Source organism: Balaenoptera acutorostrata, chromosome X, assembly GCF_949987535.1.
Source record: "Balaenoptera acutorostrata chromosome X, mBalAcu1.1, whole genome shotgun sequence".
In the NCBI taxonomy this organism is placed as follows: domain Eukaryota; kingdom Metazoa; phylum Chordata; class Mammalia; order Artiodactyla; family Balaenopteridae; genus Balaenoptera; species Balaenoptera acutorostrata.
This window is the reverse complement of record NC_080085.1, coordinates 71,727,729-71,799,817: the sequence shown is the minus strand read 5'-3', so window position 1 is coordinate 71,799,817 and position 72,089 is coordinate 71,727,729. Positions and strand designations below refer to the sequence as shown.

The following is a 72,089-nucleotide window of genomic DNA, read 5'->3' as shown; positions in this document are numbered from 1 at the left end:
GGTATCAGTTGAGATTTCTCCTTTTTCATTTATTATTTTGTTTATTTGCATCCTCTCTCTTTTCTTCTTGGTAAGCCTTGCCAGAGGTTCTCATTTTGTTTACCCTTTGAAAGAACCAGCTTTTGGTTTTGTTTTTTCTAATTTTTTTTTAGGGTTCCTTTTTCTTTCTGTGTGTACATCTATTATAGATTTTTCATCTGCTGTTACCATGAGGATTTGATATAGCAGTCTATATGTAAACATGATTGTTTTAAGCTGCTTATCTCTTAATTTCAATTGAATTTCAAGTATTCTGCATTTGTTCTCTCCTCCTCTCACTATTATTCATTTTGATATATTTGCGTGTGGATGATTTTCTACCTTTACTGTATGTTTTCCTTTACTGGTGAGATTTTCCTTTTCATAATTTTCTTGTAACTATTTGTGGCCTCTTCTTTTCCACTTAGAGAAGTTCCTTTAGCATTTTTTATCAATCTGGTTTGGTTTTGCTGAATTACTTAGTTTTCGTGTGCCTGTAAAGCTTTGGATTTCTCCCTCAAATCTGAATGATAGCCTTGTTGAGTATTCTTTGTTGTAGGTTTTTCCGTTTCATCACTGTAAATATATAGTGTCACTCCCATTTGACCTGCAGTGTTTCTGCTGAAAAACCAGCTGTTAGTCTTATGGTGTTTCCCTTGTATGTTATTTGTTGCTTTTCCCTTGTTTGCTTTTATTATTATTTTTTTGCCTTTAGATTTTGTCAGTTTTATTACTATGTGTCTCAGTGTGTTCCTCCTTGGGTTAATCCTGTATGGGACACTCAGCTCTTCTGGGACTTGGGTGACTGTTTCCTTTCCTATGTTAGGGAAATTTTCAGGTATTATATTTTCAAATTGTTTCTCAGGCCCTTCCTCTCCCTCTTCTTCTGGGACCCCTATAAAGTGAATGTTGGTGCATTTAATGTTGTTCCAGAGGTCTCTTAGGCTGTCTTCATTTCTTTTCATTTTTTTCTTTATTCTGTTCCATGGCAGTGATTTCCACCAGTGTCTTCCAGCTCACTTACCTGTTCTTCTGCCTCATTTATTCTGCTCTTGATTCCTTCAAGTGTATTTTTCATTTCAGTTATTTTATTCTTCAACTCTATTTGGTTGTTCTTTATATTTTCTAACGCTTTGCTAAAAACTTCTTGTAACTTCTTACTCTATGCATCCATTGTTTCCCTGAGTTCTTTGATCATTTTTATGATCATTACTTTGAATTCTATTGGGTAGATTGCCTATCTCCATTTCATTTAGTTGTTTTTCTGGGGTTTTATTTTATTTCTTTGTCTGGAACATATTCCTTTGTTATCTCATTTTGTTTAAATTTCTATTTGTATTTTTATGTATGTAGTAACTTATTTACATTTCTCAACGTTGCAGAAGTGGCCCTCTGTAGGGGATGTTCTATGTGTCCTAGCACTATACTCCCCTCTGTCACCCAAGTGCCAGGGACCACCTGATCCCAGTGTAGTTTCTGTCCTATATTTGTGAATTCAGTTCTGCTGGCTGCAAGATTATAGTTTTCTTGCTTCTGGTGTCTTCCCCTGGTAGGTGAGGCTGGTCTAGATGCTTGTGCAGGCTTCCTGATGGGAGGGCCCAGTGCCTATGCACTGGTGTGTGGACCTGGGTTCTGGCCTTCTGTTGGGCAGTGCCATGTCAAGGGGTGTGTCTAGAGGTGTCTGTGGGCTCAGGACGTCTTTAGGCAGTCTGTCTGCTGATGGGTGGGTCTATGTTCCTGCCCTGTTGGTTGTTTAGCCTCAGGTGTCCCAGGACTGGAGTTTGCAGGATGTTGGGTGGGGCCAGGTCTCAAGGCCAAGGACCCAAAATGTCTGCCTCTAGCCAGAGTTCACATAGGTCTCTGTTATGTCTGCCACCAGATTTTTGACCCCAGCCAGAGCCACAGCCTCCCCCTTCCTCTTCAGGATTCCCTCCAAGACCAGCACGTAAGTCTGGTCCTGGGTCTTATGGAGTCACTGAATTTGCTCTTGGTCCCTGTGTGCATGAGAACTTGTGTACACTCTCCATGATTGGAGTCTGCTTCCCTGAGTCTTGTGGAGCTCCTGCAAAAAGCCCCACTGGCCTTCAATGCCAAATGTTCTGAGGATTCCACCTCCTGATGCCAGACCCCTAGGCTGGGGAGCCTGGTGTGTGGCTCAGAGCTCTCACTCCTCTGGCAGAATCTCTGCAATATTATTATTTCTAGTTTGTGGGTCACCCACCCAGTTAGTATGGGATTTGATTATGTCACAAGTGTGTCCCTCTTACAGTCTCATGGTTTCTTCTTTATGTCTTTGCATGTAGAATATCTTTTTTTTTTGGTAGATTCAAGTATTTGTTTTTGATGGTTGTTCAGCAGTTTGGTGTGCTTGTGAGAGGAGGGGAGCTCAAAGACTTTTCACTCTGCCATCTTGTCTCACAATCTCCCGTATACTTTTCTTCAACTTCAAGAACTGCTGTTTCAGTAGTTATAGCAAACTCCACTTGCTCAAGATAGTCTCCTTTTAGAGTGTTCCAGTCTCTCCTGACAGATAGACTTTATACAAGTACACCACCACTCCCTGCAAAAGGCTGCTAACAGGAAGGCTATCAGCCCAAGAAAAAAATGGTTTCAGCAAGCTGATTTCCAGTAAAAATGACTCGGCTTATTCTTGAAAAGAAACCTGGGAAGTTCAGAAGTGCCAGATGCAACAGTGGTGAGCTGATTCTGGCTCAGACCAGAATAGAAAAGATGATAGAAGTATGGTGGTACAAGGATCACAACATCAGTCAGACAGAAGGAAATCTATAGTACTATGGCAATGAGAGATCCTGGGGATGTTCTTCGAATAAGGCTGCACCAAGACCAATCCAACTGAGCATCCACTCTAGGCTCCTTGTGCACCACAGCCACTGTTGCTACCACTGCTGGGAAGATGTGGTAGTGGCTGTGCAGCTTGTGCTTCCGCCACCACCTTGCCTCGGTTCATCTCTCCTCTAGCTTTGAATGCTTACATTAAAAAAGAAGTATCCAAAATTAAAAACCTAACTTCACATCTCAAGGAATTGGAAAAAGATGAGCAAACTGTACCTAAATTTTGCAGAAAGAAGGAAATAATAAGAGTAGAGTGGAAGCAAGTACAATAGAGAATAGAAAATAGATAAAATCAATGAAATAAAAAACTGGTTCTTTGATCAATCAATAAAATTAACAGAAGTTTAGCTCATGTGACAGAAAAAAATTACAGAAGACTCAAATTTCTAACATTAGGAATGAAAGAGGTGACATTACTACTAGCCTTACAAAAATAGAAAGAAAATACTATGAGAATTTGAAAGTCAACAAGTTAAATAAACAAGATGAAATGGGAAAATTTCTAGGAGGTCACAAACTACTGAAACTGACTCAAGAGGAAATCAAAATATGAATATATCTATACCAAATAGAGATTGAAAAAGTAATAAAAAATCTTTCCATTAAAAAACTGCAGAAGAAGATGGCTCACTAGTGAATTCTATCCAAGCAGTTAAAGAATTAACAGCAATCATTCACAAAATCTTCCAAAAACTAGAATAGAGACTAGCTTCCAATGCATTTTATGATAATAATATTACCCTGATACCCAAACCAGACAAAGACATCATAAGGAAAAAAATACAGATCATATCTCTTATGAATATAGATGAAAAAATTCCTCAACAAAATGTTAACAAGTCAAATCCAGCAACATATAAAAAAAGAACATATACCATAACCAAATGGGATTTATCACAGGTATGCAAGGTTGAGTAAATATATAAAAATCAATCAATGAAATGTACAATAATCATAGAATAAAGGACAAAAAGGCCACAGTGATCATCTCAATAGATACATAAAATACACTTGACAAAACCCCAACACCTATTATGATAAACACTCATTGAACCAGTAATAGAAGGGAACTATTGATAAAGGTAAAAGGCATCTATGAAAAACCTACAGCTAACATAATACTTAATGTGAAAGAGTGAAAATTTCCCCCTAAGATTAGGAAAAGGCACATATGTACCCTCTTGCCAATTTTATTAAACATTGTACTGGAGATTCTAACCATTGCAGTTAGGCAAGCAAAAAATAAATTGATTAAAATAAATTTTAAAATTTGCATCCAAATTGTAAACTAAGAAGTAGAAGTATCTTTATTTTCATATGACATGATCTTTATGTAGATCACACACACACAAACCTATTATAATGAAAGTATTTCAGCGAGGTTTCAGGATACAAGATCAATATAAAAGAAGCAATTGTATTTCTATAACATTTGCAATAAACAATATGAAAATTAAATTAAGGAAACTATTACATTTGTAATAGGAACAAAAGAATAAAATACTTAGGAAAACTGTAAAACTCTTAGAAAAAAGTTGGCATAATTATTTGTGACAGTGGATTATACAGTGATATTTTAGATATGACAACAAAAGTTAAAGCAATGAAGAAAGATATAAATAAATGACTACATAAAATTCAAATATTTTTTTGCTTAAAATGACATTTTGATGAAAGTGAAAAGACAGCCTTCAGTATGGGAGAAAATATTTGTAAATCATATATCTGATAAGTGTCTGGTATACAGACTATATAACAAACTCTTACAACTCAGCAGTAAAAAGACAACATAATTTAAACATGAAGGGTCTGAACAAACATTTTTCCAAATAAGATCTACAAATGTCCAAGAAGCACATGAAAAGATACTCAATATCATAAGTCATTAGGAAAACACAAATCAATACCACGATAAAATACTTCAAACCTACTAGGATGGCTGAAATGGAAACAGAAAAAATAAAAGAGAAAATACGTTTTGTCAAGGATTCAGAAGAATAGGAGCTCTCATATATTGTTGGTGGGAATGTACAGTGATGCAGCCACTGTGAAAACCACTTTAGTGTTTCCTTCAAAAGTCAAATAGAGTTACAATATGGCCCAGCAATTTCATCTGTAGGGATATACACAAGAGAATTGAACGCTTACGTCCACACCAAAACTTATACATGAATGTACATAGCATTATTATTCACAATAGTCAGCAAGTGAAATAACCCAAATATCTACCAACAGATGAATAGATAAATAAACTGTGGTATATCCATACAAATGAATATTACTTAGCCATAAAAAGGAATGAAGTACAGATGCATGCTACAACATAGATGAACCTTGAAAACATTATGCTAAGTAAAAGAACCTAGGCACAAAAGACTATATTTTATTATTCCATTTGTATGCAATCTCCAGAATAGGCAAATTCATTGAGATAGAAAGTAGCTTATTAGTTGCCAGGGACTAGAGGAATAAAGAATGGGGAGCTACTGCTAATGCATACAGAGTTTCTTTTGGGGGTGATGAAAATGTCTGGAATTATATAGTAGTAATTGTTGTACAATTTTGTGAATTGTATGCTTTAAAGTGTAGATTTTATGGTATGTGAATTAAGCCTCAATAGTAAAAAAAAGTACATGTGTTGGAAACAAAAGTGTCAGCTTATGCTTAGGAGCCATTATTATATTATAATCAAAACAAGAAAGCCTTTAATATCTCTTCCCAAAAGGTATATATATATATATATATATATATATATATATTTATAATTTATACACTTATGTACTTTCATATTTCATAGAAGGTTTGAAATGATTTACAATAGTGACACATATTATAATGAACATATAAAGCTAAATTTCAGGGACTGAAAACATAAAGAAGAATGGGAATTTTTGGCAATTTTGCATCGGTTTCACTTCTGAGATTTCTAGCAACCAAGACACAAAGGGAAATATTAAAGGCTATTATAGTTATTATATTCAATACAAAGGATCATACCACTCATTAAAAGTGAGAAAATATCTCCTGGGTCCTCCTAAGGCAAATAATGGATCCTTATATTAGGATCACAGAGTGTTACAATAAATAGCTCATGTAATGGAGATTTTCAACTGAGTTGCAAAATTTTCAAGTAACTATTTTTTTGCATTGATCCTTGATAAAAGCAGTTTAAATGGGTGAAATCAGATCATCACATGAGTGGGTATTAGGCAGAAAAACAGTTGAATTGGGAAGTTCGGTTTGTACAGAAAGTGTCAGGTTGGGTAGTATGTGTATATAGCTGGGACCCAGGCTGGGAATGCTGGTCTGTTTGTTCTGCCAGGTCCACTAGAGCCTTGAAGCACTGGTCTCCTATTTATTCATGGCATGAAGAGTGTGCCAGGGAGAATAAGGCTTTCAGCAAACAGGCCCTCTGCCTTTGGGAGGTGTCAGTTACAAGCTCCAAGTGTGTTATAAAGAGAGACGACAAGGGAACCACTTCTCTCCCAGAAACCCTCTTAGTTCTGATAATTAGGAAAGCAAGGGAGCTAGAAAGACCTGCCTATGAGGAAAACTGTGTCCTTTGAAGTTTGTCTTGCAGGGAGGAGAGATCGTTGAGTCCAGGTTACGTTGATTCTTCCTTAAAGTTAAACTAATATCCCTAAAGGAACCTTCCCACTAACTTTCTGATGTAGCCTCCCACTGACTTCCTTCTCCTGCAACAAGCTGAGCTATTTGTTCCCCTGAGTAACATCTAGATGTTGGATAAAAAGAATTTGTGCACAGATAACTTCTTCTGGAGACTGATTGCTCCTAAAAATCGAGGTAACCACATTGTTCCAGAAGTTATCTGGAGTGGTTACTGAGGAAGACTTAGTAGTTTATTGAGAACTAGGCTTAGCCCATCATTCTCCCAAAATTACCCAGCTTGGTGGGTTCTAGTGTAAAGCTGATAGCCTTTTCCAGTGAGCTGACATGAATAACAAAACTTTCTTCTGGGACTGGAATGGGACCTCTGTTTGGCAACTCCTAGAAGGGTCTTTGCAATGTTGATAAAAGAAAAACTCAATACTCCTGAGGGTTTTTTTTTTAATGTCTGAATAGATCTGCATTTTCTACTTCATATATGCATACCCAGCTAAATATAGACAACTATCAAACTTTAACCAGTTACATACAGACTAGACTAAGCCTGTATTATTTTTTACAACAGGTAACAGTGGTGATTTCAAAAACTTTAATATATCTCAATAATTTCATCAAAAGTTATTCGTGGGTGGTGTTAGAGGTTTATATGCAAGTTGGTCTCATTCTGCTGCTTGGATTCCTAGTGATAGTGTCATCAACAAGTGGCCACTGAGATCCATGAAGCAGATTTCATCCCAGGTGTTGTTCTTCAATGGCTGACAAGGTGTCATTTTCATGTGAAAATTCTCTAAAAGCCAAGTTGACATGTAACCCAGGAGTAGCTTTCTGAAAACCCTCCTCCATGCATCTCTCTTGCTATTGCTCATCACATTGTACATGTGAATACAAGGCTCTGACCCCTTTTTTTCTCAGAATTGAAAAATGCAGTGAGGAACTTGGAAAGACGAGATCATCTCTCCCATTGAGACAACAAATAGGTTTGGTTCGTACTTCAAAGAAACTGAAATAAATTCCACAACCTCAGCATTCCTCTCTTGTAAGACAACCCAGCGTATGTGCAGACTCCACGTGGGCCCTCTGTGTCACCCCCAAGAGACTCAGGGACAAAGGGAACCAATACAAACAGGCTAACTTTCCTTGAAGAAGGGAGTAATCAAGTCACAGGTCCAACAGTTTTGGTGATGGAGATGTGCCTTTCTGGAAGAGGTAGAACAGTAGTGGCCAGGCTGGGTGGAAAGACAGAAAAGCATCTGGAAGCCAGAAATAAAAACTCTTCCCCTAGACATTTGCAAGAAGAGGGAACAAGGATCCCTGCTGTCCTACTTCTTTTCTTTTTTCTTTTTAAACATTTTTATTGGAATATAATTGCTTTACAATGGTGTGTTAGTTTCTGCCTTATAACAAAGTGAATCAGTTATACATATACATATGTCCCCATATCTCTTCCCTCTTGTGTCTCCCTCCCTCCCACCCTCCCTATCCCAGCCCTCTAGGTGGTCACAAAGCAGCGAGCTGATCTCCCTGTGTTATGCGGCTGCTTCTCACTAGCTAACTATTTTACGTTTGGTAGTGTATATATGTCCATGCCACTCTCTCACTTTGTCCCAGTTTACCCTTCCCCCTCCCTGTGTCCTCAAGTCCATTCTCTAGTAGGTCTGCATCTTTATTCCCATATTGCGTCTAGGTTCTTCATGACCTTTTTTTTTTTCTTTTTAGATTCCATATATATGTGTTAGCATACGGTATTTGTTTTTCTCTTTCTGACTTACTTCACTCTGTATGACAGTCTCTAGGTCCATCCACCTCACTACAAATAACTCAGTTTTGTTCCTTTTTATGGCTGAGTAATATTACAATGTATATATGTGCCACATCTTCTTTATCCATTCATCTGTTGATGGACATTTAGGTTGCTTCCATGTCCTGGCTACTGTAAATAGAGCTGCAATGAACATTTGGTACATGATTCTTTTTGAATTATGGTTTTCTCATGGTATATGCCCAGTAGTGGGATTGCTGGGTCGTATGGTAGTTCTATTTGTAGTTTTCTAAGGAACCTCCATACTGTTCTCCATAGTGGCTGTATCAATTTACATTCCCACCAACAGTGCAAGCGGGTTCCCTTTTCTGTACACCCTCTCCAGGATTTATTGTTTGTAGATTTTTTGATGATGGCCATTCTGACTGGTGTGAGATGATATCTCATAGTAGTTTTGATTTGCATTTCTTTAATGATTAATGATGTTGAGCATTCTTTCATATGTCTGTTGGCAATCTGTGTATCTTTGGAGAAATGTCTATTTAGGTCTTCTGACCATTTTTGGATTGGGTTGTTTGCTTTTTTAATGTTGAGCTGGGTGAGCTGCTTGTAAATTTTGGAGATTAATCCTCTGTCAGTTGCTTCATTTGCAAATATTTTCTCCCATTCTGAGGGTTGTCTTTTGGTCTTGTTTATGGTTTCCTTTGCTGTGCAAAAGCTTTTAAGTTTCATTAAATCCCATTTGTTTATTTTTGCTTTTATTTCCATTTCTCTAGGAGGTGGGTCAAAAAGGATCTTGCTGTGATTTATGTCATAGAGTGTTCTGCCTATGTTTTCCTCTAAGAGTTTGATGGTGTCTGGCCTTACATTTAGGTCTTTAATCCATTTTGAGTTTATTTTTGTGTATGGTGTTAGGGAGTGTTCTAATTTCATACTTTTACATGTAGCCACCCAGTTTTACCAGCACCACTTATTGGAAAGGCTCTCTAAGGCTCATCAGTAAGTGTATCAGTAGTTATGTCAGTTTGCTTTTCCTTAATTTCTCAACCTTATACAACTCTTACTTTTTTAATGTCACTTTATACACAGTGGACATTATGTGGAGTTTTAAAATACCTAAGTTTTTGCTATCCAATCTTAAAATTCTTTTCTTTTACTTGGAACATTTACTCTATAATATAATAAATTACTAATAAATTTGAAAAAGAAAGTTATTTGTGGTAATAGCCTAATATCATGATGTTTTGATAAACACAGATTAAATAACTGCATTATCTATGCCAAACTCAGCACAGTGTTGATACCCAACTCTCCTTAATTATAGTATAAGTATCTGAACACAACAGAGCAGACAGGCAACCAGCAAAGGACATTTAACATATGCCCATGCTTATCAATCCTGTTAACATTAGTGTTTAAAATTTTCAAATCTAAATATAGAGGGGCATTTATAAAGTTGCAGAATATAATATAAGAATTATAATTATATACAATCCTGTTTGAGGACAACTTGCTTTAGCTGGCATATGTAGTGGGATTCTTCAGTAGAGTATTAGTAATGATAACAATGACAATAAACTGTGTGTTTTAATAGTCTTTACAGTATAAGAGTGATGGAAAACAGCAGGTCAACATTTGTTCATCTTTATTGCCGTAAACACACACACACACACACATATCTTCAGCAAGACTGAAGGGCTTGTGGTAGGCTGAATAATGGTCCCCCAAAGTTATCCACTTCCTAATCTCTGGAACCTGTGAATGTTACTTTATATAGCAAAAAAGACATTTAGATGTGATTAAGGATCATGAGATGAGGGCATTATCCTGGACTATCTGGGTGGGCCCAAGGTAATCACAAGAGGCTATGAGAAGGATGCAGAAGGAGATTTGAGTACAAGAGAGGAGAAAGCAATGTGACCACAGAGGCAGAGATTGGGATAATGCAGCCAGTAGAAGAGGCAAGGAACAGACTCACCCTGAAGCTGCCAGACAGCTGACCCAGATGACCCCTTACTTTACCCTCATTAACACTCATTTTTTTACTTCTTCCCTTTAGAACTATAGGAGAATAAACTAGTGTTGTTTTAAGCCACTAAGTTTATGGTAATTTGTTATTGCTTCGACAGGAAACTGATAGGAGGCTCAAGATCACAGTGCCTATATTGCTACTTGCCCTTCAATCCTTTAACTTCAAATTCTAACTTCTGCAGTATCCATCACACCGGGCACTTGACACAAAGCAAGCCAATATAAGAACACTAATAGATAAATCTGCACAAATTTAAAATTCACTTCTAATCCATTGGTAAGTATTGTTTAAGGAATAGCTATTTGGTCTTCAAAAATTTTAGAACTAAAGGGTTGAAAACATGTTCATCCCTTGATACATTGTAACATTTGAAATTAGGAAGCAGGGCAACTTGAATTTGTTTTGCTCATATATGCTGAAGTGTATATGCTTGTAAAGACAGCTTAGAATTAAGAGTTAACTTCTAATAAGTAGTGGTAAGGGCTATCCAACCAGTTTTCTATGGTACCACATATCAAAGTCTCTACAGTATGACAGTCTTATTTAGCACTCAGCACTTTAGGGTGAGGGAGAGAGGCATGGCAAAAAGCAGTTGCAAATTATTTTTTTAATAGCAGAAAAGCTTTAAAGACATACAATTTTTCATCATCTCATATTCTATTCCAGAATACTTGGAACAAAGTCTTATTTAAATCAGCTCAATCTATACAAGCTATAAAATGCAAAAACAGTCCAAACCCTATAGTGTACAGAATATGCACTATTTAACACTCATTAAATGAAGTACTGTCAATGAAGATTATCAAATAAGAAGTACACACAGTATTCTAAATTTTTAAATCACCTTAGGGTCACTAACTGGAGATTGTACAAATTACATGTGCAAGACAAAAAGAAAAAGAAAAAAAAGAAAGAAACAAACTTCTCAGTGCATCACACCAATCAGGATAAAATGTATGGCATTTTTATGATACTATTATTATATTACAACTGTCAATTTTAACTGGGAATGACAAAGAAATGAAATTTGTATAAGAGCAAGAACCAGCCAATTAAAATGCTAAAATAAAACAGATCACCTGCTTTCTTTGTAAAAAACACTGAAAATGTAATGTGTGCAGGTAACTCACTAAAATTTTTCTCATTCATTTGCCCCCTGATAGAAGTGTCTTAACTTTTTTCCTGTAAATATTCTACCTGTTATAACAGTCTGATCTTAAGGCTTGTGTAAACTCTAATATGTTATTGAAACATACTATTTTTTGTTTGATAAGAATGTCTTCATGAATAAAAAACATATCTGGTTATAAATCATAGAATAAAACCCCCAAAACAAAAATGTGACATTTTCTAAGCTAGTGAGAAATAAATTAAACCATGATGTATCAGTTTAAAATTATATCAATATTAAATGACATTTCTATGTTCGATTTTTTCCCAAAAAATTAAACAGTGCAGAATAGGGCTTGGGCTACAATTAATCACTTTTGGTTTTCTTAAAAACAAAATTTTATTTGCTATAAACAATTAAAAGGCAATTATCTTCCTTCACAACACATGTGGACATTAAATGTAAGTTTTTAAAAATATCCACAATCTAAAAGAAAAGTACTTTTAAATGGCTAAAAGGGATCAAAATACCAAAGTTTAGTGTACAGAAGAGTAGATATAAACAACACCAACATCATTGGTGTTGAATTTTGAATAGCTCATAATAAGTTCCAAAGTTTTTCTACCTGTACAAATAAAAAAAGTTGTCCTTTCCAAAGTTTGAGGCTATGCACTGCACATCACCCCCCAACAAGTGTATGAATAAGGTTTTAAAAATGTTGCCAGTATTAAGTTCTTCTGTTCCTAAAATTAGAGGACAGCAATAGTACAGTGATTAGGGTGCATCAATTCTCAAAACTTAGTTATGATCCAACACGAGTTATGGTGGTTCTTTTAACTGAGAAAAACTTTTCAGAAGAAATACCAGCCCTATGCTAACCACCAGAAGAATGCGGGCTTCTACTGACCAAGGCCACTCTTATATTTAGATCCTTGGCTGGCTTAGGCCTTGAGCTTCTCTCAAACGGAAATGAGTCTGAAAGTTGATGACAGACTTCAAAGTTACGTGAATTGAAACACAGGCAGATTCCATCTGGGTAAGAGCCCTGACTCAGTTCTCACTAGGAAACAAAGGTGGGTCTTCTCCAACTTCAAAATTAAAATATACGATTTTATGGATTTTATGTGTGAAAGCAGAATATTAATTGCTGACACAAAATTTGTATGTCCCAGTTTTGGAGGCTGTTTCTTCATCTTTTTGTATAACACATTGCCATCAGGATCGTCAGATCGACAATCTACATCATAGTGACTGCCAGTAGTCGCCTGGAACTCGAGGGTGTACTTGGTGACAGGCGTAATGTCCTCGTAGAAGCACTGCTAGGTATAGTCGGACAGTTTGAAGCTGATCTCAGTGCCACCAGGTGGGCACCAGCAGCAGCAGTGGCCCAGTGACCTGCGGCGTCCGCCCAGCTCTGCTCTGACACCATCCGCGGCCTCTGGAGAGGCTGTGGCGGCTGCCACTACAGAGCTGCGGGGAGACTAGGGTCAGGTCTGCACCGACTCAGGGCACGCACTGCAGAGTCTCTCTGAGCCTAGGAGAGATTAAGGATGAGCAGTGATCCGCTGGGTGTGGGTGAGGGGTGCTGAGCAACCAGGGCCTAGTGCCGGGAATGATCCGGGAAACAAGACTCCTGAGTTTTTAAAATGGATAATGTCCCCAAATTTATGGTGACAATATGTACTCCATTTAAGAACCTAAAGGAAAACCATTTGTCAGTGAAGTCTGCTGAAACACAGAATACTGCAAGGGATTATATATAAATTGTTAAAAAATAAACACGGAGCATTTTAAAAAATAGGTCTCAAATTCAAATCCAATCACTTATAATATACTGGAAATGAAATAGCACAGCTTTGAATCCAAAGTGGTTGGGTTTGAATCCAAGCTACATATAACTTTCCCCTTATACCCACAGTGTCTTTGTAGAATGAAAACAATAACATCTACCTTGTAGAGCTGTTTTGAAGATTAAATATGAAGTGCTTATAGTATTACCTGGTACTCAATATATGGCAATTATTAATATTACTAGAAGATGAAAAGATTAACTTGTTACTGCAACCAGGTAAGGTACAGAAAATTCCATATACAAACAGACATCCACAATTGTCAAATAAAGTTTCTGGTCTTGGCTAGAGCATATTTGCAAGAAAATTTATCAGAAGGCAACATTGCAATGAGAAGCTTAAGGTTAAGTCCAGAAAACTCTAAACTGTACTTCAATTATTTGCTGTCCTCCCTACCCAGCACCAAGAAGCCAGACAAATTAACTCCAACAATGTTCTTTCTGGTGCTTTCTGCAGGAGTGTACCTAGAGAGAAGCAAGAAAAGTCAATGTGTGTTCTGACTATTGAGTGATAGATTATCTGGAATTCACCAACTTGCTCAGTATCCTTTGACCTGTATTGTCCCTTTCAGGAATGTTCTTAGATAGTTTGTCATCAAACTTTGTCCTACGTCCTAAATTGCCTTCAACCCACTCCGAACTTCTCCTTCCCAAGTCTATTCAGCTTAAAGGTTTACTAACAATTTCGGTGGTTGCTGATTAAGAACATAAAGTGTGACCTCCCTGAAGTATTTGCATTTCTACAGTAGACAATATAAGACCCTCTTACATACACACACACACACACACACCCCTACAAAATTTCAACATTTAACAGAATGATATTATACTAATGAAATGGCATATAATATGTATGGGTATATGTAGGCATATGAAATTTTATAGATATGTCTACTTGCATTTCTGCTTTATAATTATACCTGATATTTGCATTATTGCTTAGAAATGTACCTGAATTTTGATAGAAAAAAAAAAGAATTTCTAACTTGAGTGCTATCTCAAAGAATCTCCCCTGAATAACTCAGAAGTCATTTAATCTATAGTAATGTCAATGTTTTGCTGTCAAATGTATCCCTTCCTCCTCTCCTTATCCTTAAAGAGCAGCTGGGGTTCAAATTGCGCACTTGCTGGCTGACTGGAATTTTACTGTTAAAAAATTTCATGCCCCCATGCATGGATTACACATGGGCCGGAGAAGAACATAGCCATGAGAATGCCATTCCCAAAACAGCCAGCACGTTGGGTCTGTTGTAGCATCTGTCCATTTTCATTTGTTCTTCATAATGTTCTGTTTTTTGTCATTCACATACAACTTCAGTAACTGTCCAGAGTGATTTGGCATTGATAATACAAACCATTTCTCGACCTGCTTTAAAATAGTTGTTTTTTATCCCTTTATTGAATTAGATTCATTGTTAAGTTTTGCTGAAAAATAAAATGGTAGTGTTAATTTTTAGAAACATGCTAATTAGTTCTGCCTTAAGTTACCTCAAGGTGTACTTATGTGTGTGTGTGCATATACACATGTTGTGTACATACTTCTAGGTAGGCTGAAAACTTAGGCTTCCATATAATTATTAATTGTTAAATTGACTGTATTAGTTTCCTAGGGTTTCTGTGACAAAGTACCGTAAACTGGGTGGCTTAAACAACAATTTATTGTATCAACAGTTCTGGAGATTAGAAGTCTGAACACAAGGTGTCAGCAGGGTTGGTTCCTTCTGAGGGATGTGAGGGAAGGATCTGTTCCATGCCTCTCTCCTTGGCTTATAGATTGCTGTTTATATGTCCACATAATGTTCTCCTTGTGTATTTAATCCTGTCCCCAAATTTCACCTTTTTATAAGGACACAAGTCATACTAGATTGGGGCCAACTGCAATGGCCTCATTTTAACATGGTAAAGACCTATCTCCGAATAAGGTTATATTATGAGGAACTGCAGGTTAGGACTTGAACATATAAATCTTAGAGGAATACAGTTTGGCCCATAACATTGAGTGAGATCTTCTTTTCAAAAATTATTTCAATGTCTTTAAGCAAAATTGAATAAACAGTTAGCCAGATTATTTAAGTATGAGTTCCATTTTTACTCTTAGGAGGTAGAGATTATGAACTCAGTTGGCTGACCAGTGTTTTGAATACAATAAATATTCAATAAATATTTGGAGAAGGAATGAAAGCATCATAGTCCAGGAGAAGTAAATGGTGACATCATGAGCTTCCTTGATTTCCTTTAATTTTTTTTTGAACCTGAGGGTATAGGTTGTTGATATTCTGCTATGGGGGTTTAAGATAGGATTCATATTCAATTACCAAAACTCCTATTTGGAATCATTTTCCCACAGAGTTCCCTAGTGTAAGGCTTAGAACAAGAAGCTCAACAGTTTCCCTGGACTTATGGGTAAATTGGGTTTTGAAATGTTTTATTTTAGCTTCTTTCTTTGTTTTGTCTTTGACTGAAAGTGGAGTAGACAATGTAGGAGGGTCTTGAGACTTATGGAGAAAAAGTTGGCAATTTGGCTGAAAAACTGAGGCAGCCAATTTTTGATTCCTGATCTTGCAAATGGTAGACAGAGGCACTTCTCTAATATTTACGAGCCAGGAACAATTTGAAGATAGAAGCTCACATTCAACCAATTAAAGTTTAATTTTGACTGAGAGTAAAGCCAAGTGGTCATTCACTCCTCCCTATGAAATACTTTAAGGTTACTCTATCAATCCAAAGGGAATGGGAGTACAGTGATCCCTTCTACTATAGCCTCTCCTTGCCTGCTTGCTAAAATATGGAATATCCTTTGGGAAGTATGAGGCTTGTGTGTTTGCCTGCAGATCTATTCTATGTCTTCTAAAGAGAAAACCCTCTTCTCTAAGATCTGCTTTCATCTGAAGTGGAACTATTATATCACTAAAGTTACTATATATATACATATTTATTTTATATTTTTATTTTTTTATAAATTTATTTATTTATTTTTGGCCGTGTTGGGTCTTCGCTGCTGTGTGCGAGCTTTCTTTAGTTGCAGCGAGTGGGGACTACTCTTCGTTGCGGTGCATGGGCCTCTCATTGCGGTGGCTTCTCTTGTTGTAGAGCACAGGCTCTAGGCACGCGAGCTTCAGTAGTTGTGGTTTGCAGGCTCTAGAATGAAGGCTCAGTAGTTGTGGCGCACGGGCTTAGTTGTTCCGTGGCATGTGGGATCTTCCCGGACCAGAGATCGAACCCGTGTCTCCTGCATTTGCAGGCAGATTATTAACCACTGCACCACCAGGGAAGCCCTATATTTTTATTTTAATATTTAGACATTCATGTGTTTTCCAAAACCCTCCAAATCTTCCTCTGCATTCTCATGTTTCTGTCATTCAAGATGATTATTGTCAGGCAGTTTTTTAGACTAAGCAAATTAAAGAAAGTAGTATTGGTGGTGGTGGTGGTACATGATGTTAGAAGTACATGCTTATTTGACATTAAACTTTTAAATATCTTCTCAATTTGAAATGAGACTTTAAAACAAAGAACCAAAAATGTTAGGTCTAACTCAATACAACCCTTTCATTAGAATCCCTTAAAACTCTTAAGAAAGTTTGTGGGTACAGGACAAATTAAAATTTTCCTTATGTGGTATTTGCTGTTTAAAGTTAGAATAACAAGTCTGATGAAATGGTCTACTTAGCATATTTACATATAATACTTGGATGTCACATGCTGCTCCCACCTCACTAACCTAGTACAAAATGGGATTGCACCTGGCTCTATTTAGAGGTGGAAAGGCAGCCTTGCATGAAAGTTTTAGAAAGTTGTCTGACAGCCTGAATTTTTATGCACCCACCTTCTTCTGTGGAAACACAGAGACAGGGAAATAGGTAAAATCCCATTTATTTTTTCCGATAAAACTCTGCTTTATGAGCATGTGTTAGCAATAACAATAGCTAAGATGTATATGGCACTCACTATGTGTCAGCAGAGCCACCATACTGTCCAAATCAAGGCGTTACCATTCACACTGCATTCTATGTTAATGGCATCCACTGGAGTTATACAATGCAGAGGTACTGAATTTCAGGCTCTGTTCTAAGCACTTTACATATATTACCTCAATATAATACTCATAACAACTCTAGGAGGTAAGTACTATTATGTCGACTCAACAAATGCAGAAACTGAGGTCCAGAGTATGTAAATACTTTGTTCATGGTCACATAGTAAGTGACAGAAAGTAGATTCAAACTCAGGCAATCTAATTGTAGAAGCCATAGTTGTAACCACTACACATACTGACTCTGTGAAGCTTGGAAAGAGTATATGGTTTTGGAAATGAGGAGATGGCAGTGACTGAATAAAGAATGTCTGAATGCAGTTAGCATGCAAACTGCATGCTTGAAAAGTTCTTCACATTTGCTAAACATGAGCTACAAATTTGATTCTGAACTTTTAAGCTTTCAATGCAAAGAAGGAAACCTTATCAGTTGTATGATTCACGTTATATAAATGACAAATATAGAAGCAGAGTTATTGCTACTGAGATCAGAAAACTATTGCTACGAAGATCAGAAAACTAGTCTTTTTATGAGCAGTCTTGAAGAGTATGTTGTGAGCGATATCATCAACAGCACCTCCATAGTAAACACAGTAACATGTTTCTTAAGGCCTATTTCTATTAATATTGCTTACTGTAAATTGATGCCATAAAGCCAAAGTGATCTTCCCCCCAAATTATTATTGAGCTATACTTGGTCAAAATAAAGTAACCCTGTAGTCCATATTCACATTTCTCTGGAGGTCTTGCTTAAGCCAACAATAGACTGCAAAGCATCCAAGGGAAAAAAAGGGACTTCTAGGGACTTCTCTGTAAGTATAAGCTCTTTCCATTCAGAATTTGAAAATGTTGAGCAACACTAAGTTCCTGGTTATACTCTGTGATGAGAATCTGATATGCAGGTAAAACATGTTAATTATATGCAGGTCCACCTGCTTTAAAAGTTGATGACCACTTTATCATGGACTAGTGCTGCTACCAAGAATTCTGAGTGTGTAATCCAAGGAGAATCAGTGCAGTGTCAGTTAAGGTTAAGCATCTGAACTTTTGAGCAACTCATACCTGATCCCAAGCCACTTAGTTACTATGTGACCTGGGATAAGTTACCAATCTCTTTAAATTTCCTTCTTCACTGGTAAAATAAAGATAATAATACCTATCAATACCTACCATTAAGTACTTAAAATTGTAGGGATATAAATATTTTTGTGTCAGAAATATATGATTATTGATTACTTTTTCAATATTCTGCACCAACTTTATATATAACAAGTAGAATCAGGCTTAGGAAAAATAGAAAAAAAGAACATTACCTTCAGTTCCCCACCCTCCTTCTTTCTAGTCCTATTTATAGTAATCCTCCTTGCTTCTACCAGGAAAAAGCAGAACAAAGCTCATTAATACTGAGGCATCAGTGAGTCAGTGTGGCAGTACAGAAGAGAGATTTTTCTTTAGTCCAACAGACACATCCTCAAGCTCTGACACTTACTTTTGTTTTGTAAGCCCCAAATTTCTCATTTAGTAAACAAAGGCAATAAATCCTTCCCCACAGGTTTGTTGAAAGGATGGGAGGTAACCAATGTGAAAGTATTAATACAGTGGTGCCACATATAAGGTGTTCAATTAATGGTAGTTATTACTGGTATTGTTATTACACTGCTATAATATTTAGCCTTGGAGACATGAACTTTAGACACAGCTGTTATCTTAACTTATGGCGTGATCTTGGGTGATATATAAAAGTACTTGATAAATTACAAAGAATTATTTAAATAGTAGTAGTAGTAGGTAGGATGTAGTATGTAATAGTAGTAGTATTTGTATACATTCATTTTTTTAATATTCTTTTCATTATGGTTTATCACAGGCTATTCAATATAGTTCCCTGTGCTATACATTAGGACCTTGTTGTTTATCCATTCTAAATGTAAAAATTTGCATCAACCAATCCCAAATTCCCAAACCATCCCTCCCCCTCAGCAAACACAAGTTTGTTCTCTATGTCTATGAGTCTGTTTCTGTTTTGCAGATAGGTTCATTTGTGTCATATTAAAGATACCACATATAAGTGGTATCATATGGTATTTGTCCTCTTTCTGACTTTTGCATCCATGTTGCTGTAAATGGCATTATTTCATTCTTTATTATGGCTGAGTAGTATTCCATCGTATATATGTACCACATCTTCTTTATCCATTCATCTGTCAATGGACATTTAGGTTATTTCCATGTTTTGGCTATTGTGAACAGTGTTGCTATAAAAATAGGGGTGCATATATCTTTTTGAATTATAGTTTTTTCTGTGTATATTCCCAGGAATGGGATTGCTGGAACATACAGTAATTACATTTTTAGTTTTCTGAGGAAACTGTATATTGTCTTCCATAGTGGCTGTACCAACTTACATTCCCACCAACAGTGTAGGAGGGTTCCCTTTCCTCCATATCCTCTCCAGCATTTTCTATTTGTAGACTTTTTAATAATGGCCATTCTGACCCGTGTGAGGTGGTACCTCATTGTAGTTTTGATTTACATTTCTCTAATAATTAGTGATGTTGAGCATCTTTTCATGTTCCTACTGGCCATCTGTATGTTTTCTTTGGAGAAATGTATTAAGGTCTTCTGCCCATTTTTCGATTGGGTTATTTGTTTTTTTGTTGTTGAGTTATATGAGTTATTTGTATATTTTGGAGATTAAGCCCTTGTGTGTCGCCTCATTTGCAAATATTTTCTCCCATTCGATAGGTTGTCTTTTCGTTTTTTTGAATTGTTTCCTTTGCTGTGCAGAAGCTTGTACATTTGAGTAGGTCCTCTTTGTTTACTTTTGTTTTATTTTTATTGCCTTGGGAGACTGACCTAAGAAAACATTGGTACTATCTATGTCAGAGAATGTTTTGCCTATGTTCTCTTCTAGGAGTTTTATGGTGTCTTGGCTTATGTTTAAGTCTTTAAGCAATTTGAGTTTATTTGTATGCATAGTGTGAGGGTGTATTCTAACTTCATTGATTTACATACAGCTGTCCAACTTTCCCAGCACCACTTGCTGAAGAGATTGTCTTTTTCCCTTTTTATATTCTTGCTTCCTTTGTCGAAGATTAATTGACCGTAGGTGTGTGGGTTTATTTCTTGGCTCTCTATTGTGTTCCATTGATCTATATGTCTGTTTTAGTACAAATACCACACTGTTATGATTACTGTAGCTTTGTACTATTGTCTGAAGTCTGGGTGAGTTATGCCTACTGATTTTTTTTTTTTCCCCCTCAGTATTGCTCTAGCAATTCTGGGTCTTTTATGGTTCCATATAAATTTTTGGATTATTTGTTCTACTTCTGTGAAAAATTTCATGGGTAATTTGATAGGGATCACATTAAATTTGTAGATTGCTTTGGGTATTATGGCCATTTTAACAATATTAATTCTTCCAATCCAAGAACATGGAAAAAAAAAAAAAAAAAGAACATGGGATACCTTTCCATTTCCTTGAATTCTGTTTTATTTCCTTTATTAATGTTTTATAGTTCTTAGCGTATATGTCTTTCACCTCCTTCATCAGTTTTATTCCTAAGTATTTTAATTTTTGGGGTGCAATTTTAAAAGGTATTGTTAATTTGCATTCCCACCAACAGTTCAAGAGGGTTTCCTTTTCTCCACACCCTCTCCAGCATTTATTGTTTGTAAAATTTTTTATAGAGGTTCCTTAAAAAACTAAAAATAGTACTACCATATGACCCAGCAATACCACTACTGGGCATATACTGTGACAAAACCATAATTCAAAAAGAGTCATGTACCACATGTTTACAGTAAAAAGAGTTATGTACCTAAAAAACTAAAAATAGAACTACCATATGACCCAGCAATCCCACGACTGGGCATATACCCTGAGAAAACCATAATTCAAAAAGGGTCATGTACCAAAATGTTCATTGCAGCACTATTTACAATAGCCAGGACATGGAAGCAACCTAAGTGTCCATTGACAGATGAATGGATAAAGAAGATGTGGCACATATATACAATGGAATATTACTCTGCCATAAAAAGAAATGAAATTGAGTTATTTGTAGTGAGGTGGATGGACATAGAGTGTGTCATACAGAGCAAAGTCAGTCAGAAAGAGAAAAACAAATACTGTATGCTAACACATATATATGGAAGCTAAAAAAAATAGTTCTGATGAACCTAGGGGCAGGACAGGAATAAAGACACTGGCATAGAGAATGGGCTTGAGGACACGGGGATGGGGAAGCGTAAGCTGGGACAAAGTGAGAGAGTAGCATTGACATATATACAGTACCATGTGTAAAATAGATAACTAGTGGGAAGCAGCTGCAGAGCACAGAGAGATCAGCTCAGTGCTTTGTGACCACCTAGAGGGGTGGGATAGGGAGGGTGGGAGGGAGGTGCAAGAGGGAGGGGATATGGGGATATATGTATACATATAGCTGATTCACTTTGTTATATAGCAGAAGCTAACACAACACTGTAAAGCAATTATACTCCAATAAAGATGTTAAAAAAATAAAAAAAATAATTTATTTAAGAAAAGGTATTGTTTTTTTACATTCCCTTTCTGATATTTCATTGTTAGTGTAAAGGAATGCAACTGATTTCTGAATGTTAATCTTGTATCTTGCTACTTTGCTGAATTCATTTATCAGGTCTCATAGTTTTTGTGTGGAGTCCTTAGGGTTTTCTATATATAGTATGATGTCATCTGCATATAATGACAATTTTACCTCTTCCCTTCCAATGTGGATAGTTTTTATTTCTTTTTCTTGTCTGATTGTTGTGGCTAGGACTTCCAATCTATGTTGAATAGAAGTGGTGAGAGTGGGCATTTTTGTCTTGTTCTAGATCCTAGTGAGAAGGCTTTCTGTTTTTCACCGTTGCATATTATATTGGCTGTGGGTTTGTCATAAATGGCTTTTATTATGTTGAGATATGTTCCCTCTATTCCCACTTTGGTAAGAGTTTTTATCATGAATGGATGCTGAATTTTGTCAAATGCTTTTTCTGCATCTATTGAGAAGATCATGTCGTTTTTGACTTTTGTTAATGTGGTTTATTATATTGATTGATTTGCATATGTTGAACCGTCCTTGTGAACCTGGGATGAATCCCACTTGGTTGTGGTGTATGATCTGTTTTATGCATTGTTGGATTCCATTTGCAAATATTTTGTTGAGAATTTTTTGCATCTATATTCATCAAAGATATTGGCCTGTAATTTTCTTGTTTGGTGGTGTCTTTGTCTGGTTTTGGTATCTGGCTGATGGTGGCTTCATAGAATGTCTTTGGGAGTGTTCCCTCCTCTTCAATCTTTGGGAAGAGTTTGAGAAGATTCGGTATACCTTCTTCTTTGTATGTTTGGTAGAATTTACCTTTGAAGTCATCTGGTCCTGGACTTTTGTTTGTAGGAAGTTTTTTGTTTTTTTATTTTATTACAGATTCTATTTCACTTCTCATGATCAATCTGTTCAAATTATCAGTTTCTTCTTGATTCAATTTTGGTGGTATGTATGTTTCTAGAAAGTTGTCCATTTCTTCTAGGTTGTCAAATTTGTTGGCATATAATTGCTTATAGTATTCTCTTATTTTTTTTTTTTTTGTATTTCTGTGGTATCAGTTGATATTTCTCCTTTTTCGTTTTGTTTATTTAGGTTCTCTCTCTGTTCTTCTTGGTGAGCCTGGGCAGAGGTTTGTCAATTTTGTTTACATTTTCAAAGAACCAGCCCTTGGTTTTGTTAATTTGGTTATTATTTTTTTAATCTCAGTTTTATTTATTTCCTCCCTAATCTTTAGTATTTCCTTCCTTCGGCTGACTTTAGGTTTTTTTTTTCTTCTTCTTCTTTTTAAATTCTTTTAGGCGATAGGTTAGGTTGTTTACTTGAGATTTTTCTTGTTTTTTGATGAAGGTCTGTATCGCTGTGAACTTCCCTTTAAGAACTACTTTGGCTGCATCCCATAGATTTTGTATTGTTGTCTTTTCATTGTCATTTGTCTCAATGTATTTTTTTTAAAATTTTTAATTTAATTTAATTTATTTATTTATTTTTGGCTGTGTTGGGTCTTCGTTTCTGTGCAAGGGCTTTCTCTAGTTGTGGCAAGCGGGGGCACTCTTCATCGCGGTTTGCCAGCCTCTCACTATCGCGGCCTCTCTTGTTGCGGAGCACAGGCTCCAGATGCGCAGGCTCAGTAATTGTGGCTCATGGGCCTAGTTGCTCCGTGGCATGTGGGAACTTCCCAGACCAGTGCTCAAACCCGTGTCCCCTGCATTGGCAGGCAGATTCTCAACCACTGCGCCACCAGGGAAGCCCTCTCAATGTATTTTTTAATTTCCTTTTTGATTTCCTCATTGACTCATTGGTTTTTTAGTAGCAAGTTATTTAGTACCCAGGTAATTTTTTTTTTCATTTCTTTTCCTGTTGTTGATTTCTAGTTTCATGCCATTGTGGTCAGAGAAGATGCTTGAAATAATTTCTATACTCTTAAATTTGTTGTGGTTAGTTTCGTGCCCTAGGATGTGGTCAATCCTAGAGAATGTTCCGTGTGCACTTGAAAAGAATGTATATCCTGCTTTTTTTTGGATATAGTGTCCTGAAAATATCAATTAAGTCTCACTGTTCTATTGCATCATTTAAGAGCTTTGTTGCTTTATTGATTCTTGGTCTGGAAGATGTGTCCATTGATGTGATTGGGGTTTGAAAGTCTCCTACTATTATTGTATTCCATCAATTTCTCACTTTATGTCTGTTAGTATTTGTTTTATGTATTTTTGTGCTCCTATATTAGGTGCATATATATTGATGAGTGTAAAATCCTCTCCTTGTATTGATCCTTTTATCATTATATACTGTCCTTTTTTAATTTTTTTTTTATTGTGGTAAAAGTCACATAATATAAAACATACTATTTTAATCATATTTAACTGTACAGTTCAGTGGCACTAAGTATATTCACATTGTTGTGCAACTCTCACCGTCATCCACACATTTTTCACCTTCCTAAACTGAAACTTTTCCCCATTAAACACTAACTCCCGATTCCCCCTCCCCACAGCCCCTGGCCCCTGGCATCTACCAATGTACTTTCTGACTATGAATTTGACTATTCTAGGTACCTCGTATAAGTGGAATCAAATGGTATTTGTCTGCACCTACTGTATATTGGAATGCATTTTTAAGGTTAACTTAATATATCTCCTACAAACAGATTGTACCTTCTTTTTTTTCCCCTGTGCTATACAGTAGGTTCTCATTAGTTATCTATTTTATACATAGTAATGTATACATGCCAATCCCAATTCCCCAATTTATCCCACCCCTCCTTTACCCTCTTGGTGTCCATATGTTTGTTCTCTACGTCTGTGTCTCTGCTTTGCAAATAGGTTCATCTGTACTATTTTTCTAGATTCCTTATGTATGCATTAATGTACGATATTTGTTTTTCTCTTTCTGACTTACTTCACTCTGTATGACAGTCTCTAGGTCCATTCACGTCTCTGCAAATAGCATAATTTCATTCCTTTTTATGGCTGAGATCAGTGCCCTTCTTTATCCTTCTTTATAGCCTTTGTTTTAAAATCTGTTTTGTCTGAATGAGTATTGCAATTCCTGCTTTCTTGTCATTTCTGTTTGCATGAAATTTCTTTTCCCATCCCCTCACTTTCAATCTATGTGTGTCCTTTGCCCTAATGTGGGTCTCTTGTAGGAAGCATATTGTAGGCTTTTGTTTTTTTATCCAGTCTGCCACTCTATGTCTTTTGATTGGAGCATTCAGTCCATTGACACTTAAGGTAATTATTAATACATATGTATTTATTGCCATTTTGAACATTGTTTTCCAGTTGATTCCTTGTTTCTTCTTTGTTTCTTTCTTTTTCTGGTTTGATTTCTTTTTATTTTATGCTTGTGTTCTCTTCTTTTAGGTTTTTGTGAATCTTTTGTATGTTTTTGATTTGTGGTTGCCCTGTTTTTCAAGTATGTTAACCTCTTTCTATATCTGCTTGCTTTAGACTGATAATCATATAGGCTCAAACACATTCTAAAAAAAAGAAAAAAAAACTTCATTTTCTTACTCTCCTTCCCCACATTTTATGATTGTGGTGTCACTTTTTATATATTCGTGTTTATCCCTTTGCTGTTCCTTGTGTTTATCATTGCTTTCACATAGAGGTTTTTTGTTTCTTTTTTGATCTACATACTGGATAACTTAAGTGATTTACTTTCCAATTGTGATTTCCTCCTTCCTATTTCTTCTTGATTATTTTCTATTTGGAGATGCCCTTTAAATATTTCTTTTAGGATAGGTTTAGTATTGCTATTTTTTTTAGTTTTGGCTTGTCTGAGAAATTATTTCTCCTCCTATTCTTAGTGATAATCTTGTTGGCTAGAGTATCCTAGGTTGCAGATTTTTCTCTTTCAAGACTTTGAATATATTTTCCCACTCGCTTCTGGCCTGCAGTTTTCTGTAGAGAAATCAACTGATAGCCTTATGGGGGTTCCCTTGTAAAGAACTCTTTCTTTTTCTATTGCTGCTTTTTGAATCTTCTCTTTAACTTTTCCCATTTTTATTATAATATGACTTGGCATAGGTCCGTTTGGGTTCATCTTGTTTGGGACCCTCTATGCTTCCTGTATCTGGATATCTGTTTCCTTCTTTAGATTTAGGAAATTTTCAGCCATAATTTCTTCAAATACATTTTCAATCCCCTTTTCTCTTTCTTCTCCTTCTGGAATCCTTATTATGCATAGATTGGCCCACTTTATATTATCCCATCAGTCTCTTAAATTGCTTTCATTTTTTTTTTTTCATTTGGCTTTCTGTTTGCTGTTTTGATTGGGTAATTTCCATTAGTCTATCTTCCAGGTCACTTATTCTTTCTTCTGCATTATTCATTCTGCTATTCACTGCCTTAAGCTCAGCTTTCATCTCAGAAAATGAATTTTTCTAATTTTGCTTGGCTCCTTCTTATAGTTTCTAGTTCCTTTTTTCAGTAATCTGTATTTCTTTTGATAGCCTTTCTTAATTCCTTCAGTATTTTCATTACCTCATTTTTGAACTCTGTGTCTATTAGACTGAAGAGATCTGTTTCGTTATTTGTTCCTTCAGGTGAATTTTCTTGGTCTTTTAACTGAGAGTGGTTCCTCTGCTTCTTCATTTTGCTTATATTTCTCTTACTCTGTGAGTTTAGGAGAAACAATTATCTACTGTAGTCTTGGAGGGCTATTTATAAGTGGGAGCATCCCTGTGTAGCTTGTGTGGGTTTAATATTTTTTTGACGTGAGGGCTGTTTTTGGTTTGGATGCTTGCTGTCACTTTCTTCAGTGTGTGTTCACTCTTATCCCCTTGATAGGGGGTGTGCAGGTGCAGAGGTACATGCTCCCAGGAAGGAGGGTGCAGCGGTTGGCTCCAGTAGTGTGTCCCTATGCAGCTGCAGCAGCGAGGGTGGGGCGTCCCTGGGGAAGTTGGCCCCAGATTGTAGGACACTAGGAAGTGGCAGCAGGTTGCACACCCCCCAGAGAGGTGGGGGCAGTGGTTGGCACTGTGTCGTGGGGCCCTCACAGCAGAAGTGGTCTGTGTGCACTCCCATGGAAATTGGGTCTGGATCATGGGACCCTTGTCATTGGTGAGCTGTGCTGGCTCCCAGGAAGGTTGGGTTAGTGACCTTCATCCCCATTCACAGGGGCGGCGGCAGCAGCAGCCATCTGCATCAGCCTATGGAGTCTGAGATGGCAGCCCACAGCTTGCACCTGCCCCTGGAGCTCATGTAGGTGTTGCCCTGCCACCTGTGAGCATGCAGAGAAAGAAGCTCCTATGGCAGGCTTGCTCCTCTCCTTGCATGCCCCCTAAAATGGTACCTTACTTCTCTGGCAGGCCCAGGCTTCTTCCTGGACTCCCTCAGTTGTGGCACACTACACCCTAGCCCACTCAGGAGCTCAAACCTCAGTACCCAGCCCCACCCACTCCAGTGAGTGAGTGGACAAACATCTCAGGCTGGGGAGTGCCAGCCAGCACTGATCCTCAGTGCAGATCTCTCTCTGCTCTGCCCTCTGCACACCTGTTGCTGCACTCTCCTCTAAGGCTCTGAAGCTTTCTCTATCACCACTAGTAAGGGGACTTCCTAGTGTCTGGAAACCTTTCTTCTTTCACAGCTCCCTCCCAGAAGTGCACGTCCTGTCCTAATTCCTTTTTCTCTCTCTTTTTTTTCTTTTGCCCTAACCAGTTACGTGGAGATTTTCTTGCCCTGGAGTCTTCTGTCAGCGTTCAGTACATGTTCTGTGAGAGTCTTTCCACATGTAGATGTATTTTTGATGTATCTGTGGGGAGAAGGTGAGCTCTGCATCCTACTCCTCTGCCATCTTGATCTGGTCTTGTAGTAGTAGTATTTGGTAAAAAGTAAGTGAATGGGAAAACCAGCAACTACTGCGTGCCAATCTCTTTAATGTAAATTATCTTATTTAATACTTACAATAAGTGAAGTTGAGGTGATTTACTGTATATCTGTTGGGAAACTCCACACAGTTTCTCTATTGCACAGCCTCAGGACTCAAACTTAGATTAAAAGGCACTGTTCCCCTTCCTATCCTTCTTCCTTTCTTGTATGAGGCTTTAGGATGCTACATGGGGCCAACTTTCTGCTACTTTAGGGGCTAATACTTACCACTCTACCCAGCGGTGTCCTTCTCTTATTTTCTCAAGCTTAGCTCTGAAGTGGAATTCATGTCTTAGTCAGTGGAGTTTGAAGAGATAGAGGTTGTGGTACTATCTTGGAGAAACTGAGTTTCACCCCAGAGCACAGTTCACCCCAGTTCAGGGAACCACATTCTAGAAGGAGGAAATTCACTCGTCTATATGGTGAGAAGATATAAGTTTCCTCCCCTCCTCTATTCTTTGCCTGTGCTCTAAACTTAGAAATGTTGAGGGTGGGAAAAGGGGTGCAAGGAGGATTCTCATATTTTTCAGGTGCATTTTGCTCCTCTGGCCCCTTTATGCTGCTCTCATGAACAGTACATAGACATTTTACTTTAAGGAATTTACTACAGCTGGCACTGGGGAAACCAAAGAAATAACAAAAAAGAAATATTTATGAGGAAGACTATTTAGTTTTTAAAATTATTTTTGTGTAACAAATCACCACAAATTTAGTATCTTAAAATAAAATCCATTTATCACTTCATAGTTCTTTAAGGTAGAAGACTGGAGGGACCTGACTGAGTTTTGTTCACAGGCTGAGGTCAAGGTGTCGTACAGACTGAGTTTTTATATGGGAGATTTAGGGGAAATCCACTTCCAAACTCATTCTCATTGTTGACAGAGTTCATTTCCTTGCAGTTGTAGAACTGAGGTTCCTATTCCCTTGCTGGCTATTAGCCAGAGACTGCTTTTATTTCCTAGAGGCCACCCACATTCTTTGACACATACCCCCTTCAATCTTTTTTTTTTTTATAATTTGAACTTTAAGCCATTAATCTGACAATGAAAGACTTTTTTTATTAATTAATTTATTTTTTTTTATGGCTGTGTTGGGTCTTCGTTTCTGTGCAAGGGCTTTCTCTAGTTGTGGCAAGCGGGGGACACTCTTCATCGTGGTGCACGGGCCTCTCACTATCACGGCCTCTCTTGTTGCGGAGCACAGGCTCCAGATGCGCAGGCTCAGTAATTGTGGCTCACAGGCCCAGCTGCTGCGCAGCATGTGGGATCTTCCCAGACCAGTGCTCGAACACGTGTCCCCTGCATTGGCAGGCAGACTCTCAACCACTGCGCCACCAGGGAAGCCCCCCCTTCAAACTTAAAGCCAGCAAAGATACATCATATCCTTCTCATGCTTCAAAGTTTTCACTTGCTCTGTCTATGACATATAAACTAAGAAATAAAGTGCTCATAAGAATAGATCAGGTCCATCCAGATAATCTCCGTATCTTAAAATTAATTGTGCCTTCTGTCCATTTTTGGATGGGGTTGTTTGTGTTTTTGATATTGAGCTGCATGAGTTGCTTGTATGTTTTGGAGATTAATCCTTTGCCAGTTGCTTCCTTTGCAAATATTTTCTCTCATTCTGAGGGTTGTCTTTTCGTCTTGTTTATGGTTTCCTTTGCTGTGCAAAAGCTTTTAAGTTTCATTAGGTCCCATTTGTTTATTTTTGTTTTTATTTCCATTTCTCTAGGAGCTGGGTCAAAAAGGATCTTGCTGTGATTTATGTCATAGAGTGTTCTGCCTATGTTTTCCTCTAAGAGTTATAGTGTCTGGCCTTACATTTAGGTCTTTAATCCATTTTGAGTTTATTTTTGTGAATGGTGTTAGGGAGTGTTCTAATTTCATTCTTTTACATGTAGCTGTCCAGTTTTTCCAGCACCACTTATTGAAGACACTGTCTTTTCTCCACTGTATATTCTTGCCTCTTTTATCAAAGATAAGTTGACCATATGTGTGTGGGTTTATCTCTGGGCTTTCTATCCTGTTCCATTGATCTATATTTCTGTTTTTGTGCCAGTACCATACTGTCTTGATTACTGTAGCTTTGTAGTATAGTCTGAAGTCAGGGAGCCTGATTCCTCCAGCTCCACTTTTCTTTCTCAAGATTGCTTTGGCTATTGGGGGTCTTTTCTGTTTCCATACAAACTGTGAAATTTTATTTTCTAGTTCTGTGAAAAATGCCAGTGGTAGTGTGATAAGGATTGCATTAAATCTGTAGATTGCTTTGGGTAGTAGAATCATTTTCACAATGATGATTCTTCCAATCCAAGAACATGGTATATCTCTCCATCTATTTGTATCATCTTTAATTTCTTTCATCAGTGTCATAATTTTCTGCGTACAGGTCTTTCTCTCCTTAAGTAGGTTTACTCCGAGATATTTTATTCTTTTTGTTGCAATGGTAAATGGGGGTGTTTTCTTAATTTCACTTTCAATAATTAGTGTATAGGAATGCAAGAGATTTCTGTGCATTAATTTTGTATCCTGCTACCTTACCAAATTCATTGATTACCTCTAGTAGTTTTCTGGTAGCATCTTTAGGATTCTCTATGTTTAGTATCATGTCATCTGCAACCAGTGACAGCTTTACTTCTTCTTTTCCAATTTATATTCCTTTTATTTCTTTTTCTTCTCTGATTGCTGTGGTTAAAACTTCCAAAACTATGTTGAATAATACTGGTGAGAGTGGGCAAAATTGTCTTGTTCCTGATCTTAGTGGAAATGGATTCAGTTTTTCACCATTGAGGACGATGTTGACTGTGGGTTTGTCATATATGGCATTTATTATGTTGAGGAAAGTTCCCTCTATGCTTACTTTCTTCAGGGTTTTTATTATAAATGGGTGTTGAATTTTGTCAAAAGATTTATCTGCTTCTATTGAGATGATCATATGGTTTTTCTCCTTCAATTTGTTAATATGGTGTATCACATTGATTGATTTGCGTATATTGAAGAATCCTTGCATTCCTGGGATAAACCCCACTTGATCATAATGTGTGAACGTTTTAATGTGCTGTTGCATTCTGTTTGCTGGTATTTTGTTGAGGATTTTTGCATCTATGTTCATCAGTGATATTGGCCTGTAGTTTTCTTTCTTTGTGACATCTTTGTCTGGTTTTGGTATCAGAGTGATGATGGCCTCGTAGAATGAGTTGGGGAGTGCTCCTCCCTCTGCTATATTATGGAAGAGTTTGAGAAGGATAGGTGTTAGCTCTTCTCTAAATGTTTAATAGAATTCGCCTGTGAAGCCATTTCTCCAAAGAAGATATACAGATTGCCAACAAACACATGAAAGAATGCTCAACCTCATTAATCATTAGAGAAATGCAAATCAAAACTACAATGAGATATCATGTCACACCTGTCAGAATCGCCATCAGCAAAAAATCTACAAACAATAAATGCTGGAGAGGGTGTGGAGAAAAGGGAACCCTCTTGCACTGTTGGTGGGAATGTAAATTGATACAGCCACTATGGAAAACAGTATGTAGGTTCCTTCAATAACTAAAAATAGAACTACCATACGACCCAGCAATCCCACTACTCGACATATACCCTGAGAAAATCATAAATCAAAAAGAGTCATGCACCAAAATGTTCATTGCAGCTCTGTTTACAATAACCAGGACATGGACGCAACCTAAGTTTCCATCAACAGATGAATGGATAACGAAGATGTGGCGCATATATACAATGCAGTATTACTCAGCCATAAAAAGGAATGAAACTTAGTTATTTTTAGTGAGGTGGATGGACCTAGAGACTGTCATACAGAGTGAAGTAAGTCAGAAAGAGAAAAACAAATACCGTATGCTAACACATATATATGGAATCTAAAAAAAATAAAAGAAAAAAAAATGGTCAGAAGAACCTAGAGGCAAGATGGGAATAAAGACACAGACCTACTAGAGTACGAACTTGAGGATACGGGGAGGGGGAAGGGTAAGCTGGGACAAGGTGAGAGAGTGGCATGGACATATATACACTACCAAATGTAAAATAGATAGCTAGTGGGAAGCAGGTGCATCGCACAGGCAGATCAGCTCGGTGCTGTGTGACTACCTAGAGGGGTGGAATAGGGAGGGTGGGAGAGAGGGAGATGCAAGAGGGAAGAGATATGGGGACATATGTATATGTATAACTGATTCACTTTGTTATAAAGCAGAAACTAACACACCATTGTAAAGCAATTATACTCCAATACAGATGTTAAAAAAAAAAAGAAAGCAGAAACTGACACACTATTGTAAAGCTATTATACTCTAATAAAGGTGTTAAAAAAGAAAGAAAAAAAAAGACCTGGCACAACCAAATAAAAAACAAATTACAAATAAAGCATTCACAGTTTGGGATGATGAAAAATTCTGGAGATGGATAGTGGTGATGGTTGCACAATAATGTGAATGTACCTAATGTCACTGAATTGTTCAATTTTGACCCAGCTCCTAGAGAAATGGAAATTAAAAAAAAAAATAAACAAATGGGACCTAATGAAACTTAAAATCTTTTGCACAACAAAGGAAACCATAAACATGACCAAAGACAACCCTCAGAATGGGAGAAAATATTTGCAAATGAAGCAACTGACAAAGGATTAATCTCCAAAATTTACAAGCAGCTCATGCAGCTCAATAACAAAAAAACAAACAACCCAATCCAAAAATGGGCAGAAGACCTAAACAGACATTTCTCCAAAGAAGATACACAGATTGTCAACAAACACGTGAAAGAATGCTCAACATCATTAGTCATTAGAGAAATGCAAATCAAAACTACAATGAGATATCATCTCACACCTGTCAGAATCGCCATCAGCAAAAAATCTAGAAACAATCAATGCTGGAGAGGGTGTGGAGAAAAGGGAACACTCTTGCACTGCTGGTGGGAATGTAAATTGATACAGCCACTATGGAGAACAGTATGGAGGTTCTTTAAAAAACTAAAAATAGAACTACCATATGACCCAGCAATCCCACTACTGGGCATATACCCTGAGAAAGCCATAAATCAAAAAGAGTCATGTACCAAAATGTTCATTGCAGCTCTATTTACAATAGCCAGGACATGGAAGCAACCTAAATGTCCATCATCGGATGAATGGATAAAGAAGATGTGGCACATATATACAATGGAATATTACTCAGCCATAAAAAGAAATGAAATTGAGTTATTTGTAGTGAGGTGGATGGAGTTAGAGTCTGTCATACAGAGTGAAGTAAGTCAGAAAGGGAAAAACAAGTACAGTATGCTAACGCATATATATGGAATCTAAGGGATAAAAAAAAAAAAAGGTCATGAGGAACCTAGTGGCAAGAGGGGAATAAAGACACAGACCTACTAGAGAATGGACTTGAGGATATGGGGAGGGGGAAGGGTAAGATGTGACAAAGTGAGAGAGTGGCATGGACATATATACACTACCAAACATAAAATAGATAGCTAGTGGGAAGCAACCACATAGCACAGGGAGATCAGCTCTGTTCTTTGTGACCACCTAGAGGGGTGGGATAGGGAAGGTGGGAGGGAGGGAGACGCAAGAGGGAAGAGATATGGGAACATATGTATATGTATAACTGATTCACTTTGTTATAAAGCAGAAACTAACACACCATTGTAAAGCAATTATACTCCAATAAAGATGTTAAAAAAATAAAAAAATAAATAAAATGCTTAAAATGATAAATATTGTTATGTATATTTTACCACAATTAAAAAAGAAGAAAACGTTAAAAAAATCAGTTGTGCCATATAACAGAACCTTATCATAGGAGCAAGATCTATCATAGTCCCTGGGATTATTCAGCACCTACATAAAGGAGCAAGGATCTTGGGGGCCATCTTAGAATTCTGCCTAGAATAAAATGTTAATAAATCCTTATAGGTGTGTCTCTTAATTACTACTACTACTACTACTACTACTACTACTACTACTACTACTACTACTACTATTCTTCCTTCTTCTTCACCTCCTCATACTACTGATAACAACAACAACTAACTTTTCTTCAGTGTTTACTATCGGTTCAGGCACAATTGTAAGCACTTGGCATGTATTAACTTTTGCAATCCTCACATAACCTTATGAACATTGAGGTGCTGGTAAATACTTAACAACCAGCTGTCTGGGAGAGAAAAAGACCCCTGATATGTAATGTTTCTGGTTTCTGTGGTACAAATATTCCACTATGGTCAATTTCAAGCTAGCAGCATGGTGTCGTTGAATTCAGATTTGGGAAGACATGTGCAGTAGCACACCATCGTATAGTATTTCCATCATACGGATAGAATTGATGACCTTATGAACATAGATAATAGTAAAATAATTAAGAAGTGTAGAAAATAAACATTAACCTGGGCTATAAAAATCCTCCCTGCTATTCATCATGCTGGAGTAAAAGACAGAGATAAAGCCAGCTACAATGTTAAGAGAAATCAATGCTTTTCCCACCAACATCTGCAACTGTAAAATATCATATCATCCCCCTTCTTTGAGTGTCTACTGCTGTCTTACTCACTAGAGAACACTGTTCCCTAAAAGACTTTAGAAACTTGTTTGTTTGTAATTATATCATTAATAATGAAATATCCTACTCTTGGCTATGAAATCTAAGTCACTTTGACCAAGAGAAGCAACCTTGATTTCCAGCTCAGGTAAAGATATTCAGATGAAGAGTTTCTAGCATAACATCCCACATCTATCTTAACATTATATTTCTAAGGAAACAGGACCCTGAGTCCACTTTGCTGTCCATACATGAGGTTGGTCCCTTTACATGCAACTCTGCTTTGCTTTGAGACTCTCAAAACACTCTTTCATTTAAATTTCACTTAAGCTCCATAAATCTATCTCCAAAATTCTGTAACTCCATCTTCTCCTTTGTTTGGGAGATGCCCCATGATTCCTCTGGTGTGTGATCTCTTTCATTGCAATGGACCAGGAAGTCTGATTTTGTCAGACTGCAGGTTTATTCGTGGTGTCTTTAGGCTTATTGTACTAGGAAAAAGTGATGAGTTTTAAGTATTTATTCACTTTTTCTTCAATACAATTTATTTTATATTAAGTTTAAATGATTCAGTTTTTAATAATGGCTATGTTTAACCTCCAGTTCACAAAATAACTGAAAATCAAATATTGATTCCTTGTGAGCAGGTATTATCCAGCTATATCACACTATGAGGTAGATTTTATCATCTCCATTTTACCGGTGAAGGAACTGACAGACAAGTTAAGTAATATGACCTGTGACCTGGGTCACACAGCTAATAAATGGAAGAGCTGGAATTTCAACCCAAAATTTTAGCTCCAGACTCCGTGCTTTTAATCACCTGTCTCCTCTAATATGTTAAGTTAAAGTTGCATGAGGATTTTGCCCTTTGTTTTCATCTGTGAGAATGGAGCCTGTCAACTTTGTGGCCTCCTTTCTCCAGGAAGACTTTACTGTAGACTGGGTAGTCTACAGATGCAATTCTTCCAGAATACGAGATATCATCTTTGCCCCAAGTGGGTGATTTGCTGCCATTAGGCTTCTGTCAAGTTCAAAACAGTGCTCTCTAGGAATTTACTTCCACTTTAAGCATCGATTTATTTATCTTTAAAAGGTAGCATGTAATGCTAAGCCCAGAAAGAACCTTGATTCTAAAATGGTGCGTTTTTGAAGGCCCACTAAGTGCCATGTGTTTTGTGTACATTATATCAGGGAAGCAGATATCATATTCCAATTTAAAGATTGGAAAATTCAGCATCTTGCTCAATATCAACCATTTAGCAAAATGGGGAAATTAGGATTCAAACTTGGGTCTAATTAACTCCAAAGCTCATGTACTTTCCACTAGTTCAGATTTGGGAATATCTGACTGATTTCCCTCTCAGCAAAGCATACTGTAAAGAAAAACATAAGGAAAAAAATAATGTGAACCTTTCTGAAAGGCTTGGAGTTTTCTGCAAATGTAAACTGTGCCTACAGTGGAGTTAGTCCCCTGGTTAAACTTTTTAGCACTGGTCCACTATAGTCACACCCATCAGTCAACCGATTCCTTTTTTACCTGCAGCCTGAGTTTTAGCCTTGAGAAAGGAAAGGGTAAAATCAGACTCTGACTTTTGTTGCAATGTGAACTTGAACATGTGTTAGTCATACTCATCTCTCAATACTTTTAGTCGCCTGAAGAGGAAACAATTATCTTTTAAGTTGAACACTTACCCTGTGTACAAAGTTCTGGCCCAAGCAGGGAAAAACAGAATCCTAGTTTTTGAATGCTGACTGCTTCACTGAGGTGCGATTTCATTATATGCTTTTGTTTGTACACTTTGGAACGGTTTTGGGCTGCTAGTTAAATTCAGCTTTCTCTAGCCAGGTTTTAGAGCAGAACCCTCTTTAAAAGAAATGATTGCTTTTAAAATTTAGTATCAAAGTACCCAGACCTCAGCCATGATAATCTCAGCCAGATGGAATTCTGGGAACACGCTGTCATCACTGCCTTCCATTTCTCCTGAAAGGTTGATTGCTCAAAGATTCCAGTAATAACACACTGCTGCCTGGAGACTTAAGTAATAACATATTTTAAATTTTGGTCTGAAAGCTTAGTAATGTTAGTGATCTCACTCATTACTCAGCATTGTGATGTATTAGGGGATGAGGTTAGCACAATCCAAAAGGTGGTGAATTGTGGTTTGTCACCATTGCATTTTAATAAGGAAGAAATATAAAAGTGGGCTTTTGCATTGCTTCATTTGCTCCATGAGTCTCCTGAAAATGATTCCTTTAGTGTTTATCTCCTTTGAAAATCCAAAGATCTATTAATAAAATGAGTTCTACTTCCAGTTTTAGGCATTGGTCTATTTAACATCCATTTCTCTTTAAGTCAGTACCCAGTTACTGTGATCAATGTTTTCAAATAAGGAAAGATGCATAATTGAATGATTAAAGGTTTGATTGAGAAACCTAAGACTGAAGTCCCTGGCTGCAGCTCTGATTGATAGAAGCAAAGTTTGGGAAGCCTTGCTTCCCATTTTTCTAAAATGGCAATAACTTCTATGCACCTATGTTGTCAGAAATATTTTTAGGATGTTATTGAGTGGGTTTACAAGATGCACTGAGATCCTACATTGCTAAGAATGTTCTATGTGTGAAATATTTTTAAATGGTCTGATGGAGAAAATCCAAGCCACAGATAGATTTTATTTGAAACCCAAGTATTTTATCTTGAGCAGTTTAATAACCCATGTGTAGTTGAAGCTTTGATTGAGGTAATGTGTCGTGAGAACAAGACCATGAAGCCCTAAACTCTCCTAGCTTCATGCTGTTCTGCAGTTCTGGAGCCAAATTATTTAAGTCTGAGAGTCCTGGTAAGGCTTCTAAGCTTTGTGCTAAAACAAATGTGTTCCTGATCTTTAGAAATTAAAAAAACAAAAAAAACAAAAAAAACTCAGCCCTGTAAATAAGGCCCTAAATCTACTTAAGTCATAAATTTGCAAACCAAATGCAAATACGAATAATGATAAATGTCTACAGAAGGGTGAACTATGAGTCAACATTAAGAGGAGGGAAAGCTGAATGTACTACTCTCAGATAGCACTTCTAGGAGCAAGAGGTCATCTACAACAAAGTTTCTCAACATTGGTACTACTAACATCTTAGATTGGATAATTCTTTGCTGTAGGGGCTGTCCTGTGCATTGTAGCATGTAGCAGCATTCCTAGATCTCTACCAACTAGACACTATTACCACCACCCCCGTGAGTTGTAACAACCAAAATGTCTCCAGATATTGCCAAATGTCCCCTGTGTGTGTGCAGTCTCTCCAGGTTGAGAACTACTGCTTTATAACATATGAATAAGATGTTCTTGCTTCCCTGCCCCACTGTCTTAAATTTCAGCTATTAGAGATTCTTTTCTTCAGAATAAAGCATTGTTTCATGGGTAGTCCTCTTTTAAAATACAGATAATACAGAGACACTTAGCAAAATCAGCAAATTAAGCTCTAAGTGGCCATTGGCACATAGCAATGATTTATTCATAAAAAATTATAATGGCTAACACCCTTTCATATCTTATATAGTTAAGAGTTTGAGCCCTAGGAGCAGACAGACCTGAATTCCAGTTTGAGATCTAAAACTACCTAACTGACTTGGGACAAAGTTCACTTAAGTTCTTCTTCAGTTTCTTCATTTGTAAAATGAGACACTAATAGTATTAATATTGTTTTTTTACAAGTATAAATATTACACAATGAACTTAAGGTGTTTTGCACAATGTATGGATGAATACATTTTACTTCTGATGTTATTAGTTTCATTTTTTTGTTTAATAGGGACCTTGTGAGAAAAAGATTAGTATTATTTCCATTTGATATATATGACATATATGATGATATATCTGAAAACACTTTACATGTAGTAGGTTTTTACTTAGAGAGGTAAAACTTATTCAAGGTTACAATTAACTATGAACCTGGGCTCAAACGTAGTTCTTCTGATTTCAGATCATTTTCTCTTACTTAAAAGAACTTACAAATTTTAGGGAATGTAAACTTTGACTCAGAGAGGTGAAGGAAGGTGGAGGCATAATTTGTAGATCTGAGAAAGACCTAGATAAATCAGCCCTGTTAGGAGCCCTGGGTATTGGGTAGCCAAGGGGAAGCACAGAGGAACCTAGTTAGGTATCCTATGAAGGTAAGGTGAATAATACATTACAGTTAAGCCAGGTCAATTCTCTGCCCTCTGATTGGCTAGCAAAACTACATTGGCTCCTGAAGGTCCATCTTTAACATTGTCCAGGTCTAGAAAAGGAGTATAAATGGAAGCATTTTGAGGCACACAGTCCACCTTCCTTCTTTTCCCACCTGTATCTCTGCCTTGTACCAAAAATATCTCTTTGGTGTGTGTGTATACACAACTTCCATATATTCAAGTCCATCCATCTCTTACAACTTGCAAACAGCTGCTTCTTGGCCATCTCCAGGTCTAAGGTTAAACACACTTGTGGATCAGTCTGTTCTTGGAATGATGGACCCAAGCAAGAGATGGCTTTGGTCCTTGACAGCAGATTCTGGACCATTTGAGCAGGAAATTTTGTGTAATTGAAGCCTGATTCAGAAAAGAGAGTTAAGTCTTCAATTGGAGTACATACCAGTGGACTTGTAGAGGGAAGTAGCTGGAGAAGAACTAAAAGCAGGACATTTTAAAGCATAAGGGGAATACTGAGCTTCTGTGCCTGGAGTTCTGTCTGTCTTTAATTTTTCCTCAGCAAATGCTGTATGTCTGTCAAAGTCTTAAATTCTCTTGTGATATCTAGCTAATCTGAAAAATAAACCTGTATTTTTCGGGGAAAGGGAAGTCGGACACAGAATTGCTAAAGGTTTACTGACTCTCAGTTGTCAGGAACTGTATTAGAACAGCAACCTTCTGGGTCCCAAATGAGTGCTTCAGATAGTGGACATTTAAATTCCTTAATGTCCACTATCAGGAGAAACACATTACTGGGAAGAAGAGAGCAGTTAATAATTCGCAGATCTGCAGAGATTAGTTCAAGATGGCAGAGTAGAAGGACATGTGCTCACTTCCTCTTGCAAGAGCACTGGAATCACAACTAACTGCTGAACAATCATCGACAAGAAGACACTGGAGCTCAAAAAAAAGATACCCCACATCCAAAGACAAAGGAGAAACTGAAATGAGATGGTAGGGGGAGTGCAATCATGATAAAACCAAATCCCATAACTTCTGGGTGGGTGACTCAGAAACTGGTAACAATTATACCACAGAAGTCCACCCACTGGAGTGAAGGTTCTGAGCCCCACGTCAGGTTTCCCAACCTGAGAGTCCGGCAATGAGAGGAGGAATCCCTAGATAATCAGACTTTGAAGGCCAGTGGGATTTGATTGCAGGACTTCAACAGGACTGGGGGAAACAGAGACTCCACTCTTGGAGGAGACACACAAAGTCTTGTGCAGGACCCAAGGGGAAGAAGCAGTGACCCCATAGGAGACTGAACCAGAAATACCTGATAGTGTTGGACAGTCTCCTGCAGAGGTGGTGTGGTTGTGGCTCCCCATGGGGGCAAGGACACTGGCAGCAGAAGTTCTGGGAAGTACCCATTGGTGTGAGCCCTCATGGAGTCTACCATTAACCCCACCAAAGAGCTTGTAGGCTCCAGTGCTGGTTGCCTCAGGCCAAAGAACCAACATGGAGGGAACTCAGCCCCACCCATCAGCAGAGAAGTGGATTAAAGTTTTACTGAGCTCTGCCCTCCAGAACAACATCCAGCTCAGCCCACCACCAAGCCCTCCCATCAGAAAGCTTGCACAAGCCTTTAGATAGCCTCATCCACCAAAAGGGCAGATAGCAGAAAGAAGAAGAATTACAATTTGCAACCTTCAGAATGAAAACCACAATCACAGAAATATAGACAAAATGAAAAGGCAGAGGATTTTGTCCCAGATGAGGTCACAAGGTAAAACCCCAGAAAAACAACTAAATGAAATGGAGATAGGCATCCTCCTAGAACAAGATTTCAGAATAATGATAGTGAAGATGATACAGAACCTCAGAAAAAGAACGGAGGCAAGGTAGGAGAAGATGTAAGAAATGTTTAACAAAGACCTAGAAGAATTAAAGAACAAACAAACAGAGATGAACAATACAATAACTGAATTGAAAAATGCATTAGAAGGAATCAATAACAGAATAACTGAGGCAGAAGAACAGATAAGTGACCTGGAAGACACCAGGAAGAATGGTGGAATTCACTGCCTCAGAACAGAATAAAGAAAAGAGAATGAAAAGAAATGAAGACTGCCTAAGAAACCACTGGGACAAATTTAAAGGCACCAACATTCACATTATAAGGGTCCCAGAAGGAGAAGAGACAGAGAAAGGACCCAAGAAAATATTTTAAGAGATTATAGTCAAAAATTTCCCTAACATGAGAAAGGAAATAGGCACCCAAGTCCAGAAAGGGCAGAGACTGCCAGGTAGGATATACTCAAGGAGAAACACGCCAAAACACATAGTAATCATATTGACAAAAATTAAAGACAAAGAAAAATTATTACAAGCAACAGGGAAAAATGACAAATAACATGCAAGGGAACTCCCATCAGGTTAACAACTGATTTCTCAGCAGAAACTCTGCAAGCCAGAAGGGAATGGCACCATATATTTAAGGTGATGAAAGGGAAGAACCTACAACAAAGAATACTCTACCGAGCAAGGATCTCATTCAGGTTTGATCAAGAAATCAAAAGCTTTACAGGGCTTCCCTGGTGGCGCAGTGGTTGAGAATCTGCCTGCCAATGCGGGGCACACGGGTTCGAGCCCTGGTCTGGGAAGATCCCACATGCCGCGGAGCAACTAGGCCCGTGAGCCACAATTACTGAGCCTGCGCATCTGGAGCTTGTGCTCCACAACAAGAGAGGCCGCGATAGTGAGAGGCCCGCGCACCGCGATGAAGAGTGGCCCCCGCTTGCCGCAACGGGAGGAAGCCCTCGCACAGAAACGAAGACCCAACACAGCCATAAATAAATAAATAAATAAATTAAAAAAAAAAAAAAAAAAAAAAAAAAAAAAGCTTTACAGACAAGCAAAAGTTAACAGAATTCAGCAAGACCAAACAAGCTCTACAACAAATGCTAAGGGGACTTTTCTAAGTGGGAAACACAAAAGAAGAAAAGGACCTACAAAAACAAACCCAAAACAATTAAGAAAATGGTAATAGGAACATACATATCACTAATTACCTTAAATGTAAATGGATTAAATGTTCCAACCAAAAGACAGAGACTGGCTGTATGGATACAAAAACAAGATCTGTATATATGCTGTCTACAAGAGACCCACTTCAGACTTAGGGACACATACAGACTGAAAGTGAGGGGATGGAAAAAGATATCCCATGCAAATGGAAATCAAAAGAAGCTGGAGTAGCAATTCTTATATCAGACAAAATAGACTATTACAAGAGATAAAGAAGGACACTACATAATGATAAAGGGATCAATCCAAAAAGAAGATAACAAAATTGTAAATATTTATGCACCCAACATAGGAGCACCTCAATACCTAAGGCAAATGCTAAGAGCTATAAAAGAGGAAGTCTACAGTAACACAATAATAGTAGGGGAATTTAACATCTCATTTACACCAATGGACAGATCATCCAGGCAGAAAATTAATATGGAAACACAAGCTTTAAATAACACAATAGACCAGATAGATTTAATTGATATTTATAGAACATTCCATTCTAAAAGAGCAGATTACACTTTCTTCTCAAGTGCACACCGAATATTCTCCAAGATAGATCATATCTTGGGTCACAAATCAAGCCTCGGAAAATTTAAGGAAACCAAAATCATATCAAGTATCTTTTGCAACCACGACACTATGAGATTAGAAATAAATTACAGGAAAAATAATAAAAACAAAAACATATGGAGGCTAAACAATATGGTACTAAATAACCAAGAGATCACTGAGGAAATAATAAAATACCTAGAAACAAATGACAACAAAAACATGATGATCCAAAACATGGGATTCAGTAAAAACAGTTCTAAGAGGGAAGTTTATAGAAATACAATCTTACCTCAAGAAACAAGAAAAATCTCAACTAAACTATCTAACCGTACAACTAAAGGAACTAGAGAAAGAAGAACAAACAAAACTCAAAGTTAGTAGAGGGAATGAAACCATAAAATTCAGAGCAGAAATAAATGAAATAGAAACAAAGAAAACAGTAGCAAAGATAAATAAAACAAAAAGCTGGTTCTTTGAGAAAATAAACAAAATTGATAAACCACTGGCCAGACTCATCAAGAAAAAGAGGGAAAGAACTAAAATCAATAAAATTAGAAATGAAGAATAAGTTACAGTGGACCCCACAGAAAGATAAAGCATCATAAGAGACAATTACAAGCAACTATATGCCAATAAAATGGACAACCTGGAAAAAATGGACAAATTCTTAGAAAGGTATAACCTTCCAAGACTGAACCAGCAAGAAATAGAAAATATGAACAGACAAATCACAAGTAATAAATTGAAACTGTGATTAAAATCCTCCAAAAAACAAAAGTCCAGGACAAATGGCTTGACAGGTGAATTCTATGTAACATATAGAGAAGAGCTAACATCCACCCTTCTCAAACTGTTCTAAAAAATTACAGACGAAGAAACACTCCCAAACTCATTCTACAAAACCACCATCACCCTGACACCAAAACCAGACAAAGATACTGCAAAAAAAGAAAATCACAGGGGGGCAAGATGGCGGAAGAGTAAGACGCGGAGATCACCTTCCTTCCCACAGATACAGTAGAAATACATCTACACGTGGAACTGCTCCTACAGAACACCCACTGAATGCTGGCAGAAGACGTCAGACCTCCCAAAGGCAAGAAAATCCCCACGTACTTGGGTAGGGCAAAAGAAAAAAGAAATAACAGAGACAAAAGAATAGGGATGGGACCTGCACCAGTGGGAGGGAGCTGTGAAGGAGGAAAGGTGTCCACACACTAGGAAGCCCTTTTGTGGGCAGAGACTGCAGGTGGCAGAGGGGGCAAGCTTCGGAGCCACAGAGGAGAGCACAGCCACAGGGGTGCGGAGGGCTAAGTGGAGAGATTCCCGCACAGAGGCTCGGCACCGAGCAGCACTCACCAGCCCGAGAGGCTTGTCTGCTCACCCGCCAGGGCGGGCGGGGGCTGGGAACTGAGGCTCGGGCTTCGGTGCTAGCTGGGAGGGAATCCGGGAAAAAGTCTGCAGCTGCCGAAGAGGCAAGAGACTTTTTCTTGCCTCTTTGTTTCACGGCACACAAGGAGAGGGGATTCAGAGCGCTGCCTAAACGAACTCCAGAGACGGGCACGAGCCATGGCTATCAGAGCGGATCCCACAGCAACAGGGGCACAGAGGAAAAAACGGAGAGATTCCCATACAGAGGCTTGGCGCCGAGCAGCACTCACCAGCCCAAGAGGCTTGTCTGCTCACCTGCTGGGGCGGGAGGGGGCTGGGAGCCGAGGCTCGGGCTTCGGTCAGATCGCAGGGAGAGGACTGGGGCTGGTGGCGTGAACACAGCCTGAAGGGGTTAGCGCACCACAGCTAGCCGGGAGGGAGCCTGAGAAAAAGTCTGCAGCCGCCGAAGAGGCAAGAAACGTTCTTGCCTCTTTGTTTCGCGGCTTGCAAGGAGAGGGGATTCAGAGTGCCGCCTAAACAAACTCCAGAGACGGGCGCAAGCCGTGGCTATCAGCGCGGACCCCAGAGGCGGGCAGGAGACACTAAGACTGCTGCTGCCGCCCCCAAGAAGCCTGTGTACGAGCACAGGTCACTCTCCACACCACCCCTCCCAGGAGCCGGTGCAGCTCGCCACTGCCAGGCTCCCGTGATCCGGGGACAACTTCCCCGGGAGAGCACACGGCGCGCCTCAGGCTGTTGCAACGTCACGCCGGCCTCTGACGCCGCAGGCCTGTCCCGCATCCGTACCCCTTCCTCCCCCTGGCCTGAGTGAGCCAGAGTCCCCGAAGCAGCTGCTCCTTTAACCCCGTCCTGTCTGGGCGGGGAACAGACACCCTCAGGCGACCTACATGCAGAGGCGGGTCCAAATCCAAAGCTGAACCCCGGGAGCTGTACGAACAAAGAAGAGAAAGGGAAATCTCTCCCAGCAGCCTCAGAAGCAGTGGATTAAAGCTCCACAAACAACTTGATGTGCCTGCATCTGTTGAATACCTGAATAGACAACGAATCATCCCAAATTCAGGAGGTGGACTTTGGGAGCAAGATATATTAATTTTTCCCCTTTTCCTTTTTTTGTGAGTGTATATGTGTATGCTTCTGGGTGAGATTTTGTCTGTATAGCTTTGCTTTCACCGTTAGTTCTAGGGTTAGGTCCGTCGTTTTTGTTTTTTTTTTTTTACTTAAAAATTTTTTTTTCCTACTAAATGTTTTCTATTTTTGTTTTTTTAAAAATTTATTTATTTATTTATTTATTTATGACTGTGTTGAGTCTTCGTTTCTGTGCGAGGGCTTTCTCTAGTTGTGGCAAGCAGGGGCCACTCTTCATCGCGGTGTGCGGGCCTCTCACTATGGCAGCCTCTCTTGTTGCGGAGCACAGGCTCCAGACGCACAGGCTCAGCAGCTGTGGCTCACGGGCCCAGCCGCTGCGCGGCATGTGGGATCCTCCCGGCCCGGGGCACGAACCCGTGTCCCCTGCACTAGCAGGCGGATTCCCAACCACTGCGCCACCAGGGAAGCCCTAAATGTTTTCTTAATAATTTTTTCCTTATCTTCTATTTTAAGAAATTTAAAAAAAAATTAATGTTTTTTCATATTTTTTATTTTAAAAAATTAAAAACTTTTTTCTTAAGAAATTTTTTTCTTAATATTTTCCCATATTTTTTATTATAAAAAATTAATAAATCTATTTTTAAAAATTAAAAAAAAAATTTTCTAAATACATTTGTTCTTAAATTTTTTTCTTATTTTTCATTATAATAGCTTTATTTTATTTTATTTTATCCTCTTTCTTTCTTTCTTTCTATTTTTTTCTCCCTTTTATTCTGAGCCATGTGGGTGAAAGTCTCTTGGTGCTCCAGGCAGGCATCAGGGCTGTGCCTCTGAGGTGGGAGAGCCAACTTCAGGACACTGGTCCACAAGATACCTCCCACCTCTACATAATACCAAATGGTGAAAATCTCTCAGAGATCTCCATCTCAACATCAAGACCCAGCTTCACTCAACGACCAGCAAGCTACAGTGCTGGACACCCTATGCCAAACAACTAACAAGACAGGAACACAGCCCCATCCATTAGCAGAAAGGCTGCCTAAAATCATAATAAGGCCACAGACACCCCAAATCACACCACCAGACATGGACGTGCCCACCAGAAAGACAAGATCGAACCTCATCCACCAGAACACAGGCACTAGTCCCCTCCACCAGGAAGCCTACACAACCCACTGAAACAACCTTAGCCAATGGGGACAGATACTAAAGACAACGGGAACTACGAACCTGCAGCCTGTGAAAAGGAGACCCCAATCACAGTAAGATAAGCAAAATGAGAATACAAAAAAACACACAGCAGGTGAAGGAGCAGGGTCAAAACACACCAGATCTAACAAAAGAAGAGGAAATAGGCAGTCTACCTGAAAAAGAATTCAGAATAATGATAGTAAAGATGATCCAAAATCTTGGAAATAGAATAGACAAAATGCAAGAAACATTTAACAAGGATGTAGAAGAACTAAAGAGGAACCAAGCAACGGTGACAAACACAATAAATGAAATTAAAAATACTCTAGACGGGATCAATAACAGAATAACTGAGGCAGAAGAACAGATAAGAGACCTGGAATATAAAATAGTGGAAATAACTACTGTAGAGCAGAATAAGGAAAAAAGAATGAAAAGAACTGAGGACAGTCTCAGAGACCTCTGGGACAAGATTAAACGCACCAACATTCGAATTATAGGGGTCCCAGAAGAAGAAGAGAAAAAGAAAGGGACTGAGAAAATATTTGAAGAGATTATAGTTGAAAACTTTCTTAATAAGGAATAGGAAATAGTTAATCAAGTCCTGGAAGCACAGAGAGTCCCATACAGGATAAATCCAAGGAGAAACACGCCAAGACACATATTAATCAAACTATCAAATATTAAATATAAAGAAAACATATTAAAAGCAGCAAGGGAAAAACTACAAATAACACACAAGGGAATCCCCATAAGGTTAAAAGCTTATCTTTCAGCAGAAACTCTGCAAGCCAGAAGGGAGTGGCAGGATATACTTAAAGTCATGAAGGAGAAAAACCTAGAACCAAGGTTACTCAAAGCAGCAAGGATCTCATTCAGATTTGATGGAGAAATTAAAAGCTTTACAGACAAGCAAAAGCTGTGAGAGTTCAGCACCACCAAACCAGCATTACAACAAATGCTAAAGGAACTTCTCTAGGCAAGAAACACAAGAGAAGGAAAACACCTACAATAACAAACAAAAAATAGTTAAGAAAATGGGAACAGGAACATATATATCGATAATTACCTTAAATGTAAATGGATTAAATGCTCCCACCAAAAGACACAGGCTGGTTGAATGGATACAAAAACAAGACCCATATATATGCTGTCTACAAGAGACCCACTTCAGTGCTAGAGACACATACAGACTGAAAGTGAGGGGATGGAAAAAGATATTCCATGCAAATGGAAATCAAAAGAAAGCTGGAGTAGCAATTCTCATATCAGAAAAAATAGACTTTAAAATAAAGACTATTACAAGAGACAAAGAAGGACAGTATATAATGTTCAAGGGATCAATCCAAGAGGAAGGTATAACAATTGTAAATATTTATGCACCCAACATAGGAGCACCTCAATACATACGGCAAATACTAACAGCCATAAAAGGGGAAATTGAAAGTAACACAATCATAGTAGGGGACATTAACAACCCACTTTCACCAATGGACAGATCATCCAAAATGAAAATAAATAAGGAAACACAAGCTTTAAATGATACATTAAGCAAGATGGACTTAATTGATATTTATAGGACATTCCAACCAAAAACAACAGAATACACATTTTTCTCAATTGCTCATGGAACATTCTCCAGGATAGATCATATCTTGGGTCACAAATCAAGCCTTGGTAAATTTAAGAAAATTGAAATCGTATCAAGTATCTTTTCCAACCACAACGCTATGAGACTAGATATCAATGACAGGAAAAGAACTGTAAAAAATACAAACACATGGAGGCTACACAATACACTACTTAATAACGAAGTGATCACTGAAGAAATCAAAGGGGAAATCAAAAAATACCTACAAACAAATGACAGTGGAGAAACGACGACTGAAAACCTATGGGATGCAGCAAAAGCAGTTCTAAGAGGGAAGTTTATAGCAATACAAGCCTACATCAAGAAACAGGAAACATCTCAAACAAACATCCTAACCTTGCACCTAAAGCAATTAGAGAAAGAAGAGCAAAAAACCCGAAAGCTAGCAGAAGGAAATAAATCATAAAGACCAGATCAGAAATAAATGAAAAAGAAATAAAGGAAACGATAGCAAAAATCAATGAAACTAAAAGCTGGTTCTTCGGGAAGATAAACAAAATTGATAAACCATTAGCCAGACTCATCAAGAGAAAAAGGAAGAAGACTCAAATCAATAGAATTAGAAATGAAAAAGGAGAAGTAACCACTGACACTGCAGAAATACAAAAGATCATGAGAGATTACTACAAGCAACTCTATGCCAATAAAATGGACAACTTGGAAGAAATGGACAGATTCTTAGAAATGCACAACCTACCGAGACTGAACCAGGAAGAAACAGAAAATATGAACAGACCAATCACAAGCACTGAAATTGAAGCTGTGGTTAAGAATCTTCCAACAAACAAAAGCCCAGGACCAGATGGCTTCACAGGCGAACTCTATCAAACATTTAGAGAAGAGCTAACACCTATCCTTCTCAAACTCTTCCAAAATATTGCAGAGGGAGGAACACTCCCAAACTCATTCTACGAGGCCACCATCACCCTGATACCAACACCAGACAAAGATGTCACAAAGAAAGAAAACTACAGGCCAATATCACTGATGAACATAGATGCAAATATCCTCAACAAAATACTAGGAAACAGAAACCAACAGCACATTAAAAGGATCATACACCATGATCAAGTGGGGTTTATTCCAGGAATGCAAGGATTCTTCAATATATGCTAATCAATCAACGTGATATATCATGTTAACAAATTGAAGGAGAAAAACCATATGATCATCTCAATAGATGCAGAGAAAGCTTTTGACAAAATTCAACACCCATTTATAATAAAAGCCCTGCAGAAAGTAGGCATATGGGAACTTTACTCAACATAATAAAGGCCATATATGACAAACCCACAGCCAACATTGTCCTCAATGGTGAAAAACTGAAAACATTTCCATTAAGATCAGGAACAAGACAAGGTTGCCCACTCTCACCACTATTATTCGACATAGTTTTGGAAGTGTTAGCCACAGCAATCAGAGAAGAAAAAGAAATAAAAGGAATCCAAATCAGAAAAGAAGAAGTAAAGCTGTCACTGTTTGCAGATGACATGACACTATATATAGAGAATCCTAAAACTGCAGGCAAAAATCTATTAGAGATAATCAATGAATTTGATAAAGTAGCAGGATACAAAATTAATGCACAGAAATCTCTTGCATTCCTATATATTAATGATGAAAAATCTGAAAGTGAAATTAAGAAAACACTCCCGTTTACCATTGCAACAAAAAGAATAAAATATCTAGGAATAAACCTACCTAAGGAGACAAAAGACTTGTATGCAGAAAATTATAGGACACTGATGAAAGAAATTAAAGATGATACAAATAGATGGAGTGATATACCATGTTCTTGGATTGGAAGAATCAACATTGTGAAAATGACTCTACTACCCAAAGCAATTTACAGATTCAATGCAATCCCTATCAAACTACCACTGGCATTTTTCACAGAACTAGAACAAAAAATTTCACAATTTGTATGGAAACACAAAAGACCCCGAATAGCCAAAGCAATCTTGAGAATGAAAAATGGCACTGGAGGAATCAGGCTCCCTGACTTCAGACTATGTTACAAAGCTACAGTAATCAAGACAGTTTGGTACTGGCACAAAAACAGAAATATAGATCAATGGAACCGGTTAGAAAGCCCAGAGATAAACCCACACACATATGGTCACCTTATCTTTGATAAAGGAGGCAAGCGTATACAGTGGAGAAAAGACAGCCTCTTCAATATGTGGTGCTGGGAAAATTGGACAGGTACATGTAAAAGTATGAAATTAGAACACTCCCTGACACCATACACAAAAATAAACTCAAAAGGGATTAAAGACCTAAGTGTAAGGCCAGACACTATCAACTCTTAGAGGAAAACATAGGCAGAACACTCTATGACATAAATCGCAGCAAGATCCTTTTTGACCCAGCTCCTAGAGAAATGGAAATAAGAACACAAATAAACAAATGGGACCTAATGAAACTTAAAAGCTTTTGCACAACAAAGGAAACCATAAACATGTCCAAAAGACAACCCTCAGAATGGGAGAAAATATTTGCAAATGAAGCAACTGACAAAGGATTAATGTCCAAAATTTACAAGCAGCTCATGCAGCTCAATAACAAAAAAACAAACAACCCAATCCAAAAATGGGCAGAAGACCTAAATAGACATTTCTCCAAAGAAGATATACAGATGGCCAACAGACACATGAAAGAATGCTTAACATCCTTAATCATTAGAGAAATGCAAACCAAAACTACAATGAGGTATCATCTCACACCGGTCAGAATGGCCATCATCAAAAAATCTAGAAACAATAAATGCTGGAGAGGGTGTGGAGAAAAGGGAACACTCTTGCACTGTTGGTGGGAATGTCAATTGATACAGCCACTATGGAGAACAGTATGGAGTTTCCTTAAATAACTAAAAATAGAACTACTATACGACCCAGCAATCCCACTACTGGGCATATACCCTGAGAAAACCATAATTCAGAAAGAGTCATGTACCAAAATGTTCATTGCAGCTTTATTTACAATAGCCAGAACATGGAAGCAACATAAGTGTCCATCATTGGATGAATGGATAAAGAAGATGTGGCACATATATACAGTGGAATATTACTCAGCCATAAAAAGAAATGAAATGGAGGTATTTGTAATGAGGTGGATGGAGTTAGAGTCTGTCATACAGAGTGAAGTAAGTCAGAAAGAGAAAAACAAATACAGTATGGTAACACATGTGTATGGAATCTAAGGGAAAAAAAAAGGTCATGAAGAACCTAGTGGCAAGATGGGAATTAAGACACAGACCTACTAAAGAATGGACTTGATGATATGGGGAGGGTGAGGGGTGAGATGTGACAGGGTGAGAGAGGGTCATGGACATATATACACTACCATATGTAAAATAGGTAGCTAGTGTGAAGCAGCCACATAGCACAGGGAGATCAGCTTGGTGCTTTGTGACCACCTAGAGGGGTGGGATAGGGAGGGTGGTTGGGAGGTAGATGCAAGAGGGAAGAGATATGGGAACATATGTATATGTATAACTGATTCACTTTGTTATAAAGCAGAAACTAACACACCGTTTTAAAGCAATTATACTTCAATAAAGATGTTAAAAACAATAAAATCACAGATGAGTATCATTGATGAATATAGATGCACAATTCCTCAACAAAATACTAGCAGACACAATCCAACAGCACATTAGAAGGATCATACACCATGATTAAGTGGGATATTTCTGAAGGATGCAAGGATTCTTCAATATACGCAAATCAATCAATGTGAAACACCATATTAACAAATTGAAGGATAAATTCCATATGATCATCTCAATAGATGCAGAAAAAGCTTTTGATAAGGTTGAGCACCCATTTATTATAAAAACTATCAGAAAGTGGGCTTAGAAGAAACCTACTTCAACATAATAAAGCTCATATATGACAAACCAACAGCAAACATCATTCTCAATGGTGAAAAACTGAAAGAATTTCCTCTAAGATCAGGAAAAAGACAAGGATGTCCCCTCTCCCCACTATTAATCAACATAGTATTGGAAGTCCTAGCCACAGCAATAAGGGAAGAAAAAGAAATAAAAGGAATAAAAATTGGAAAAAAAGAAGTAAAACTCTCACTGTTCACAGGTGACATGATACTATACATAGAAAATCCTAAAGATGTCACCAGAAACCAACTGGAGCTAATCAATGAATTTGGTAAAGTTGCAGGATACAAAATTTATGCACAGAAATCCTTTGCATTCTTATACACTAACAATGAAAATTCAGAAACCAAAATTAAAGAAAGATTCCCATACAAAAGTGCAACAAAAAGCATAAAATACCTAGGAATAAACCTACCTAAGGAGGTAAAAGACCTGTACTCAGAAAACTATGAGACACTGATGAAAGACATCAAAGATGATACAAAGAGATGGAGAGATATATCATGTTCTTGGATGGGAAGAATCAATATTGTGAAAATGTCTATACTACCCAAAGAAATCTACAGATTCAATTCAGTCCTTATCAAATTACCAATGGCAATTTTTTACAGAACTAGAACAAAAAAATCTTAAAATTTGTATTGAGACACAAAAGACCCCAAATAGCAAAAGCAATCTTAAGAAAAAAAACGGAGCTGGAAGAATCATACTCCCTGACTTCAGACTATACTACAAAGCTACAGTAATGAAGACAATATGGTATTGGACCCAAAACAGAAATATAGATCAATGGCACAGGATAGAAAGCCCAGAGATAAACCCACGCACATATTGTCACCTAACCTATGACAAAGAGGCAAGGATACTCAATGGAGAAAAGACAGTCTCTTCAATAAGTGGTGCTGCAAATATTGGACAGCTACATGTAAAAGAATAAAATTAGAACACTCCCTAACACCATACACAAAAATAAACTCAAAATGGATTAAAGATCTAAATGTAAGACCAGACACTCTAAACCTCTTAGAGGAAAACATAGGAAGAACACACTATGACTTAAATCACAGCAAGATCTTTTTTGGCCCACCTCCTAGAGAAATGGAAATAAAAACAAACATAAACAAATGGGACCTAATGAAACTTAAAAGTTTTTGCACAGCAAAGGAAACCATAAACAAGATGAAAAGACAGCCCTCAGAACAGGAGAAAATATTTGCAATGAAGCAACTGACAAATGATTAATCTCCAAAATATATAAACAGCTCATGCAGCTCAATATCAAAAAAACCAAACAACCCAATCCAAAAATGGGCAGAAGACCTAAATAGACATTTCTCCAAAGAAGACATACAAGTGGCCAAGAGTCGCATGAAAAGCTGCTCAATATCACTAATTATTAGAGAAATGCAAATCAAAATGACAATGAGGTGTCACCTCACACTGGACATCATCAGAAAATCTACAACCAATAAATGCTGGAGAGGTTGTGGAGTAAAGGGAACCCTCCTGCATTGTTGGTGGGAATGTAAATTGATCCAGCCACTATGGAGAATGGTATGGAGGTTCCTTAAAAAACTAAAAATAGAACTACCATATGACCCAGCAATCCCACTGGGCATATACCCAGAGAAAACCATAATTCAAAAAGACACATGCACCCTGATGTTCACTGCAGCACTACTTACAATAGCCAGGTCATGGAAGGAACCTAAATGTCCATTGACAGATGAATGGATACAGAAGATGTGGTACATATATACAATGGAATATTACTCAGCCATAAAAAGGAATGAAATTGGGTCATTTGTAGAGGTGTGGATGGACCTAGAGACTGTCATACAGAGTGAAGTAAGTCAGAAAGAGAAAAACAAATATGGTGTATTAATACATATATGTGGAATCTAGAAAAATGGTATAGATGAACCAGTTTTCAAGGCAGAATTACAGACACAAATTTAGGGAACAAACATATGGACACCAAGGGGAGAAAGCGGGTGGGGGTGGATGGGCTGAATTGGGAGATAGAGATTGAGATATATACACTAACACATATAAAATAGATAACTAGTAAGAACCTGCTATATAGCACAGGGAACTACACTTCGCTGTGCAGTAGAAACTAACACAACATTGTAAAACATCTATTTCCCAATAATAAAAAAATAAATAAAGTATAATTCTCAGATCTGCCTAAATAAAAATAAACCACAGATATTAATTTATAGGAAGCCTACTCAATTAATTAATTCAACACACATTTAAGAAGCTTATACTTTATCAAGCACTGTCCTAGATGTTGGTCCCGCATGGAACAACAGAAGATGTTTAAGTGGAGTAGGGGAATGAGGATCAAAGTTTTCAGAGGATATGATGTTTAAAATGATATTGTAATAGATGAACTAACCAAGGGGAGTATTTGTGTGTGTATGTACGTGTGTGTGTGTACGTGTGTGTGTGTGTGCGTGTGTGTGTGTGTATGCATTCTTATTAAATAAGGGAAAGGATAAGACATTCCAGGTAAGTGGACCTTAACTTAAAATATTGATATTAATAGAAATACTTTTAATTCCATTTTCCAGATGCAGAAACCAAGGCTGACGTGATTATTGGACTTTCTCAAGGCCACATAGCCACTACATTTTGGCGCCCAAAATCAAACCAAACAGGTCTATATAACTCCAAATTTGATCTTTCTATATTATACATTGTCCTTCCTCCAGCCAAGTCTTGTTATTCAAGGGATCCTAAGCTAAAAAATATATTTCTGGGAAATTTTCGGTGGCATTTTCATGTTGGATTAAATCCTATCTTGTTAAGAACACACACACATACATACATACACACAGAGCCACTTAATTCATGTTTATTAAATTAACGAATGAACAAATGAATAAATAAAATATTTGAGTTAGCAAACATTTATTAAAGTCTGCTGTCTGCAAATCAATGTGCTTCTGATACATGCTGTGGGGGAAGCAGACACTGTTCTTACTATTAATGGGTTTACTATCTAATTAAGGAAATTACATATTTTCAAAATAACTGAAATATAAGGTAGAATATGATAAACTACACAAGAAAAGTCCAAAACACTCAGACGATTAAAATATAAATAATAAGTAAAGGTACAGGGTAAAATTTTTCTAGAAAATGTGCAATTTAATCTGGACTGAGAAGGTTATATAGACCTTCTCTAGTCAGATATTGAGAAATGGACAATACAGAGAGAGGGAACAGTCTGGTGGCAGTTACAAAAGTGAGAAAAAAAGAAAGTAGCATAGAATAATAACTAAGCCCTCAAAGACTCTGAAGTTCGACGGGACATGTGTTAAATTTCTAGTTCTGCAATTTACTAACTACATGATCAGTGGATAAGTACTTAACCTTTTGACAGTTTACTTTTTTTATCATTAGCGATATAAGAATGAATTTGATAATACCTGAAAGGCACTTAACATGGTGTCTGGCACCTGGCAGTTTGTAAAAAATTAGCTAGTTTATTATAAAACATAAAGTATATAGAACATAAAGTATTTTATTTGGGATAGAAATTGTATTAAAGGGATGGGGATGAGAATAGTACATATATTTAATTTGGTCTTATAAGTTATTTGTAGTTTGTCACCTACCCTAATATTAATTACATTCTGAGTACACCCTGAAATTGAAGGCCTGGGCTACGAGATAAACTGTTTTACACAGGATAGTTAGTTATGAGGTGTCAGACAGAAGGAAAGATCCCTAAGGTCTGTCTTAATCATTGAAGAGAAACAATAATTGCTTACTGCTTTGAAACCAAAGCGTCTTGTGTATTAGAAGTGGAGACAAAAACTTTATTTTATATTTCAGTCAGGAAGGTTCATGAAATCCTTTGGCCCACAAAACCTCCCAAGCAACATGCAAGCACCAGCTCTTCTGAAGTGTCAGAAAGTGATGTGTCATAAATAGCTTGAGGATACATTTTGCATTTTTATCAAACTGACTAGACTCTAACCAGGCTACTCTTCTGGACATGGGCCAACATTCATTGACAACTGGTTCCAGCCGTTGGCAGCAGTAAGTTATTCATCTCTTTAATTCTCTTACTTCTTGTTTCAAACTATCTCTCCCTTTCCTGGATGACATCGGCACCACTCTTCTTAGTCTAACTTCCCTCCTTTAAGCAATATCATGTTGTGGTATTACCACATGCAGAGGCATTTATAATTAAAAAAAATAAAGAAAAGAAGAAAGAAAAAGACAAACGATTTTTGCAATGAACAAACTCTTTACAATCCAAAGGAAGAATCTTATATAGTAGATCTTCAGGGGCCTTTGCAGTGTCTTGTCAATCACACCATTTAGATGTAGTTCTCTACACCTTGCTAGATTATATAAAGTAACAACATTGTTTGTAGGGGCAAACTTGTTCATAAAATGGTAGGTGTGTTGCATAGACTTTATTTGCTTTCTACTCCCCCAATATCTACATTCTACCCTCCTCTACACTGCTCTATGCCACAGGAGAGTGATCTGTATGGACTGTGTAACCAAGAGTCCCTTGACTTCTGATTTCAGTTGGATTAAGCAATAAGAGGCAAGGGATTGGGGTACAGGAAGAGAGAGAGATGTCATGGCATATCTACCTCTCTGCAACAACTGTGTGACCAGAGTTCCTGTTGGTCAGCTCCTTTCTTGTAGCTTTAGGTCTTGCTATATTCTAGTAACACAGTTCTTTCTGAGGCCCCTTCAGGCCTGCAAGTACTAAAGGCTTATTACTGCTGCTAGACACTATATATCTCATCATTCCTTATTGGTTCTTTAATCCTGTTCACAACTCTGCAAAAAGTACCTTCATTAAATCTCTTAAACCATTTTGTGTATGCTATTTGTTTCCTACTGAGATACTGAATGATACAGTAAAAATCATCTTGGCTTCTCTATCTTCTAGGAATATGGGCTTGGATAACAAGAAAAAAATAACAAAATTTAAAAAGCCTATACATGTTTTATAAATTTTTCTAAATATCATAAGTCTCAATTGGCCTGTTTAAGGCAAAATAAGATCACACATGTGAAAGTGCTCTATAACCTACAAAGTATTGTGCAAGTCTAAAAGGATAATGATGATGATGATGCCCCCTCAGATTTAATTGTATTTTAAAATTTAAAACCATGTTTAGATTTAGTCCCAAGATGGAGGAGTAGAAAGACCCTGAGCCCCCCTCTTTTCATGAACACACCTAAATCACAACTATGTACAAAAGAGCTATTGATAAAAATATTGGAACCTACCAGAAAATATCTTCTATGATTAAAAATATAAAGAAGGAACCTCAACTGAGATAGGTAGGAGGGTTGGAGTTGCAGTATAGTCAAGACCCATACCTCCAGGTGTGCAAACCCCAAATAGGAGAATAATTATATTGCAGAAGTTCTCCCCAAACAGTAAGCAGTCTGAGCCACACATAAGCCTCCCCAATCCGCGGTTTCTATGCCAGGAAGATGAACCCCCAGAATGTTTGGTATTGAAGGCCATCAGGGCTTACTTTTGGGAGACCCAGAGAGCTGTGGGAAATAGAGAATCTGCTCTTAAAGGGCACACACAAACTATCACATGTTCTGGGACACAAGGCAAAAGCAGTAATTTGAAAGGAACCTGAGTCAGACCTACCTGCTGATCTTGGAGAGTCTCCTGGAGAGGCAGGAGGCAACTGAATGTCATCCTGGAGACAGAGACACTGGTGACAGCCATAATGGGAGCTCTTTCTACCATGTGGACATTGTTGCTGGCAAACACCATTTTAAAATTCTTCCTCTAGCTTATTAACCTCAGGACCAGCCCTGCCCCTGCCCACCATCCTGTAGGCATTAGTGCTAGGATGCCTACACACAGCTCCACCCAGCAGCAGACAGGCTGCCTTAACACCTCCTGAACCCAGAGCCACTCCTGGACATGGCCTGCCCACCAAAGGGCCCAAGACCCAGCTCTAAACACTAATGCACAGGCACTATAACTGTTACACCCAGGGCTCTACAGCTAGAGACACTGGGATCCAACTTTACCCACCAATGGGTAGTCAAAAGCCCCAAAATTCTCTGGGCTCCATTCTCACAGACCAGAGAGTCTGCTTTAGCCTGGATCAGCCCCAGGATCTTCTGGACCATGACTCTGTCCATGAGTGAGCCAGAACTAAACCTGGCATATGCTGGGATACCTCTGCCAGCTGACTTGTAACCCGCTTCCACCAACCAGTGGCTGGCAACCTCCACAGAAAGCAGGGCTTGACAATCAACCAGACCCAGGGCCAGCCATGACTATGAGACAACCCACAGGAGTCAGACCACCAAAACAGAAGGACCCACAAACCCACATAGGGAGCACACCTATAGCATATAGCTCTGATGATGAGAGGGGCCTGTGCTGCTGGGACACATATGATGTCACCAACAAAGGCCACTTCTCCAAGGTTGGGAAATGTATCTACCAGATACATAGAAATAAAAGCAGCAAGTTAGGCAAAACAAGGCAACAGAGAAACATGTTTGAAATGAAGGAACAAGATAAAATCTCAGAAGAACTAAGTGAAGTGGAGACGGGCAATCTACCTGAGAAAGAGTTAAAGGTAATGATTGTAAAGATGATCAAAGAACTGAATGGATGAATAGAGTGAGATATTAGAAGTTTTAAACAAAGACTATGAAAATATGAAGAACAACCAAACAGAGATGAAGAATACAATAACTGAAATGAAAAACACATTAGAAGGAAACAACAGTAGACTAAATGATTCAGAGAAACAAATCAGCGAGCTTAAAGATGGAGAAGTGGGAATCACTGAATCTGAATAGAAAAAAGAAAAAAGAATAGAGAGAAATGAGGACAGATTAAAAGACTTCTGAGACATCATCAAGCATACTAACATTCACATTATATGGGTACCAGAAGGAAAAGAGTGAGAGAAAGGGGCAGAGAACATATTTAGAAACATAATAGATAAAAACTTCCCTAACCTGGGAATGGAAACAGACATCCAAGTCAAGAAAGCACAGAGAGTCCCAAACAGGATCAGCTCAAAGAGGACCACACCAAGAGACACTGTAATTAAAATAGCAAAAAATAAAGATAAAAAGAGAATTATTTTTTTGGGGGGGTGCTGAACTGCATGGATTGAGGGATCTTAGTTCCCTGACCAGGAATTGAACACGGGCTCACAGCAGTGAAAGTGCCAAGTCCTAACCACTGGAACACCAGGGAACTCCCCATATGAAGGAACAAGATAAAACCCCAAAGGGGACTGATTCAAGATGGAGGAGTAGAAGGATGTGTACTCATTCCTTCTTGCAAGAGCATTGGAATTACAACGAACTGCTGAACAGTCATCGACAGGAAGACACTGGAACACACCAAAAATGATACCCCATATCCAAAGACAAAGGAAAAGCTGTGATGAGGTGGTAGGAGGGGCACAATCATGATAAAATCAAATCCCATAATTGCTGGGTGGGTGACTCACAAACTGGAGAACAATTATACCATGGAAGTCCAGCCACTGGAGTGAAGGTTCCAAGCCCCACGTCAGGTTTCCCAACTTGGGGGTCTGGCAATGGGAGGAGGAATCCTCAAAGAATCGGACTTTGAAGGTCAGCAGGATTTGATCACAGGACTTTGACAGGACTGCGGGAAACAGATATTCCACTCTTGGAGGGCACACACAAAGTCCTGTGCACACCAGGCTCCGGGGGAAGAAGCAGTGACCCCATAGGGGACTGAACCAGACCTACCTGCTAGTGTTAGAGGGTCTCTTGCAGAGGCGGGGGTGGCTATGACACACCATGGGGACAAGGACACTGGCAGCAGAAGTTCTGGGAAGTACTCCTTGGCGTGAGCCTTCCCAGAGTCAATGATTAGCCCCGCCAAAGAGCCTGTAGGTTCCAGTGCTGGGTCACCTCAGGCCAAACAACCAACAGGGAGGGAACACAGTCCCACCCAACAGCAGACAAGCAGATTAAAGTTTTGCTGAGCTCTGCTCACCAGAGCAACACCCAGCTCTACCCACCACAAGTCTCTCCATCAGGAAGCTTGCACAAGCCTCTTAGATGGCCTCATCCACCAGACGGCAGACAGCAGAATCAAGAAGAACAACAATCCTTCAGCCTGAGGGGGGGGGAACACAATCACAGAAATATAGACAACATGAAAAGGCGGAAGATTATGTCTCATATGAAGGAACAAGATAAAATCCCAGAAAAACAACTAAATGAAGTGGAGACAGGCAAACTTCAAGAAAAAGAATTCAGAATAATGATAGTGAAGATGATCCAGAACCTCGGAAAAAGAATGGAGGCAGGATGGAGAAGATGCAAGAAATGTTTAACAAAGACCTAGAAAAATTAAAGAACAAACAAACAGAGATGAGCAATACAATAACTGAAATGAAAAATACACTAGAAGGTATCAATAGCAGAAAAAATGAGGCAGAAGAATGGGTAAGTGATCTGGAAGACACTGGTGGAAAACATTGAGATGGAACAGAATAAAGAAAAAAGAATGAAAAGAAATGAAGACAGCCTGAGACCTCTGGGACAACATTAAATGCACCAACATTCAGATTATAGGGGTCCCGAAGGAGAAAAGAGAAAGAATGGACCCAAGAAAATATTTTCAGTGATTATAGTAGAAAAATTCCCTAACATGAGAAAGGAATTAAGCACCCAAGTCCAGTAAGCAAAGAGAGTGCCAAGCAGGATAAACCCAAGGAGAAACACACCAAGACACATAGTAATCAAATTGACAAAAATTAAAGACAAATAAAAAATTATTAAAAGCAACAAGGGAAAAACAACAAATAACATACAAGGAACTCCCATAAGTTTAACAGCTGATTTCTCAGCAGAAACTCTGCAAGCCAGAAGGGACTGGCACAATATATTTAAAGTGATGAAAACAAAAAACCTACAGCAAAGAATACTCTACCCAGCAAGGCTCTCATTCAGATTTGACAGAGAACTCAAAAGCATTAAAGACAAGCAAAACCTAAAAGAATTCAGTACCACCAGAACACCTTTGCAACAAATGCTAAAGGAACTCCTCTAGGCAGGAAAGAGAGTAGCAACTTAAAACAACTTTGTACATATACAGACTGCTATATGAAAACATTATGGGAACAGCAAACACCAAAACTACAAAAGATACACCTACAAAAAAGTAAAAGCAACCCAAACACAACACTGAACATGGTCATCAAACCACAAGGGAAGAGAATAAAAGAGGAAGGGAAGAAAAAAGACCTACAAAAACAAACCCAAAACAATTAAGAAAATGGCAATAGGAACACACATATTGATAATTACCTTAAATGTAAATAGATTACATGCACCAACCAAAAGACATAGACTGGCTGAATGGATATGAAAACAATACCATATATATGTTGTCTACAAGAGACCTACCTCAGATCTAGGGACACATACAGACTGAAAGTGAGGGGACAGAAGTTATTCCATGCAAATGGAAACCACAATAAAGCTGGAATACCAATATTCATATCAGACAATATAGACTTTAAAATTAAGACTGTTATAAGAGTCAAAGAAGGATACTACATAACAACCAAGGAATCGATCCAAGAAGAAGATATAACAATTGTAAACATATATGGACCCAAGATAGGAGCACCTCAATATATAAGGCAAATACTAAGAACCATAAAGGGAGAAATCAACAATAACACACTAATAGTGGGGAACTTTAACAGCCTAGTTTTGTCAATGGACAGATCGTCCAGACAGAAAATCAAGAAGGAAACACAGATCTTAAATGACACATTAGACCAGATAGACTTAATTTATATTTATAGAGCACTCCATCCAAAAAGAGAAGAATACACATTCTTCTCAAGTGCACATGGAGCATTCTGCAGGATTGACCACATACTGGGCCACAAAGCAAGCCTCAGTAAATTTAAGAAACTTGAAATCATACCAAACATCTTTTCTGACCACAAGGCTATGAGATTAGAAATGAAATACAAGAAAAAAAAAACTATAAAAAACACAAACATGTGGAGGCTAAACAATATGATACTACACAACGAATGTATCACTGAAAATATCAAAGACGAAATAAAAAATTGCTAGAGAAAAACGAAAATGAAAGCACAACGATCCAAAATCTATGGGATACAGCAAAAGCTGTTCTATGAGGAAAGTTTATAGCAATACTATCTTACATCAGGAAACAAAAAAAATCTCAAAAAAACAAGCTAAGCCTACACCTAAAGCAAATAGGGTAAGAACAACAAACAAAACTGAAAGTTAGTAGAAAGAAATCATAAAGATTAGAGCAGAAATAAATGAAATAGAGACAAAGAAAACAATAGCAAAGATCAATAAAACTAAAACCTGGTTCTTTGAAAAGATAAACAAATTTGATAAACCTTTAGCAAGACTCATCAAGAAAAAGACAGAGAGGACTCAAATCAATAAAATTAGAAATGAAAAAGGAGAAATTACAACTGACACAGAGAAATACAAAGGATCATACTATATGCAACTGTATGCCAATAAAATGGACAATTTGGAAGACATGGAGAAATTCTTAGAAAGGTACAATCTACCAAGACTGAACCAAGAAGAATTAGAAAATATGAACAATCCAATCAAAAGCACTGAAATTTAAACTATAATTTAAAAACTCCCAACAAAAAAAGTCAAAGACCTGAGGGCTTCACAGGAAAATTCTCTCAAACATTTAGAGACAGCTAACACCTATCCTTCTGAAACTGTTCCAAAAAATTGCAGAGGAAGGAAAACTCTCAAACTCATTTTATGAGGCCACCATCACCCTGATACCAAAACCAGACAAAGATACCACTAAAAAAGAAAATCACAGGCCAATATTGCTGATGAACATACACACAAAAATCTTCAACAAAATACTAGCAATTTGAATCCAACAATACATTAAAGGAATCATACACCATGATCAAGCAGGATTTATCCAGGGATGCAAGGATTTTTCAATATCTGCAAATCAAACAGTGTGATACACCATATCAACAAATTGAAGAATAAAAACCATATGATTATCTCAATAGATGCAGTAAAAGCTTTTGACCTAATTCAACACCCATTTATGACAAAAACTCTCCAGAAAGTGGGCAAAGATAGAACCTACCTCAAAATAATACAGGCTATATATAACAAACCTACAGGTAGCATCATACTCAATGGTGAAAAGCTGAAAGCATTTCCTCTGAGATATGGAAGAAGACAAGGATGCCCACTCTCACCATTTTTATTCAACATAGTTTTGGAAGTCTTAGCTATGGCAATCAGAGAAGAAAAATAAATAAAAGGAATCTAAATTGGAAAAGAAGTTAAACTGTCACTGTTTACAGATGACATGATACTATACATAGAAAATCCTAAAGATGCTACCAGAAAACTACTAGAGCTCATCAAAGAATTTGGTAAAGTTACAGGCTACAAAATTAATGTACAGAAATGTGTTGCATTTCTATACACTAACAATGAAAATCAGAAAGAGAAATTCAAGAAACAATCCCACTTACCATTGCATCAAAAATAATAAAACACCTAGGAATAAACCTACCTTAGGAGACAAAAGACCTGTACTCTGAAAACTATAAGATGTTGATGGAAGAAATAGAAGAAGACAGAAACAGATGGAAGGATATGCCATGTTCTTGAATTGGAAGAATAAATATTGTAAAAATGATTCTACTACCCAAGGCAATCTACAGATACAATGCAATCCCTATCAAATTACCAATGGCATTCTTCACAGAACTAGACCAAAAATCTTAAAATTTGTACAGAGACACAAAAGACCCTGAATAGCCAAAGCAATATTGAGAAAGAAAAATGGAGGAATCATGCTCCCTGAGTTCAGACTGTACTACAAAGCTATAGTCATCAAAACAGTATGGTACTGGCACAAAAATTAAACTATACATCAATGGCACATGATGGAAATCCCAGAAATAAACCCACGCACCTATGGTCAATAAATCTGTGAAAAAAGATGTAAGACTATACAATGGTAGAAGGACAGTCTCTTCAATAAATGGCGCTGGGCAAACTGGACAGCTACATGTTAAAAAAAAAAAGCAATTAGATCATTCTTTAACACCATAAACAAAAATAAGCTCAAAATGGATTAAAGACCTAAATGTGAGGCTGGCCACTACAAAACTTCTAGGCTAAAACTTAGGCAGAACACTCTCTGACATAAATTGCAGCAATATCTTTTACAATCAGTCTCACACAGTAATGGAAATAAAAAACAAAATAAACAAATGGAACCTAATTAAACTCAAAACTTCTGCACAGTAAAGGAAACCATAAACAAACTGAAAAGAAAACCCACAGACTGGGAGAAAATATCTGCAAAAGATGTGACTGACAGTGATTAGTTTCCAAAATTTACAAACAGCTCCTGTAGCTTAATATCATCAAAACAAACAACCCAATCAAAAAATAGGCAGAAGACATAAATAGACATTTTTCGAGGAAGACATATGGATGGCCACGAGGCACACGAAAAGATGTTCAATGTCGCTAATGATTAAAGAATTGCAAATCAAAACTACAATGAGATATCAACTCACACCAATCAAAATAGCTATCATAAAAAAATCCACAAACAGTAAATGCTGGAGAGGGTGGGGAGAGAAGGGAACCCTCTAACACTGTTGGTGGGAGTGTAAATTGGTACAGCCACTATGGAGAACAGTATGGAAGTTCCTTAAACTAAAAATTGAGCTAACATATGACCCTGCAATCCCACTGTTGGGCATATATCCGGAGAAAAACATTGTCCAAAAGGATATATGCACCCCAGTGTTCATTGCAACACTGTTTACAATAGCCAAGACATGGAAGCAACCTAAATGTCCATAGACAGAGGAATGGATAAACAAGATGTGGTATGTATATACAATGTAATATTACTCAGCCTTAAAAAAAATGAAATAATGCTATTTGCAGCATCATGGATGGACATAGAGATTGTCATACTGTGTGAAGTAAGTAACACAGAGAAAGAGAAATATCGTATGATATCACTTATATGGAGAATCTAAAAAGAAATGATACAATGAACATATTTACAAAACAGAAACTGTCCTACAGACTTAGAGAATGAACTTATGGTTACCAGTGGGGGAAGGGTGGAGCAAAGGGATAGTTAGGGAGTTTGGGATTGACATGTACACACTGCTATATTTTAAAAGGATAATAAACAAGGACCTACTGTATAGCACTGGGAACTCTGCTCAACGTTATGTGGTAGCCTAGATGGGAGGGTTTTCTGGGGGAGAATGGATACATGTATATATATGGCTGAGTCGCTTTGCTGTGCAGCTGAAACTATCACATTGTTAGTTGGCTATATTCCAACATAAAATAAAAAGTTAAGAAAACAAAAAAAAACAGAAAAACAACTAAGTGAGGTGGAGATGGACAATCAACTGGAAAAAGAATTCAAAGTAATGATAGTGAAGATGGTCCACGGTCACAGAGAAAGAATGCAGGAACAGATTGAGAAGATACAAGAAATGTTTAACAAAGACCTAGAAGAAATAAAGAACAAACAAACAGAGATGAACAACACAATAAGTGAAAAAAACACTAGAAGGAATCAAAAGCAGAGTTACTGAGGCAGAAGAATGGATAAGTGAACTGGAAGGCAGAATGGTAAACATCACTGCCCTGGAACAGAATAAAGAAAAATGAATGAAAAGAAATGAAGACTGTCTAAGAGACCTGTGGGATATTAAATGCACCAACATTCACATTATAAGCATCCCAGAAAGTGAAGAGAGAGAGAACAGACCGGAGAAAATATTTGAAGAGATAATAGCTGAAAACTACCCTAACTTAGGAAAGGAAACAGGCACCCAAGTTCAGGAAGTGCAGAGAGGCCCATACAGGATTCACCCAAAGAGGAACACATTGAGACACATGGTAATCAAAGTGACAAAAATTAATAACAAAGAGAAAATATTGAAAGCAATGAGCAAAAAACAACAAACAATATACAAGGGAATCCCCATCAGGTTAACAGCTGGTCTTTCAGCAGAAACTCTACAGGCCAGAAGGGAGTGGCAAGATATATTTAAAGTGATGAAAGCTAAAAACCTACAACCAAGATTACTTTACCCAGAAAAGTTCTCATTCAGATTTGATGGAGAAATCAAAAGCTTTACAGACAAATGAAAGTTAAGAGAATTCAGCACCACCAAACCAGCTTTACAACAAATGCTAAAGGAATTTCTCTAGGCGGAAAACAAAAGGCCACTTCTAGAAATAAGAAATATACAAATGGAAAAGCTCACTAGTAAAGGCAAACAAAAAGTAAAGGTAGGAAACCATCTGAACACAGATATGATATCAAAACTAGCAATTGTGAGAAGAGGAGAGCACAAGTGCAGAATATTGGAAATGCATTTGAAAGTAAAAGACCAGCAACTTAAAACAATCTTGTTTACATATAGACTGTTATATCAAAACCTCATCATAACAGCAAATGAAAAATATACAATAGATACACACACAAGAAAAAGGAATCCAAACACAACACTAAAGTTAGTGATCAAATCACAAGAGAAGAGAACAAAAAAGGAAAGGAAGAAAAAAGACCTACAAAAACAAATCCAAAACAATTAAGAAAACGGCAATAGAAACATACATATAGATAATTACCTTAAATGTAAATGGACTTAACTTTACAACCAAAAGACTTAGACTGACTGAATGGATACAAAAACAAGACCCTATATATATGCTGTCTACAAGAGACCCACTTCAGACCTAGGGACACACACAGACTGAAAGTGAGGGGATGGAGAAAGAAATTCCATGCAAATGGAAATCTAAAGAAAGCTCTAGTAGCAGTACTCATATCATACAAACTAGACTTTAAAATAAAGACTGTTGGAAGAGACAAAGAAGAATACTGCATAATCATCAAGGGATCAATCCAAGAAGAAGATATAACAATTTTAAGTATACATGCATGTAACATAGGAGCACCCCATCATATAAGGCAAATACTAACAGCCTTTAAAGGAGAAATTGACACTAACACAATAACAGTGGGGGACTTTTACACCCCACTTACATCAATGGACAAATCATCCAGACAGAAGATCAATAAGGAAACACAGGGCTTAAACAGCACACTAGACCAGATGGACTTAAATGCTATTTATAGAGCATTCAATTCAAAAGCAGCAGAATGCACATTCTTCCCAAGTGCCCATGGAATATTCTCCAGGCTTGATCACATGCTGGGCCACAAAGCAAGCCTCAGTTAGTTTAGGAAATTGAAATAATATCAAGCATCTTTTCTGATCACAACTCTATGAGATTAGAAATCAACTACAAGAAAAAACTGTAAAAAACACAAACACCTGGAGGCTAAACAATATGCTACTAAATAACCAAAGTCTATTCCAACATAAAAAAAATATTTAATCTATGAAAATTTATCTTATTAATCAGCTGTGCTTCATGTGATCTGAATTTTAATGTGTTCTACAGGGTGTGTGTCCATACTCCTTCGAGCAGTAAAAAAAATAAAAAATAAAGATCTGTTACTTGAAGTAAAGGAGAGAATATTAAAGGCAACATGGGAAAAGAAACAAGTTACATACAAGGGCACTCCCATAATGCTATCTGACTACTAAGCGAAAACTATGCAGGACAGAGTGGAATGGCACAATGTATGGAAAGAGATAAAAGGGAAAAACTTAAAACCAAGAATATTCTACCCAGCAAGGCTCTCATTCTGATTCAAAGGAGAGATCAATGTTTTAGAGAAAAGCAAAAGCTAAGAGTTCAGCAACACCAAAACAGCTTCATAAGAAATGTTAAAGGGACTTCTTTGAGCTAGAAAGAAAAGGCTACAACTGGAAACATGAAAAGTATGAAAGGAAAATCTAATGAGTAAAAGTATATACAAAGTCAATGTAGTACATTACCCACATTCAAAGCTAGTAGGAAGGTTAAAGGACAAAAGTAGTAAAACTGTCTATGTCTACAATAAGCAATTAAGGAATACACAAAACAAATAGATGAAAAATATGTCAAAAACAGTAATCGCTAGGGGAGGAGAGAAAAAATGCAGGGTTGTTAAAATGCATTTGAAATTAAGAAGTCAGCAACTTAAAAAGTCATGTATACATATATGGATTGGTATATATAAACTTCACGGTGACCACAAACCAAAAATCTATAACAGATATATACACAAAAAAAGAGAAAGGAATTCTAATATAACACTAATGATAGTCATCAAATCACAAGGGAAGAGGACAAAAGAAGGAGAAAGGAACAAAAAAAAGAATTGCAAAAACAACCACAAAACAATTAACAAAATGGCAATAGTATATACATATGAATAATTACTTTAAATGTAAATAGAATAAATTTTCCAATCAAAACACATAGGATGGCTGAATTGACAATAAAACAAGACCTGTATATATATTGCCTACAGGAGACTCACTTCAGTTCTAAAGACACACACAGAGTGAAAGTGCAAGGGTGGATAAAGTTATGACATGCAGTTGGAAATTAAAAGAAAGCTGGGGAAGCAATATTTATATCATTTTATACCAAATGGACCTAACAGCCATATAGAGAAAATCCATCCAACAACAGCAGAATACACATTCTTCTTGAGCACACATGGAACTTTCTACAGTATAGATTATATGTTAGTTTATAAAAAAATCCTTAGCAGGCTTAAAGTTATTGAAATCATCCTAACTATCATTTCCAACCACAAAAGTATGAAGCTAGAAGTCAGTAAGAGGAGAAAAAGTGAAATTTTACTAATATATGAAAATTGAATAGCACATTTCTGAGCAACAAATGGGTCAATGTGTCAAAGAAAAAATCAAAAGGAAATTTAAAAAATCTTGAAATAAACAAAAATCGAAACACAGCATACCAAAACTTATGGAATGCAGCAAAAACAATTATAACAAGGACGTTTATAACAATAAACATCTACATTAAGAAAAAAAGAAAGATCTCAAATTAACAGCATAGTTTAATAATTCAAGGAATGAGAGAAAGAAAATCAAACTAATCCAAAAGGTAGCAGAAGAAAGGAAATAACAAATATCAAACAGAAATAAGTGAAATACATACCAGTAAAACAATACAAATGATGAATAAAACTAAGAGCTTGTTATTGAAAAGATAAACACAATTGACAAACATTTAGTGGACTAAGAAAAAAAAGACTCAAAAAATTATAACTACTAGAGGAGATATTATGATTGATATCAGAGAATTACAAAGGATTATATGAGACTTCTATGAACAGTAATACTCCAACAAATTGAATATCCTAAGAGAAATGGATTAATCCCTAGAAACAGAACCAACCAAGACTGAATCATAAAGAAATATAAATTCTGGACAAATCAATAACAAATAAGGAGATGAAATAAAAAAAATTATAAATTCCGCAACAAAGAAAGGCCCAGTATGACATGGCTTTAAAGCTTAATTCTACCAATTAAAAATGAATTAATACCAATCCTTATCAATCTCTTCCAAAAAATTGAATAGTAGAGAACATGTACAAACTAATTTTATGAGGCCAAAGTTACACTGAGAACAGAGCTTGAGAAGGACACTACAAGAAAAAGAAATTTCAAGCCACTCTCCCTGATAAATTTATATACAAAAATTTCCAATATGATAGTAGAAAATATTATTCAACAGAACATTAAAATGATTCATACACCATGATCAAGTAAGATAATCCTGGAATTCAAGGATGTTTCAATATATGCAAAACAATCAATGCAGTATGCCACATTAACAGAATGAAAGATAAAAATTGTATGTTCATCTCAATAGATGCAGAAAAAGTATTTGACAAATTCAACATCCTTTCATGGTAAAACCTCTCAACAGATTAGGTATAGAAGAAATGTACTTCAACATAATAAAGTCCATATATGGCAAACCGCCAACTAACATCATACTTAAAGGTGAAAAGCTGAAAGTTTTTCCTTAAGATAAGGGGCAAGTCAAAGTTGCCCACACTAGGCACTTTTATTCCCCATAGTACTGAAAGTCCTATCTAGAGTAATTAGGCAAGAAATAGAAATAAAATCTATCCAAATAAGAAAGGAAATAGTAAAATTGTCTCTGTTTGAAAATAACATGATCTTATATATAGAAAACCTTATATATGGCAACAAAAAATGTTAAAGCTAATAAATTCAGTAAAGTTGCAGGATACAAAACTCAACATACAAAAATCAGTTGCATTTCATTATTTTAAAAATGAATTATGTGAAAAAAGAAATTATGAAAGCAATCACATTTACAATACCATCAAAACAAATTAAAATTAGAAATAAATGTAACCAAAGAGGTAAAATTTCTGTTCACTGAAATATGTAAGACATTGATTAAATAAGTTGAATATGAACCAAGTAAATGGAAAGACATACCATACTCATGAATTGGAAGTATCAATATTGTTAAAATATCCATTCTACACAAAGAAATCTACAGATTCAATGCAATCCTTATCAAAATACCAATGGCATTTTTCCCTGAAGTAGAAAAATACAATCAGAAAATTCCCTTGAAATTAGAAAAGGCTCCAAATAGTCAAAGCAATCTTGAGAAAGAACAAAGCTGGAAGCATCACAATTTCTGATTTCAACATATATTAAAAATCTATAGTAATTAAAACATTATAGTACTGGCATAAGAAAAGACACATAGACCAAATGAACAGAATTGAAACCAGAAATAAACTCATGCATATAAGGTCAAACAATCATTGAAAATGGCATCAAGAACACACAATGAGGAAGTATTGTCCCTTCAATAAATGGTGTTAAGAAAAATGAGTATTCACATGCAAAAGAATAAATTTGTTCCCCTATCTTACATAACTAACAAAAATTAACTTAGAGACTTCAATGTATAAATTAAAACCTTAAGTTTTTAGAAGAAAATATATGGGGAAAGATCTTTGTCTTTGGTCTTGTCAATGACTTCTTTGGATATGACACCAAAAGTACAATCAACAAAAACAAAAATAAACCAGTCATACTATATCAAATTAAAAAGCTTCTGCACAACACAAAAAATAATCAACAAATGAAGAGGTTACCTATGGAAGGGATAAAAATATTTGCAAACAATATATATGTTGACTGCAAAAAAAATGCACAAACTAAAAGTTGAAAATTATGTTTTATTTGGTGGACAAAACTGAAAATTTAAGCCTGGGACACAGCCTCTCAGATATCTCTGAGGGATTGCTCCAAAGAGGTAAGAGGAGATCCAGGGTATACAGGGCTTTTTGCAACGAATACCAGGTAGTCAAAACATCAAAAGATAACTGTTAAATAAGAAAACCAGCAAGTCTTCAAGATGGCGGAAGAGTAAGACGTGGAGATCAGCTTCCTCCCCACAAATACATCAGAAGTACATCTACATGTGGAACAGCTCCTACAGAACACCTACTGAAAGCTGGCAGAAGACCTCAGACCTCCCAAAGGGCAAGAAACTCCCCATGTAATCAGTAATCAGTAATCAATCAGTAATCAAGACAGTATGGTACTGGCACAAAAACAAAAATATAGATCAAAGGAACAGGATAGAAAACCCAGAGATAAACCCACACACATATGGTCACCTTACCGTTGATAAAGGAGGCAAGAACATTCAATGGAGAAAAGACAGCCTCTTCAATAAGTGGTGCTGGGAAAACTGGACAGCTACATGTAAAAGAATGAAATTAGAAGAGTCCCGAACACCATACACAGAAATAAACTCAAAATGGATTAAAGACCTAAATGTAAGGCCAGACACTATCAAACTCATAGAGGAAAACATAGGCAGAACAATCTATGACATAAATCACAGCAAGATGCTTTTTGACCCACCTCCTAGAGAAATGGAAATAAAAACAAAAATAAACAAATGGGACTTAGAGAAACTTAAAAGCTTTTTCACAGCAAAGGAAACCATAAAAAAGATGAAAAGACAACCCTCAGAATGGGAGAAAATACTTGCAAATGAAGCAACTGACAAAGGATTAATCTCCAAAATTTAAAAGCAGCTCATGCAGCTCAATAACAAAAAAACAAACAACCCAATCCAAAAATGGACAGAAGACCTAAATAGACATTTCTCCAAAGAAGATATACAGATTGCCAATACACACATGAAAGAATGTTCAGCATCATTAATCATTAGAGAAATGATAATCAAAACTACAGTGAGATATCATCTCACACCAGTCAGAATGGCCATCATCAAAAAATCTAAAAATAGTAAATGCTGGAGAGGGTGTGGAGAAAAAGGAACACTCTTGCACTGTTGGTGGGAATGTAAATTGATACAGCCACTATGGAGAACAGTATGCAGGTTCCTTAAAAAACTAAAAATAGAACTACCATACGACCCAGCAATCCCACTACTGGGCATATACCCTGAGAAAACCATAATTCAAAGAGTGTCATGTACCAAAATGTTCATTGCAGCTCTATTTACAAAAGCCAGGACATGGAAGCAACCTAAGTGTCCAACAACAGGTGAATGGATAAAGAAGATGTGGCACATATATACAATGGAATATTACTCAGCCATAAAAAGAAACAAAATTGAGTTATTTGTAGTGAGGTGGATGGAGTTAGAGTCTGTCATACAGAGTGAAGTAAGTCAGAAAGAGAAAAACAAATACCGTATACTAACACATATATATGGAATCTTTAAAAAAAAGTCATGAAGAACCTAGGGGCAAGACGGGAATAAAGACACA

The 72,089-nt window shown here is 37.3% G+C and overlaps 1 pseudogene; it reads right to left on the bottom strand.

Moving 5' to 3' along the window:
- Positions 1-12,202: 12,202 nt before the first annotated feature.
- Positions 12,203-39,811, bottom strand: LOC103003175 (transmembrane emp24 domain-containing protein 7-like; annotated as a pseudogene).
- Positions 39,812-72,089: the final 32,278 nt, after the last annotated feature.